Below are 72089 nucleotides of genomic sequence, written 5' to 3'. Positions count from 1 at the left end.
TCTACACCTCTTAATCTGGATGTGTAAACATCTTATGACATCATCAAGTCTATAAATTTGGGTCACACATTGACCACGGTGTCGGTTTCTCTTGCTGGCTCTCATCATGAAGGTGTCTTTGATGAAGAGGAGGATAGTGAAGATGTTTTTCAAGATGAGGATTGTAGAGAAAATGGAGGTTGGCGGACGTCAATTTCCTGATGATGTAGAGATGGAGGACGTGGAGGAGGACGAGAAAATGGAGGTTGGCGGACGTCAATTTCCTGATGATATAGAGATGGAGGATATGGAGGATAAGAAAGACAAAAAGGAAGTTCGCGGACGCAAACTTCCAGAGGATGTGGAGATGGAGGACCTTTCGGGGGTTACCGTTACCACCAGGGCCTCAAACCCCCGGAAGAGAAAGTGGGCATTTTAATTCATCTGACACTCGGGGCCCATTTACCATCAGGGCCCCGAACCCCCGGGAGAGAAAGAGGCCTGTTCTGTTCCATCTGTCGCTCGGGGCCCATTCACCATCTTTTGTCACCCCAACATGGTGGTCTTTACCACCTAAACCATCTGAAATTGTCATGAAGACTCCCCCAGCACTGAGAACCAGTGATGTGCAGAACAGAAGCGAGATCCGGTAAGTCTACGTCTTCTGCTCCGTCTTCATCTCCTTGTGGTGAAGGTTTTGTGAATTTTTGGGCTAATTCAGATTTTTTGTCTTTTCTAGGATACAACTGTGAAAAAATAGAAAAATGTTTTACGCTCTCTTATGATCCAGGACTGAGCTGTGTAAGGGTGGACTGGCGGCCATATCCACGTGTGAAGAAGGACCCTCCTCTTCTTCATGTCACAGATCATCACATGTTAAAGGGCCGGAGAAAACCGCACAGCAATTCTACTGGATTCTGGAATAAACATATATTTTCTTTACAATTTTTAGTGTTTTCATATATATATTGGGGAATTTATCCAGGGAGCCTTTTATCTACAGGGATCATAAGGGTGTAGAAAAGTCAGGTGTAATAATCTGCAGGATATATCAATAAGTATCTATCAGCAGGTAGAGAGGACAGAGCAATATTCTGCAGATCTCCAGAGAGGTCAGTGGTGTAATAATCTGCAGAATATATCACTATGTATCTGTCAGGAGGTAGAGGAGCAATGTTCTGCAGATCTCCATAGAGGTCAGTGGTGTAATAATCTGCAGAATATATCACTATGTATCTGTCAGGAGGTAGAGGAGCAATGTTCTGCAGATCTCCAGAGAGGTCAGTGGTGTAATAATCTGCAGAATATATCACTATGTATCTGTCAGGAGTTAGAGGAGCAATGTTCTGCAGATCTCTAGAGTAGTCAGAGGTGTAATAATCTGCAGAATATATCACTATGTATCTGTCAGGAGGTAGAGGAGCAATATTCTGCAGATCTCCAGAGAGGTCAGTGGTGAAATAATCTGCAGAATATATCACTATGTATCTGTCAGGAGGTAGAGGAGCAATGTTCTGCAGATCTCCATAGAGGTCAGTGGTGTAATAATCTGCAGAATATATCACTATGTATCTGTCAGGAGGTAGAGGAGCAATGTTCTGCAGATCTCCAGAGAGGTCAGTGGTGTAATAATCTGCAGAATATATCACTATGTATCTGTCAGGAGGTAGAGGAGCAATGTTCTGCAGATCTCTATTTCAGTGGTGTAATAATCTGCAGAATATATCACTATGTATCTGTCAGGCGGTAGAGAGGAGAGAGCAATATTCTGCAGATCTCCAGAGAAGTCAGTGGTGTAATAATCTGCAGAATATATCACTATGTATCTGTCAGAAGGTAGAGGAGCAATGTTCTGCGATTCTCTAGAGAGGTCAGTGGTGTAATAATCTGCAGAATATATCACTATGTATCTGTCAGGAGGTAGAGGAGCAATGTTCTGCAGATCTCCAGCGAGGTCAGTGGTGTAATAATCTGCAGAATATATCACTATGTATCTGTCAGGAGGTAGAGGAGCAATGTTCTGCAGATCTCTAGAGAGGTTAGTGGTGTAATAATCTGCAGAATATATCACTATGTATCTGTCAGGAGGTAGAGGAGCAATGTTCTGCAGATCTCCAGAGAGGTCAGTGGTGTAATAATCTGCAGAATATATTACTATGTATCTATCAGCAGGTAGAGAGGACAGAGCAATGTTCTGCAGATCTCTAGAGTGGTCAGTGGTGTAATAATCTGCAGAATATATCACTCTGTATCTGTCAGGAGGTAGAGGAGAAATGTTCTGCAGATCTCTAGAGAAATCCGTGGTGTAATAATCTGCAGAATATATCACTATGTATCTGTAAGAAGGTAGAGGAGCAATGTTCTGCAGATCTCTAGAGAAGTCAGTGGTATAATAATCTGCAGAATATATGACTATGTATCTGTCAGGAGGTAGAGGAGCAATGTTCTGCAGATCTCTAGAGAGGTCAGTGGTGTAATAATCTGCAGAATATATCACTATGTATCTGTCAGGAGGTAGAAGAGCAATGTTCTGCAAATCTCTGGAGAAGTCAGTGGTGTAATAATCTGCAGAATATATCACTATGTATCTGTCAGGAGGTAGAGGAGAAATGTTCTGCAGATCTCTAGGGAAGTCAGTGGTGTAATAATCTGCAGAATATAAAACTATTTATCTGTCAGGAGGTAGAGGAGCAATGTTCTGCAGATCTCCAGAGAGGTCAGTGGTGTAATAATCTGCAGAATATATCACTATGTATCTGTCAGGAGGTAGAGGAGCAATGTTCTGCAGATCTCCAGAGAGGTCAGTGGTGTAATAATCTGCGGAATATATCACTATGTATCTGTCAGGAGGTAGAGGAGCAATGTTCTGCAGATCTCCAGAGAGGTCAGTGGTGTAATAATCTGCGGAATATATCACTATGTATCTGTCAGGAAGTAGAGGAGCAATGTTCTGCAGATCTATAGAGAGGTCAGTGGTGTATTAATCTGCAGAATATATCACTATGTATCTGTCAGGAGGTAGAGTAGCAATGTTCTGCAGATCTCCAGAGAGGTCAGTGGTGTAATAATCTGCAGAATATATCACTATGTATCTATCAACAGGTAGAGAGGACAGAGCAATGTTCTGCAAATCTCCAGAGAGGTCAGTGGTGTAATGATCTGCAGAATATATCACTATGTATCTGTCAGGAGGTAGAGGAGCAATGTTCTGCAAATCTCCAGAGAGGTCAGTGGTGTAATGATCTGCAGAATATATCACTATTTATGTGTCAGGAGATAGAGAGGACAGAGCAATGTTCTGCAGATCTCCAGAGAGGTCAGTGGTGTAGTAATCTGCAGAATATATCACTCTGTATCTGTCAGGAGGTAGAGGAGCAATGTTCTGCAGATCTCCAGAGAGGTCAGTGGTGTAATAATCTGCAGAATATATCTTTGTGTATCTGTCAGGAGGTAGAGAGGACAGAGCCATCTTGACTAGCCTAAGTAGAGTCATGTGCTGAGTAACCATTTTACCTTTATTCCCCTTCTTTCGCCTTCCCAATAAAGACACGTGACAACCGAGGTTGGATGTGAAATGGCCACAGCAGCCGTTTATTTATTTAACATTAATTAAATGCAATTTAATCCGAAACATTCGGATAACTCTTTTAGGAATTCGACCAGAGAATTCCTACTATAATTCACATGACCCAACATGGGTCAATTAACACTAAACAGAGCAGGGGAAGTCCTTGAAGCCATTTTTCCGATTTCCTTTAAATTAGCCATCTGCAAACCACCACCAACTATTTACCTCCAGCCGTAAACCAGCTCGGAAGCACCGCTCACCCCTGCAGATGGCTCCAACCACCAGAAGACCACTTCAAAGGGATAACACCCTATGAAGTCTTCAAATGATCTACCATTTTTTGGGGGACGCATACCCCCGATGCGACCCCCCCACCATTTTGTACTGACCAACCTCAAGGACTCCCCCCGCCACAGCGAAACAGGCCTTGACCACCTTAAGCCTGTGAGTCCCTCCAAACCACCACCGCCCTCTCAATTCCTTCTGCTAAAGCCAGGCTCCACATATCAATTCCAACCTGGGTCAAATGTACTCCATCACTCCTCCAATAATTACCGACTCCTGACTCCAGATCCTTGTGTCGAACAAAAATGCCCCCGTTCCTAGCAACAAAATGCGACACCGCCCGGTTTACCTTAATACGGGCTTTATTGACCCTCTCAACCGATCTTGCCAAACGCCAAAACTTCCTCGGAACGATGTCCGACCAAACAATCACCAGGTGAGGATAAGATGCCCATAAACACAACAGATCGTGTTTAATATCCCGCACTAACTCGCGAAACGGGCGCACCCCCAGATCATTCCCCACCCGCATGTAACACCAGAACCTCCGGAACCCTATCTAACTGAGAGTATGTCTGAAACTCAGCAAGTACCCGGCTCCACAACATACCTCGGAAGCCCAGCCAGTGTAAAACCGCATCGTGCCGCAGAATGCGAAGCTGGCGGCCATCTGGGCGAACGTCCACCCGCAATGCCCCCCAGTGCACAAAAGAAAGTCCTAAAATCCACACTAAGCAAGGGTGGTGATCTGAAAAGAAAGAACAAAACCGCACATGTCAAACAATCAAAGCTACCTTACCGACTCACAACAAATGAGGGCGCACATAAGTCCGAAACCTGTTGGACTCCCACCGACCGATGCGCCGCACACCCTCGTCGTCCAACCCCCAACGCCCCGCCTCAGTAGCAGCGCCGATCCTAAACGAGTGAGACGAGTAATACCCCTGCCCCACGCCAACCGCAGCCAAGCATTTCTTAAACACCACACCAAATTGATACCTGGACAAAAACGAGCCATTCTCATGACGGAGCAATGGCGACTCCGGCACCCCAACCAGTGGCTTAAAAGCCACCATACAAGCAACTGGACACATCGCCGACCCTGGGAGGGCAAACAACACTATCCGCTTACCCCGACCCGCTTGATCAGTCTTGGACCGCCGCAAAAACAACTCGAGTCTATCCTCATATAGCCCCATGTCCGCCTGCCGCAATCCCCCAGCACTAGCCGCACTAGGAGAAACCAACTCCCCAATTCTGAGTGCTCCGAAAAACGCGAGGGAAAAAGCCAAACGGAACAAGACTACCTCATCAGGCGAATTACAAACAGCCCCCAGCGATGCTCCCAACGACCCAAGGAGGGAAAAAGAACGGGTTGCCTCTGATCTGCTACCGCCCTGCCCCGACGCAAACCTTTTAGAGCTTGCCTTACTAAAAAATGTTTGGACACATCCTGAAAACCCCGTAATTTGAATTCAAACGCCAAACCAGCAACAAAACGATTCACTTTTGCCGGGGAAAACCCCGCCTCCCAAGCATCCCCCAACCAGTACAATAATGGCACCAACCTGTCTTGCGCCGTGCTGACGTTACCCAACACTCTTACCCACTCCTCCCACTGCTGCCAACACGCCGAATAAGCGCTCCAAGTCTCGCTAGCCAATGACCTTTCAATCAACCGTTCCACGGGACCGAAACCAGACCCCAGAGATGTTCCGGGCAAGCCAAACCGACCAGCTCCGCTCCCGGTGCCATTTGACGAAAACGATCCCACTGCGAGCGAGAAAGAGCATCAGCAATACAATTGGAAACCCCAGGTACATGCACCGCAACCACCCACGTGTTTAAAGACAAGCACACCAAAACTAGGTGACGCAACAACTGAACCACCGGTGGAGAAGATGCTGATAAGTTGTTAATTGCTAACACCACCCCCATGTTATCGCAGTGGACACGAACCTTTTTATCCCTGAGCCTATCCCCCCAAATGGTCACCGCCACCACGATGGGAAACAGCTCGAGCAGGGCCAGATTTCGCGTAAGACCACCAGTCACCCAGCTGTCCGGCCAGTTCCCCGCACACCATTGTCCTCCTGCATACGCGCCAAAACCACCAGACCCTGCCGCGTCAGTAAACAGCTCCAACTCGCCCATCTCCTGTACCTGCGACATCCACAACGATCTACCATTATACTGCCCGAGGAACTCGTCCCAAACCTGCAGATCCGCCCTGTGATCCCCACCAATCCTCACAAAATGATGGGGCGCCCGGATACACGCCGTCGCTGACGCCAACCTCCTACTAAAAATTCTACCCATTGGCATAATTCGACAGGCAAAGTTCAACTTTCCAAGCAGCGACTGAAGATCCCGAAAAGTGATCTTCTTCAATTGGCAAGCCCGCCTGACCTGCCGTAGTGGCAATAATTTATCCTCAGGAAGCCTGCACTCCATTGCCACCGAATCAATTTGCATCCCCAAAAAACTGATCGTAGATACCGGGCCCTCTGTTTATCCAGGCGTCAAAGGGATTCCAAAATCCGTCGCAACCTTCTGCAAGGAATACAATAAATTACCGCAAACCGGGGAACCGCTAGGGCCTACGCACAAAAAATCATCAAGATAATGTATTAAGGAATCGACTCCAGCTACACCCTTCGTCACCCATTCCATGAAACTACTAAACGCCTCGAAGTATGCGCAAGAAAGGGAGCAACCCATTGGAAGGCACCTATCCACATAAAATTCCCCGCTCCAGAAGCAACCCAACAGCCGTTGGCTTTCTGGATGTACCGGCAGCAAGCGAAAGGCCGCCTCAATGTCAGTCTTTGCCAACAACGCACCGGGCCCTGCCTCCCGCACTAACGCCACCGCTTTGTCAAATGACGTGTAAACAACCGAACATAAGTCGTGATCTATCCCATCATTCACCGACGCTCTCCTGGGAAACGACAAATGCTGGATCAAACGGAATTTGTGAGGCTCCCGCTTTGGCACAACTCCCAAGGGTGATACCACTAAATTCTCAATCGGCGGCTCGGCAAAAGGCCCGGATTGACTAGACTGGCCCCCTTGGCCAACGCTCCCGGGAAAGGACTGCTTAACCGGCGCCGTAACCCGCAACCACAATGCAATATCCTTTTGATCCCATCGGATCGCCGTCCGGACCGCCTTCCGCTGGCGAAATTGCTCGTCGTACCGCAAACACGCCTGGCCCCCGTACGCACAATAGGCCTCCCGATGGCATCAAAATAACAAAACAACGCCGAGCAATTTTCCGGCGCCTTTTCCCCGATCACGCTTGCCAAAATAGCGAAAGCTTGCGACCAGTTGGCGAACGTCTGCGGGATAAGCCTATACCGCCGACGTTCTTCCTCCTCTTTCTTACTTTCATCCCGCTTGCCCTTATCCAATTTGAATTTCGCAAGCGGCAGAAGAGAAAATATCTCCACGTATTCATCCTTCCAAATCCGTTCACGTACCTCTTGCTTAAGGTGAGCCCCTAAAGGGCCCTCAAAACAGACGTAAACCTCGCCCCGAGCGCGATCATCAAGCCGAACCCTATCCCCATCCTTCTGCGCCTCGGTTTGGACAGACACTGCTACCACTTCTTTTGCCACCCCCGGAACCTCCCCCACCATGGACCGCGACTGTACATCACGAGGACCTTCCCATACCACAACCGGAGACCCCGCCGGCACTACAGGCGCCGCTGCCCTATCTAAGCGCCGGACTAGCTCGCGCAAACAACCCACTAAATCTGTCAAGCCATCGCGCCCGGCAACGCCACTACCGACAGCCGCTACCCCGCTCGCTGACCCATCCCCTACACCCGACATGAAAATTGCTGGATACGGTAACGTAGGAGTTACACACTCACCAGACTGCCCAGGCGCTGTATTCCCGCCAGCCGGAAAATCCTGACCACGTTGCGACTCATCCAGCTCTCCATCTTCCAAATCCTCTCTCGCCGCCGACTGGTACTCGCACCGACATCTTCGACACGGGGATCCCGGCACGCTGACAGGTGGGCCGACAACCTGCCGCCCGACCGCAGGGACCCAGACTTCCGACCGGACCTGTTGCCTCGTCGTCGTCGCTGATCTTGGCGTCCTCACCGATGCTCTCGAGGAAGCCTGCCCCCTGGCCGGAACATCACCATGCGGGGCGGCCGTATACTGCCCTCCGAACACAGCGTCTGAAGGCGGGGGTGTGACAGGGAGCCCGGCCTGCGACTCCCAGTTAACCGCCGAGCCCCGTCGCGGCTGGGGATTCCTGCCAGGACGCAGGCCCTAGGAAGAGGCACCCGTCCGAGCAGCCTGGCCTGCAGCGTCATTAGAAGGGCTCCCCCTGCGACGCAGGGCCCGCGGGGCCACGTCTGGACTAAGACGCTCTGGTTGGCGAGTCCTATGGGAGCGGCGGGGTGACTTAGCCTGGGCAACCGCCGCTCCCGCCGAAGCCCTCTGCTTTATTACAGCAGGGGCCGACATTAACAGCTCTCCCCCCACCGCCATATCCCCAGCGTCTGAGAGGGGGGCGGGGGAAGGGAGCGCATCAGCGCGGGCTGCCGACCAAGACGACGGGCCCGCCTGAGGGATCTGGGCCAGCGATGCCACAGTCTCCTCCAGCCAGCCCGGATCGTGATAAGCAGCTTCTGCCCGCAGCTGATCGAGCAGCAAGGCCGGAGACGCCATAACAGGAAAGTAGCACTATCTAACCTGACCTAAGTTTTTTGCTTGTTTCTCCTCCCGCTGCCTCCGGCTCAATGCCGAAAACAGCGGGAGGAACAGTTAACACACCCCGGCTCCTCGCATCTCCCCCTCCTCCCTCACCTAACCTGTCCTTCCTATTGGTTGAACCCTCCCTCCTACGGCAATCATGGAGGCTTCCCGTTGAGCCCTCGGTGCTGCCGTCCAGCCTCTGCTGTAGATCTCTAGAGAGATCAGTGGTATAATAATCTGCAGAATATATCACTATGTATCTGTCAGGCGGTAGAGAGGAGAAAGCAATGTTCTGCAGATCTCTATTTCAGTGGGAGGCGGATGCTTCTTTTTACCACTAGCTGATTTTTTCAACTAGTGGACAAAAGAAGCGTCCTGCCCGATCTGAAGTGAATGGGAGTAGGAATCTTTTGGCTGACGGCAGGAATAATTCTTCGGCCGATTTTGCAGCAGGACCCACCAAGCAAAATCCACCATGTGAACATGGTCTTAGTGACCCCTTTTGTGGTGCAACTTACTCGGCGGCAGTAAAATGGAAGAAACTAGACACCAAAAATAAAAAGTTAAGCCCCCTGTGTTTTACCATAGATAAGTTAGGCCCCCTGTGTTTTATCATAGGTAAGTTAGACCCCCTGTGTTTTACCATAGATAAGTTAGGCCCATGGCCGACCTTATATCCGTTCGACCAGAGCGGTCGCACAGGGCGCCAGCCGCCATACTGCAAGGGGGGCGCCAGCGGGTGTGTGTATCCCTGCGCCGTTGCAACTAGCAGCGCGGATACACACACTAACTACAGTCGCCTTTCCACCCGGGCGCTTCTTCACTTAGTGGCTACCGCTGTATCAGCCATAGCAGCTGCTAGCGGTGACACCGGGCATGAGGGCGGTGGCGCCGCTAGCAGCTGCTGCGGCTGCTATAGCGGTAGCGACGGCACTATAGCAGAGCGGAGAGGTATCTCCCTGCTCTGCTATCTACTAGCGCCACTGTAGCTCTCTGAAGGAACGGAATCCCCGTGTATTCCGTTCCTGGAGCGCTGCTTGATGTCTCTGTCCATATATGGACAGTGACATCAGGGGAAACTCCTGAAGTGGAATCCCTGGTCACAGCGTTGCAGACGCTATGACCGGGGATTCCACTCCATGAGAAGCTAATGACGTCATGGACACAGACGACAGGAGCTTCTCCTGGAGTGGAAGCGAAGGTCACAGCGTCAGCAACGCTGTGGACGAGGATTCCGCTTCAGGAGTTTCCCCTGATGTCACTGTCCATATATGAACAGAGACATCAAGCAGCGCTGCAGGAGCAGTATCCCTGGCCACATGGGGATTCCGCTCCTTCAGGGAGCTACAGTGGCGCTATCTATACTGGAAGGGGGGGGTTTCAATCTACAGGGGGGTGTGGGCTGAGTGGCACTACCTACAAAAAAGGACAACTGTGCAGGAGCACACAAAATACCCAGCTTTCCCAGCTATCAAATAAATGTGTGGAAATAAACTAAGATATAATTTTTATTTAATCTAGCTAAGAGGATTAATCCTTTACCTAGACTAAATAAAAGTTATATCTTATTTTATTTCCACACATTTATTTGTTAGCTGGGAAAGCTGGGTATTTTGTGTGCTCCTGCACAGTTGTCCTTTTTTGAATGTCTATTGCCCGCCAGCTATCAGGGTCATTTCGTAGTCCTTGCACTACGTACAGGGGGGCTGTGGGCTGTGTGGCACTACCTAGCAGGGGGCTGTGCGGCACTCTCTAGCAGGGGGGCTCTGCGGCACTTCCTACCAGGGGGCTGTGCGGCACTTCCTACCAGGGGGCTGTGCGGCACTCCCTACATGGGGCTGTGCGGCACTCCCTACAGGGGGCTGTGTGGTGCTCCCTACAAGGGGGCTGTGTGGCGCTATCTACAAGGGGCTGTGTGGCGCTACCCTCAAGGGGGCTTTGTGGCGCTACCCACAAGGGGGCTGTGTGGTGCTACCTACAAGGGGCTGTGTGATGCTACCCACAAGGGGCTGTGTGGCACTACCCACAAGGGGCTGTGTGGCACTACCCACAAGGGGCTGTGTGGCGCTACCCACAAGAGGCTGTGTGGCGCTACCTACAAGGGGCTGTGTGGCGCTACCTTCAGGGGGAATCTGTGAGTGGTGGGCTGATGGTCATTTTACTGTTAGTGGTGGGATGATGGTCATTTTACTGTGAGTGGGGAGCTGATGGTCATTTTACTGTGAGTGGGGGGCTGATGGTCTTCAAGTGGTTTCCGACTCTGACCTCCAATTGAAATTAATAGTTACATAGTTACATAGTTACATAGTTAGTACGGCTGAAAAAAGACACATGTCCATCAAGTTCAACCAAGGGACGGGAAAAGGGAAGGAAAAATTTCTACACATAGGAGTTAATACTTTTTTGTTCTAGGAAATTATCTAACCCTTTTTTAAAGCCATCTACTGTCCCTGCTGTGACCAGCTCCTGCTGTAGGCTATTCCATAGATTCACAGTTCTCACGGTAAAGAAGGCTTGTCGCCTCTGCAGGTTAAACCTTTTTTTCTCCAGACGGAGGGAGTGCCCCCTTGTTTTTTGAGGGGGTTTTACAAGGAACAGGATTTCACCATATTTTTTGTGTGTGCCATTAATATATTTATATAAGTTAATCATGTCCCCCCTTAGTCGTCTTTTTTTTTTTTTTTTAGGAGGCAGAAAATACCTGCGGCGCTCGTTTGGAGCTTTTTTTTCCTGCGTCTTTTGCATTCGCTTCAACAGCTTAAGAAAAAACACAAAAAAAAGGTCAAACAACGCTGTCAGTTCCTGAAGGAATTTTGGGGCAGATTTTTTTGCCTTAAAAAAATGTGTGTGAACAAACCCTACGAGTGTAGTGCTTGTTCTCAGCCTTTTTTCTGTCTTTCTCAGAACTATTTTTGGTAGGGGGACCCTGAGGAAATTTTAATTTTCCAGTCCTGCCTCGGGTCCGAAAAGGTTGGGAAACTCTGTACTAGGCCACAGGATCCCATCGTGGAGCAGCTCAGTTCGTCATGGGTCTAGGTGAGTAAAATTTTTGTTTTTGTTTGGGGACACGGTCTACAAGGGGGAGGTGGGGGACTGTATGGCACTGTCTACAAGGGGGAGGTGGGGGGGCTGTATGGCACGATCTACAAAAAGGAGGTGGGGGATTATGGCACTGTCTAGAGGGAGGCTATATGGCAAAATCTACAGGGGGCACTATACTGTGTGGGGGCCACTAAGCGGACATTATACTGTGTAGGGGTACTACAGGGGGCATAATACTGTGGGCAATATACTGTGTCCTTGAAGGGGTTGTAATATATTATATTGTTAAATATTATTATTATACTGTCTAGGGGCACTAAAGGGGCATTATAATTGTTTTTATGGGGCATTTTTTTTTAATGATGGGGTGGGGCGCCGAAAGATCATTTCGCAATGGGCGCCATCTATCCTAGGGCCGGCCCTGGTTAGGCCCCTGTGTTTTACCATAGATAAGTTAGGCCTCCTGTGTTTTACCATAGATAAGTTAGGCCCCTGTGTTTTACCATAGATAAGTTAGGCCCCCCTGTATTTTACCATAGATAAGTTAGGCCCCCCTGTGTTTTACCATAGATAAGTTAGGCCCCCTGTGTTTTACCATAGATAAGTTAGGCCCCTGTGTTTCACCATAGATAAGTTAGGCCCCCTGTGTTTTACCATAGATAAGTTAGGCCCCCTGTGTTTTACCATAGATAAGTTAGACCCCCTGTGTTTTACCATAGATAAGTTAGGCCCCCTGTGTTTTACCATAGATAAGTTAAGCCCCCCTGTGTTTTACCATAGATAAGTTAGGCCCCCTGTGTTTTACCATAGATAAGTTAGACCCCCTGTGTTTTACCATAGATAAGTTAGGCCCCCTGTGTTTTACCATAGATATGTTAGGCCCCTGTGTTTTACAATAGATAAGTCAGGCCCCCTGTGTTTTATCATGGATAAGTTAGGCCCCCTGTTTTTTACCATAAATAAGTTAGGCCCCTGTGTTTTACCATAGATAAGTCAGGCCCCCTGTGTTTTATCATGGATAAGTTAGGCCCCCTGTTTTTTACCATAAATAAGTTAGGCCCCCTGTGTTTTACCATAGATAAGTTAGGCCCATGTGTTTTACCATAGATACGTTAGGCCCCCTGTGTTTTACCATAGATAAGTTAGGCCCCCTTTGCACCAATAAAAATAAAACTCACCTTACCCATTCCCACGACGGCCTGATGGGTCCTGTCACAGATTTTTAGTCTCTAAATGACCGAACAATGAAACACAAAGTATAAGTATATTAGAAAGTTGTAGACATTTTTACTGTATATTGAATAAACTTTAAGCTCTTAAGGACACGGCCAATTTGAGTGTTTTCATTTTAGCCTTTTCCTTCCCGTCTTCCGAAAGCCATAGCTTTTTTTGTATTTTTTCGTCGACATAGCCATATGAGAGCTTGTGTTTTGCGGGACAAGTTGTAGTTTTTCATAGCACCATTTATTCTACAGCATAATATACTGGGAAGCTGAATCAAAAAATTTTTGTGATGTGAAATAGGCAAAAAAACAGCAATTACGCCATATTTTGGGGGGTTTTGTTTTAACGGCGTGAACAGTGAACAGTGAGGTCCCTGTTTTTCTCAAACCTTTTTCCCTACCTACTTGTACGACCCGACCTAAACGACAGCGCACAACTGGGCGGCGTTCTCTATACTAGTAAAAGTGAAACTGACAAAGAAATAAGACAGAGACAGTGCGAAATAACAAAGGGTCACCTGGGAAGTACACGTAGGGAGAGGCAGGGTAATTGCGCCGCGGACAAGTCCGGGCACAAAAGGCGGAGTCAGGCAGGCAGGGTCAAACCGGGAGAATGCGGAAAAACAAAAGTCAGAAGGCAAAGAAAAGTCAGGTGTAATGATGGGGTAGGGAGACAGACAGGTGAGCCCTAATCTACCCGCCACTCAGTCCCTGCCTACTTGCACGGCCCGTCTTAGGCAACGGCGTACACCTGGGCGACGGTCCCTACGCTCAATATGTGCACGACAGACAAACAGACAAGGGTACACAGAAGCTAAGGGAAATGGGGCAGTTGCCCACGGCAACACCGTGAGCAACAGGAGTAGTGAACGAGCTGAGTCAAACCAGGAGTGTAAGAGGTACCAAACAGGAGCGTAGTCAGAAAAGCCAGGGTCAAAATGAAGCAAGGTCAATAATGATAATAGAAGGAGCAGCAGAGCCAGGAAACAGGAAAGAATCACAGGCAAAGTCAAGCAGGAAGTGAAGGTATAAACAGACCGAGGGCGGGAGCTAGAACCGTCTGGCCAGGCTGTGATAGGTTCTCCCACTCCTGAGCCTACCAGCCTGAGTGTTAGCAGATCGAGTCACTCTATCAGACCTAGGAGCAGGTGCAGACTGATTAACCGTGAGCGTCGACACAGAAGCTGTGTCTGGCAGATCCTTTACAGCACCCCGCCTTTTATGAGGGGCCACTGGACTCTTTCTAGGTGGACCTGGCTTATTGGGGAACCGAAGATGGAACCTCCTGAGCAATACCCCAGCGTGAACATCCCGGGCGGGTACCCAAGTCCTCTCCTCAGGCCTGTATCCTCTCCATTGGACCAGGTACTGGAGGGAGCCTTGGACCATCCTGCTGTCCACAATCTTGGCCACCTCGAATTCCACCCCTTCAGGGGTGAGAACAGGGACCAGAGATTTCCTCGAGGTAGCCAAGGACGGGGAGCAGCGTTTCAGGAGGGAGGCATGAAACACGTTGTGTATTCGAAAAGACTGGGGTAACTCCAGTCGGAAGGAGACAGGGTTAAGGACCTCAATGACCTTGTACGGCCCTATATACCGGGGAGAACATTTTTTGGACGGGACTTTAATGCACAAATTTTTTGAAGACAGCCACATCAGATCCCCGACCACAAACAAGGGGTTAGCAGAACGTCTTTTATCTGCCTGAGTCTTTTGTATGCTCTGGGACACCTCTAGGTTCTTCTGAACCTGGGCCCAGATTGTGCACAGTTCCCGATGAACGACATCTACCTTGGGATTGTTGGAACCACCTGGTGAAACGGAGGAGAACCGTGGATTAAACCCAAAATTACAGAAAAAGGGGGAGACCCCTGACGAGTTACTGACCCGGTTATTAAGGGAAAATTCGGTAAGGGAAATTAAGGAGACCCAATCATATTGACAGTCAGAGATAAAACACCTTAAATATTGTTCTAGAGACTGATTAGTCCTCTCGGGTTGGCCATTAGTTTCAGGATGGAAGGCCGAGGAGAAGGACAGATCAATCTCCAACTTTTTACAGAAAGCTCTCCAAAACAATGAAACAAATTGTACCCCTCTGTCAGAAACAATATTTACAGGAACCCCATGGAGACGCAGGATGTGTTTGACAAATAAGGTAGCTAACGTCTTAGCATTGGGTAGTTTCTTAAGGGGCACAAAGTGGCACATCTTTCTGAAGCGGTCTACTACAACCCACACCACCGACTTGCCTTGAGATGGAGGCAGATCGGTGATAAAATCCATGGAGATATGGGTCCAAGGTCTCTGGGGAATGGACAAAGAACATAGTAAGCCCGCTGGTCGGGACCTGGGAGTCTTGGACCTAGCATAAATTTCACAAGCGGCGACGTAGGCCTTAACATCTTAAGGCAACCCAGGCCACCAATAGTTTCTGGCAATGAGGTGCTTGGTACCCAGGATGCCTGGATGGCCAAATAGTGCAGAGTCATAAATTTCCCTGAGTACCCTTAGCCGGAATTGCAGGGGAACAAACAGCTTGTTCTCAGGAAGATTCCCGGGAGATGAACCTTGATCAGCCGCAATTTCGGAGACTAAGTGAGAAGCAACAGAGGAAATGATTATACCTGGGGTCAAAACACAAGCAGGATCTTCCTCCGAAGGAGGGCTGGCCATGAAGCTATGCGACAGTGCATCAGCTTTAATATTTTTAGACCCAGCCCTATAGGTGACCAAAAAGTTTAATCTAGTAAAAAACAACGCCCATCGAGCTTGCCTCGGGTTTAGCTTCCGGGCAGATTCTAGGAAAACCAGATTCTTGTGGTCGGTAAGGACCGTTACCTGGTGCCTAGCCCCCTCCAGGAAGTGGCGCCACTCTTCAAATGCCAATTTAATGGCTAAGGGTTCGCGGTTGCCAATGTCATAGTTACTCTCAGTGTGCGAGAACTTCCTGGAGAAGTAGGCGCAGGGACGAAGATGGGTGAGGGACCTGGTACCCTGGGACAAGACAGTACACACTCCCATCTCGGAGGCGTCAACCTCCACGATGAATGGCTCCATTTGGTTAGGCTGATTCAGCAGTGGGGCCGAGATAAAGCACTTCTTAAGGACCTCAAAAGCCTGAACCGCCTCCGGAGGCGAGTGGAGGAGATCAGCACCTTTGCGAGTAAGATCCATAAGAGGCTTAGCGATGACCGAGAAGTTAGCAATAAATCTCCTGTAATAATTAGCAAACCCCAGGAAGCACTCTAACGCCTTCAGGGAGGCAGGTTGGACCCATTCAGCCACAGCCTGAACCTTGGCAGGGTCCATGCGGAATTCATTAGGAGTGAGGATTTGACCCAAAAATTGTATCTCCTGCACCCCAAAAACACATTTTTCGGTTTTAGCAAAGAGTTTGTTTTCCCAAAGTGCCTGGAGCACCTTCCTGACATGCTCAATGTGGGAGGACCAGTCCTTGGAAAGCACAAGTATGTCATCAAGGTACACTACAAGAAATATCCCCAGGTAGTCTCTTAAAATCTCATTTATGAAATTCTGGAAGACCGCGGGAGCATTACACAACCCAAAGGGCATGACGAGGTATTCGAAATGACCTTCGGGCGTGTTAAACGCAGTCTTCCACTCATCCCCCTCTCTGATGCGGATAAGGTTATAAGCCCCACGAAGATCAAACTTAAAGAATCATTGGGCCCCCTGAACCTGATTGAAGAGATCAGGAATCAAAGGAAGGGGATACTGGTTCCTTACAGTACCCCCCCTTTTATGAGGGGCCACTGGACCCTTTCTAGGTGGACCTGGCTTTTTGGGGAACCGAAGATGGGACCTCCTGAGCAATACCCCAGCGTGAACATCCCGGGCAGGTACCCAAGTCCTCTCCTCAGGCCCGTATCCTCTCCAATGGACCAGGTACTGGAGGGAGCCTTGGACTATCCTGCTGTCCACAATCTTGGCCACCTCGAATTCTACCCCTTCAGGGGTGAGAACAGGGACCAGAGATTTCCTCGAGGTAGCCAAGGACGGGGAGCAGCGTTTCAGGAGGGAGGCATGAAACACGTTGTATATTCGAAAAGACGGGGGTAACTCCAGTCGGAAGGAGACAGGGTTAAGGACCTCAATGACCTTGTACGGCCCTATATACCGGGGAGCAAATTTTTTGGACGTGACTTTAAGGCGCAAATTTTTTGAAGACAGCCACACCAGAACCCCGCCCACAAACAAGGGATTAGCAGAACGTCTTCTATTTGCCTGAGTCTTTTGTAAGCTCTGGGACACCTCTAGGTTCTTCTGAACCTGGGCCCATACTATGCACAGTTCCCGATGAACGACATCTACCTTGTCATATAGGAGCCCAGATCGAGTCACTCTATCAGACCTAGGAGCAGGTGCAGACTGATTAACCACGGGGGTCGACACAGAAGCTGTGTCTGGCAGATCCTTTACATCAAGAGACCAGCCGAGGTCAGGTCACAAGATGTCAAAAAGCAAGGGGAGTCTGAAAACAAGGGAAAGCACCAGGCAAGGAAACTCTAATTACAGACAAAGGCCTACTATCCCAGGCTGAACTAATTAAGGTGAGGACGGGAGCTCAGGAACATCAGCCAGGCTTTGATTGGCCTGACGCTCATGAGCTCCTATTGGCTGCAGACTGCCTCAGTCTGCCAGGCCGGGCGACGCCCGAGCAAGTAACTCTCGATGTCCTGGAGAGTACGTGACAGTACCCCCCTTTTACGAGGGGCCACTGGACCCTCAACCCCCGTACCAGGTCTATTCGGAAACTTTTTATGAAAGTTATTTATAAGGGTCCGAGCGTGGAAATCTCGGACTGGGACCCAAGTCCTTTCCACTGGACCATATCCTTTTCAATGGACCAGGTACTGGATAGACCCCTGAACCTTTATACTGTCCAGCAACCTGGCCACCTCAAACTCCTGTCCCTCGGATGTTAAAACTGGGATGGCGGTTTCCCTATGGGAAGGATGGGGGGGGACAAATCTTTTCAGAAGGGAGGAATGAAACATATCGTGGATGCGAAGAAGGTGGGGGGGTAATTTTAAGCGAAAGGAGACGGGGTTGATCCTCTCCATGACTTCATAAGGACCGATGTACCTGGGGGTGAACTTTCAGGAGGCTACCCTCAGGCAGAGGTTCTTGGAAGATAACCAAACCGGATCTCCCACCGAGAAATCAGGATTAGCCGAACGCCTTTTATTGGCTTGAAGCCGCTGGTGGTCCTGGGCTGCCCTGAGATTACTCTGGACGTGGTCCCAGATGACCCTCAATTTCCCAGTGAGAAGCTCCACTTCAGGGTTATCTGATACACATGGGGAAAATGAAGAAAACCGGGGATTAAAACCATAAATAGCAAAGAAACTCCTGGCGATGTGCTGATGTGATTATTGAGGGCAAGTTACCCAAGCACCAAAAACCTGAACCATTTATCCTGAGCGTCGGCCACGAAACATCTGAGATACTGTTCCAGAGACTGATTGGTCCTCTCAGTCTGGCCATTAGTTTCTGGATGAAAGCCCGATGAAAAGGACAAGTCTAGTCCAAACTGCTTGCAGGACGCCCTCCAAAACAATGATACAAATTGGACCCCCCTGTCAGAGACGATGTTAACAGGTACCCCGTGCAAACGTAAAATATGTTTAATAAAGAGGTTAACTCTTTAGCATTGGGCAATTTCTTCAGGGGAATGAAGTGAGCCATTTTACTAAACCGGTCTACAACTACCCAGATCACCGACCTGCCCTGGGATGAAGGCAGATCGGTGATAAAATCCATGGCTAGATGGGTCCAGGGTCCTTCGGGCACCGGCAAAGGACACAGCAAGCCTGCAGGTCGGGATCTGGGAGTTTTAGACCGGGCGCAGGTCTCACATGAGACCACGTAGACTCGGACATCCCGTAGCAGCCCTGGCCACCAGAAACCACGGATGACAAGGTCCCTGGTGACCTGACTGGACTGAGTCATGACACTCCTGGAGGAGCCTAAGCCGGAGGTCTAGGGGTACAAACAATTTGCCCTCTGGAAGGGGCAGAGTCCTGGCTGGCCGTGATCTCTGTGGTCAGGTCAGAGTCTACGGTTGCCAGTACCGCACCAGGAAGCAATACTCCTTCGGGTTTGGTCTCAGGAGGAGGGGTGGCCAGAAAACTACGGAACAAAGTATCCGCTTTAATATTCTTTGAACCAGGCCTGTAGGTAAGAACAAAATTGAACCTGGTAAAAAATAGAGCCCATCTAGTCTTTCTGGGTTTGAGTCTCTTGGCTGAATCTAGAAAGACTAAATTTTTATGGTCAGTGAGGACTGTGACCCGATGTCTTGCCCCTTCGAGAAAATTATGCCATCCCTCCAAGGCCCATTTGATGGCCAGCAGTTCCCGATTACCCACATCATAATTTTGCTCAGAGGGAAAGAACTAATGGGAAAAGAAGGCACAGGGTCGGAGGTGAGTGAGAAGTAGGACCCTGAGACAATACTGCTCCCACACCCACCTCGGAAGCATCCACCTCCACAATAAAGGGTTGAGTATAATCCGGTTGGATTAGTACTGGGGCAGAGGAACAGCACCCCTTAAGGAGCTCGAAGGCTCGGACCGCCTACAGAGACCAGTGGAGGAGATACGCACTTTTACGGGTGAGGTCAGTAAGGGGTTTGGCAATTACTGAAAATTTTTCGATAAAACGTCTGTAATAATTAGCGAACCCTAAAAACCTTTGGAGGGCTTTCAGGGAACAGGCCGAACCCAGTCAGATACCGCCTGGAGCCTGGCAGGATCCATGCGGAAATCCTCAGGGCTAAGGATGCGTCCCATGAAAGGCATCTCTTGAATACCAAAACTACATTTTTCAAATTTAGCGAACAAATTATTGGCCCTGAGAATGTGGAGGACAGTCCAGACATGTTTGACGTGCGGGTCCCAGTCTTTGGAAAACACCAAAATGTCATCTAAGTATACCACCAAGAAGAGCCCCAGATAGTCTCTAAAAATATAATTTATGAAAGTCTGGAACACAGCCGGCACATTACATAGACCGAAGGGCATCACCATGTACTTAAAGTGCCCTTTGGGGGTGTTAAAGGCAGTCTTCCACTCATCCCCCTTATAAACTCTAATCAGGTCATAAGCCCCCCCCCCCCCCCCCGCATGCCAAACTTAGAGAACCATTTGGCCCCCTGAACCTGATTAAATAGATCGGGGATGAGCTGTGTTGGTTCTTTATAGTAATATTGTTAAGCTGATGGTAGTCGATACAGGGTCGGAGCCCCTCGTCTTTCGGATGCAAAAGGCAGGCAGGGTCAAACCGGGAAAGTACGGAAAAACAAAAGTCAGAAGGCAATGACAAGTCAGGAGTCCAGGAGTCAGAGGTCACAAAAAGTCAAAAAGCAAGTCGCTCAGGGGAGTCTCAAGACAAGGGAAATCACCAGGCAAGGAAACTCTAATTACAGACAAAGGTCAACTATCCCAGGCTGAACTAAATAATTGCCTCAGTCTGGCAGGCCGGGAGACACCCTAACGAGTAACTCTCAATGTCCTGGAGACCGAGGGAGCCGTAGGCTTAGAGTACGTGACACCATCATTCCCATGACCACCCCCGTGGCCGCGCTACACCTGTGCGTCTGTTAGAACACTTTTCTACAGGGTTGGTGTTAGGATGGGGGTCAAACTGGGCAAATGCCCAGGGCCACCATCCCCACAGGGTCTCCTGTCTGAGGATAAAAATATCAGCCCACTGTTATCAGTGGGTCCGTCTCCCATCTGGGTCAGGTAGCAACCACTACAATCACAACTGGGCCTGGAAGAGAAGCGGGCCTGTTAATGGCAACATTAGTATATGGGGGCATAAAGGGGGCACTATTACTGTATGGGTGCACAAAGGGGGCGCTATTATGGTGTGGGGCACCAAGTGGGTGGCATTACTACTATCTGGCGCACTGTAGATGACGAGTTTGTTTAGAGGATGGGGTATAGGTGGGATGAATGCAAGAAAAGCAGGAAACCAACTTGTCTGTATTTTAAATTCTGCAGAGGGGATTCATGGGTAGAAGTCGTTTTAGGTTTCTGGGCAGGATGGAGAAGAAAAGGGAAAGTGAACAAATCTAATCTGAGAAGACGTCACCTGTGAGTCACTGTGCTGTATATGGTCTACAACCCTCCTGTGTAGGACCAGTATTTACCACTATATGGTCACTGGATGTCATTGTACTGTAATCACTTATATGGTCTGTAGAGTTCCTGTGTAGGACCGGTATCTAACACTATATGGTCAATGCATGTCACTGTACTGTAATCACTTATATGGTCTGTAGAGCCCCTGTGTAGGACCGGAATCTATGATTATATGGTCACTATAAGGTGGTGATATTGGTTTTTGTTCAGTGGTTTTGATTCAGTAACAGTATGGTAATATTATTCAGTCACTATGTGGTCATTGTGTAGCGGAAGTATTGAGTAACTATGCAGGTAAGAGCCTATTCACATCTGCGTTCGAGGCTCTGTGAAAGATCTGGACGAAAATACCGGAAACCATAGCGCAGCCTGCTGCGCTTTTGTTTTTGGCATAATCACAGATACCATGACGGAAACCAGACGGTAATTTTGTGGTTTTAGGCCTCCACATAAACACTGATGCAGGTGTGAACAAGCCCTAAGCGGGATTAGTTTGCGTGTACGATCCCAACCTGAAAACACAACCAGCTGCCATCTTTTAACAATTTAAAGCCCATTTACCTCTGCCGCCTTTATACCGTAGGTGGAGGTAAACAGGTTAAGGACGGGCAGCTACTATTGGTCCAGTGCTGTGTGCTTGTCCCCCTAAGCTAAAATTTGTGGCCTGCACATCAGGATATTTTTTTATACAATTTCTTGGGATGAGAGGTGATCATAAAACAGGAATTTTTTATTTTTTTTAAAGCGACCTGTCCACAGAGTTTAAGGCCTGATTTACACGAGCGTGTGCGTTTTGCGCGCGCAAAAAACGCAGCGTTTTGCGCGCGCAAAAGGCACTTGACAGCTCCGTGTGTCATCCGTGTATGATGCGCGGCTGCATGATTTTCGCGCAGCCGCCATCATAGAGATGAGGCCAGTCGACGTCCGTCACTGTCCAGGGTGCTGAAAGAGCTAACTGATCGGCAGTAACTCTTTCAGCACCCTCGACAGTGAATGCCGATCAAAATATACACCAATCTGTGAATAAAAAAAAGACGTTCATACTTACCAAGAACGTCCTGCTTCCTCCAGTCCGGTCTCCCGGCCGTTGCCTTGGTGACGCGTCCCTCTCTTGTCATCCGGCCCCACCTCCCAGGATGACGCGGCAGTCCAAGTGACCGCTGCAGCCTGTGATTGGCTGCAGCCTGTGCTTGGCCTGTGATTGGCTGCAGCTGTCACTTGGACAGAATTGTCATCCCGGGAGGTCAGACTGGAGGAAGAACCCGGGAGTTCTCGGTAAGTCAGAACTTCTGTTTTTTTTTACACGTACATGTATATTGTGATCGGAAGTCACTGTCCATGGTGCTGAACCAGTTTAACTCTTTCAGCACCGTGGAGAGTGACTGTCTCCCGACGTCGCGTACTGGAAATTTTTTTGCCGGGTTCGGTCAAAATGAGTTCGGCCGAACCCGGTGAAGTTCGGTGCGCTCATCTCTAATTTGACACTCCGTTTGGATGTTTGTAAACAGAAAAGCACGTGGTGCTTTTCTGTTTACATTCATCCTTTTGACAGCTCTTGCGCGAATCACGCAGTTCGCACGGAAGTGCTTCCGTGCGGCATGCGTGGTTTTCACGCACCCATTGACTTCAATGGGTGCGTGATGCGCGAAAAACGCACGATTATAGAACATGTCGTGAGTTTTACGCAACGCACTCACGCTGCGCAAAATTCACGCATCGTCTAAACTGCCCCATAGAGTAATATAGGTGCGTACGACACGCGTGAAAAGCACGCGCATCGCACGCGCGTATATTACGCTCGTGTAAATGAGGCCTAAGGCAGCACAGAATATTTCAGGAGAGGAGCGTGCAGATTCAGTGCTGCTGTGAACTCTGCTCTTACCATTACGTAGCTCTCAGTCTGTTACCTCTCCCCCACTCCTGTCCTCAATAACACCTTCACATGATTGTCAAGTCACCACCCCGCACAAGATCCGCACGCTCATCTCCTGAAATACTCTGTGCTGCCTTAAACTCTGTGGACAGGTCAGGATCCTGTTTCTTTTAAATGCTGCTGGGGAACCCGCTCGATCCACTATATAAGGCTGCGCCTCCATCCTCTTCTGCCCCAGTCACTTATTCCCAAGCACTGTAGCGCAGCCTTATATAGTGGATCGAGCGGGTTCCCCAGCAGCATTTAAAAGAAACAGGATCCTGACCTGTCCACAGAGTTTAAGGCAGCACAGAGTATTTCAGGAGATGAGCACGGCCGGGCACGGCCGGCCACGCGCAGCCGGTCGTTTTTCCGAGCCGTGCTCCCATTATAAAGTATAGGAGCACGGCCCGTAAAAAAAAAAAATAGAACATGGTCTATCTTTTTAACGGCACGGGCACCTTCCCGTGAGAAAACGGGAAGGTACCCGTGGCTAACAGAAGTCTATGGGCCCGCTATTTCGGGTCGTAATTACGACCCGTAATAACGGGTGTTTTTACGGTCGGGTGCATGAGGCCCCGTAATGACGGGTGGCTACATGTGTGCACCCGTCATTACGGCAGCGTTGCTAGGCGACGTCAGTAAATAGTCATTGTCCAGGGTGCTGAAAGAGTTAACTGATCGGCAGTAACTCTTTCAGCACCCTGGACAGTGAATTCCGATCAGAATATAGAGTAACCTGTAAAAAAAAAGACGTTCATACTTACCGAGAACTTTCTGCTTCCTCCAGTCCGGTCTCCCGGCCGTTGCCTTTGTGATGCGTCCCTCTCGACATCCGGCCCGACATTCCTGGATGACGTTACAGCCCATGTGACCGCTGCAGCCAATCACAGGCTGCCGCGGCCTCTGCAGCCAATCACAGGCTGCAGCGGCCTCTGCAGCCAATCACAGGCTGCAGCGGCCTCTGCAGCCAATCACAGGCTGCCGCGTCAGGAAAGAAGGTCGGACTGGAGGAGGAAGAGGGACTCGTCACCAAGACAACGACCGGGTACGTATGAAATGCTTTTTATTTTATTTTTAATCAGCAGCCTCTTTTCTCTATCAGTGATTGATAGAAATAAGTGGCTGCCGATTTGTATAATATTTTTGACCAGGTTCGGTTGTCCCGGTTCGCTCATCTCTATTCATGGCATAGACGACCTGTTAACTTTATTCGGCGGTTAACTATGATTACGGCCATACTAAATTTATATTCTTTTTTTTATGTTTCACTACTTTTTCACAATAAAAACACTAAGGCTATGTTCACACAGAGTTTTTTTGCAGGCGGAATTTCTGCCTCAAAATTTCGTTTGTAAGTTTGAGGCAGATTTTCCTCTCCCTGCACGCCGATTTTCGCGGCATTTTTCGCAGCGTTTTTGCCCGCGGCCTTTGAGCACCGCGGGCATAAAACGCCGCAAAATACGCTTTCTCTGCCTCCCATTGAAGTCAATGGGAGGTCAGAGGCGTAAACGCCCGAAAATAGGGCATGTCCCTTCTTTGTCCCGCGAGAAATAAACGGGAGGCATTTTCGGGCCGTTTTTGACGAGTTTTCCGGCGCGGTTTCCGCGTCAAAAAACTTGTAAAAAAACTCAGTGTGAACATAGCCTTACATAAAGTCGCCATATTCTGAGAGCCATAACTTTTTCCATCTGCAGAGCTGTGAGGGCTTTTTTTGGTAGCTTTATATTCCAATGTTTTGGAGGTGATGTGACCAAAAACAGAATATCTGTAATTTTTTTTTATATTTTTCTTACAGCGTTTACCGCGCAGGATAAATGATGTGATTATTTTTGTGTCTTTATGGATGTGGCAATACCAGTTGTGTATAGTTTTATATATATTTTTTAATAATGACTTTATAAAGAGAGAGTGGCAGTTTTTGTTTTTTTATTTTTCTAGAGCATTCTTTTTCGTTTTTTGTTCCACTAGGGGAATTGAGGATCCAATCACGTCTTAGCTGGTATAATACACTGCATTCTGGCAGGGCCTAATAGGCTTCAGTACATGGCAGGCCACGAGGCCATTGTTAGGCCTCCAGTTGCCATCGCAACCGTTGGCACCCCCGCGATAACCTGCTATTGTACAGAAGAAGCCCCTCCCTCTGTCAACCACTTAGATGCTGCGCTCGCTATTGACTTTGTGGACTTAGGGGTTATACGGCCTATCAGGAGGCGGTTCTAGTTGAAATCTATGACAGAGACCCCTGCCGTTCTCTGTTTTGTAGGATACTGACTTACAATCACTGTATCACGCCGCCGCTCCTGGCCGTTAATCTTAAAGGCTAAAAGAGGCCTCATCTCTCTGCTTGTTGTGCAATTCACCGGGTTTGGTGAATATAAATTTTAGTTGCACATTAAAAATATTTTTAAACATAAATAATTTGTTTTTACATCTCCGCTTTCCAAGAGCCGTAATTTTTGTATTGTTCCGTCAATAACGCAGTATAAGGGCTTTTTTTTTGCCAAACGAGTTATTTTCTTTAATGGCACCATTTTTGGGTACATATGATATATTGATTAACTTTTATTATATTTTTTGTGGGGGGTAAAAAAAAAACACTTTTGCCATGTTTTTTTTATTTTTTTTAGTTTTTTACGGTTTTCACCATGCTGTTTAAATACTGTGTTAACTTTATAGCTCTGGTCGTTACAATCGTGGTGATACCACATATGTGTATTTTTTTTCCCACTTGTACAAAAAAAAAACCCACTTTTTATGAAAAAAATGGTTTTGTTTAATTTTTACTGTATATGTAAATGCCCGTGTTGTACGTTTTATGGGTGCGATTACGTTTTAGGAACCCAGTGGAATTGACCACATTGATTTGAGAATTCTTTGAGATGATAGAGACTTCCCCAGAGGGTGTAGTGTGACCCTACTGTCTGTATTCTTGTACCATATTACGTTTTATATGGCCACCGGATCACTGAGATACGCTTCTTGTGATGTCATCTAGAATGTGGGCAGATTCTATTTCTCTACACCTCTTAATCTGGATGTGTAAACATCTTATGACATCATCAAGTCTATAAATTGGGGTCACACATTGACCACGGTGTCGGTTTCTCTTGCTGGCTCTCATCATGAAGGTGTCTTTGATGAAGAGGAGGATAGTGAAGATGTTTTTCAAGATGAGGATTGTAGAGAAAATGGAGGTTGGCGGACGTCAATTTCCCGATGATGTAGAGATGGAGGACGTGGAGGAGGACGAGAAAATGGAGGTTGGCGGACGCCAATTTCCTGATGATATAGAGATGGAGGATATGGAGGATAAGAAAGACAAAAAGGAAGTTCGCGGACGCAAACTTCCAGAGGATGTGGAGATGGAGGACCTTTCAGGGGTTACTGTTACCACCAGGGCCTCAAACCCCCGGAAGAGAAAGTGGGCATTTTAATTCCATCTGCCACTCGGGGCCCATTTACCATCAGGGCCCCGAACCCCCGGGAGAGAAAGGGGCCTGTTTTGTTCCATCTGTCGCTCGGGGCCCATTCACCATCTTTTGTCACCCCAACATGGTGGTCTTTACCACCTAAACCATCTGAAATTGTCATGAAGACTCCTCCAGCGCTGAGAACCAGTGATGTGCAGAACAGAAGCGAGATCCGGTAAGTCCGACGTCTTCTGCTCCGTCTTTATATCCTTGTGGTGAAGGTTTTGTGAATTTTTGGGCTAATTCACATTGTTTGTCTTTTCTAGGATACAACTGTGAAAAAATAGAAAAATGTTTTACGCTCTCTTATGATCCAGGACTGAGCTGTGTAAGGGTGGACTGGCGGCCATATCCACGTGTGAAGAAGGACCCTCCTCTTCTTCATGTCACAGATCATCACATGTTAAAGGGCCGGAGAAAACCGCACAGCAATTCTACTGGATTCTGGAATAAACATATATTTTCTTTACAATTTTCAGTGTTTTCATATATATATTGGGGAATTTATCCAGGGAGCCTTTTATCTACAGGGATCATAAGGGTGTGGAAAAGTCAGGTGTAATAATCTGCAGAATATATCAATAAGTATCTATCAGGAGGTAGAGAGGACAGAGCAATATTCTGCAGATCTCCAGAGAGGTCAGTGGTGTAATAATCTGCAGAATATATCACAATTTATCTGTCAGGAGGTAGAGGAGCAATGTTCTGCAGATCTCTAGAGAGGTTAGTGGTGTAATAATCTGCAGAATATTACACTATTTATCTGTCAGGAGGTAGAGGAGCAATATTCTGCAGATCTTCAGAGAGGTCAGTGGTGTAATAATCTGCAGAATATATCACTCTGTATCTGTCAGGAGATAGAGGAGCAATGTTCTGCAGATCTCTAGAGAGGTCAGTGGTGTAATAATCTGCAGAATATATCACTATGTATCTGTCAGGAGGTAGAGGAGCAATGTTCTGCAGATCTCCAGAGAGGTCAGTGGTGTAATAATCTGCAGAATATATCAGTATGTATCTGTCAGGAGGTAGAGGAGCAATGTTCTGCAGATCTCTAGAGAGGTCAGTGGTGTAATAATCTGCGGAATATATCACTATGTATCTGTCAGGAGGTAGAGGAGCAATGTTCTGCAGATCTCTAGAGAGGTCAGTGGTGTAATAATCTGCAGCATATATCACTGTGTATCTGCCAGGCGGTAGAGGAGTAATGTTCTGCAGATCTCTAGAGAGGTCAGTGGTGTAATAATCTGCAGAATATATCACTATGTATCTGTCAGGAGTTAGAGGAGCGATGTTCTGCAGATCTCTAGAGAAGTCAGTGGTGTAATAATCTGTAGAATATATCACTATGTATCTGTCAGGAGGTAGAGGAGCAATGTTCTGCAGATCTCTAGAGAGGTCAGTGGTGTAATAATCTGCAGAATATATCACTATGTATCTGTCAGAAGGTAGAGGAGCAATGTTCTGCAGATCTCTAGAGAGGCCAGTGGTGTAATAATCTGCAGAATATATCACTATGTATCTGGCAGGCGGTAGAGAGGAGAGAGCAATGTTCTGCAGATCTCCAGAGAGGTCAGAGGTGTAATAATCTGCAGAATATAAAACTATTTATCTGTCAGGTGTTATAGAGGAGCAATGTTCTGCAGATCTCCAGAGAGGTCAGTGGTGTAATAATCTGCAGAATATATCAGTATGTATCTGTCAGGAGGTAGAGGAGCAATGTTCTGCAGATCTCTAGAGAAGTCAGTGGTGTAATAATCTGCAGAATATATCACTATGTATCTGTCAGGAGGTAGAGGAGCAATGTTCTGCAGATCTCTAGAGAGGTCAGTGGTATAATAATCTGCAGAATATATCACTATGTATCTGTCAGGAGGTAGAGGAGCAATGTTCTGCAGATCTCCGGAGAGGTCAGTTGTGTAATAATCTGCAGAATATATCACTATGTATCTGTCAGGAGGTAGAGGAGCAATGTTCTGCAGATCTCTAGAGAGGTCAGTGGTGTAATAATCTGCAGCATATATCACTGTGTATCTGCCAGGAGGTAGAGGAGTAATGTTCTGCAGATCTCTAGAGAGGTCAGTGGTGTAATAATCTGCAGAATATATCACTATGTATCTGTCAGGAGTTAGAGGAGCGATGTTCTGCAGATCTCTAGAGAAGTCAGTGGTGTAATAATCTGTAGAATATATCACTATGTATCTGTCAGGAGGTAGAGGAGCAATGTTCTGCAGATCTCCAGAGAGGTCAGTGGTGTAATAATCTGCAGCATATATCACTGTGTATCTGCCAGGAGGTAGAGGAGTAATGTTCTGCAGATCTCTAGAGAGGTCAGTGGTGTAATAATCTGCAGAATATATCACTATGTATCTGTCAGAAGGTAGAGGAGCAATGTTCTGCAGATCTCTAGAGAGGTCAGTGGTGTAATAATCTGCAGAATATATCACTATGTATCTGTCAGAAGGTAGAGGAGCAATGTTCTGCAGATCTCTAGAGAGGTCAGTGGTGTAATAATCTGCAGAATATATCACTATGTATCTGTCAGGATGAAGAGGAGCAATGTTCTTCAGATCTCTAGAGAGGTCAGTGGTGTAATAATCTGCAGAATATATCACTGTGTATCTGCCAGGAGGTAGAGGAGTAATGTTCTGCAGATCTCTAGAGAGGTCAGTGGTGTAATAATCTGCAGAATATATCACTATGTATCTGTCAGAAGGTAGAGGAGCAATGTTCTGCAGATCTCTAGAGAGGTCAGTGGTGTAATAATCTGCAGAATATATCACTATGTATCTGTCAGGATGAAGAGGAGCAATGTTCTTCAGATCTCTAGAGAGGTCAGTGGTGTAATAATCTGCAGAATATATCACTATGTATCTGTCAGGGGTGGAGGAGCAATGTCCTGCAGATCTCTAGAGAGGTCAGTTGTGTAATAATCTGCAGAATATATCACTATGTATCTGTCAGGAGTTAGAGGAGCGATGTTCTGCAGATCTCTAGAGAGGTCAGTGGTGTAATAATCTGCAGAATATATCACTATGTATCTGTCAGGAGTTAGAGGAGCAATGCTCTGCAGATCTCCAGAGAGGTCAGTGGTGTAATAATCTGCAGCATATATCACTGTGTATCTGCCAGGAGGTAGAGGAGTAATGTTCTGCAGATCTCTAGAGAGGTCAGTGGTGTAATAATCTGCAGAATATATCACTATGTATCTGTCAAAAGGTAGAGGAGCAATGTTCTGCAGATCTCTAGAGAGGTCAGTGGTGTAATAATCTGCAGAATATATCACTATGTATCTGTCAGAAGGTAGAGGAGCAATGTTCTGCAGATCTCTAGAGAGGTCAGTGGTGTAATAATCTGCAGAATATATCACTATGTATCTGTCAGGATAAAGAGGAGCAATGTTCTTCAGATCTCTAGAGAGGTCAGTGGTGTAATAATCTGCAGAATATATCACTGTGTATCTGCCAGGAGGTAGAGGAGTAATGTTCTGCAGATCTCTAGAGAGGTCAGTGGTGTAATAATCTGCAGAATATATCACTATGTATCTGTCAGAAGGTAGAGGAGCAATGTTCTGCAGATCTCTAGAGAGGTCAGTGGTGTAATAATCTGCAGAATATATCACTATGTATCTGTCAGGATGAAGAGGAGCAATGTTCTTCAGATCTCTAGAGAGGTCAGTGGTGTAATAATCTGCAGAATATATCACTATGTATCTGTCAGGGGTGGAGGAGCAATGTCCTGCAGATCTCTAAAGAGGTCAGTTGTGTAATAATCTGCAGAATATATCACTATGTATCTGTCAGGAGTTAGAGGAGCGATGTTCTGCAGATCTCTAGAGAGGTCAGTGGTGTAATAATCTGCAGAATATATCACTATGTATCTGTCAGAAGGTAGAGGAGCAATGTTCTGCAGATCTCTAGAGAGGTCAGTGGTGTAATAATCTGCAGAATATATCACTATGTATCTGTCAGAAGGTAGAGGAGCAATGTTCTGCAGATCTCTAGAGAGGTCAGTGGTGTAATAATCTGCAGAATATATCACCATGTATCTGTCAGGATGAAGAGGAGCAATGTTCTTCAGATCCCTAGAGAGGTCAGTGGTGTAATAATCTGCAGAATATATCACTGTGTATCTGCCAGGAGGTAGAGGAGTAATGTTCTGCAGATCTCTAGAGAGGTCAGTGGTGTAATAATCTGCAGAATATATCACTATGTATCTGTCAGAAGGTAGAGGAGCAATGTTCTGCAGATCTCTAGAGAGGTCAGTGGTGTAATAATCTGCAGAATATATCACTATGTATCTGTCAGGATGAAGAGGAGCAATGTTCTTCAGATCTCTAGAGAGGTCAGTGGTGTAATAATCTGCAGAATATATCACTATGTATCTGTCAGGGGTGGAGGAGCAATGTCCTGCAGATCTCTAGAGAGGTCAGTTGTGTAATAATCTGCAGAATATATCACTATGTATCTGTCAGGAGTTAGAGGAGCGATGTTCTGCAGATCTCTAGAGAGGTCAGTGGTGTAATAATCTGCAGAATATATCACTATGTATCTGTCAGGAGTTAGAGGAGCAATGCTCTGCAGATCTCCAGAGAGGTCAGTGGTGTAATAATCTGCAGCATATATCACTGTGTATCTGCCAGGAGGTAGAGGAGTAATGTTCTGCAGATCTCTAGAGAGGTCAGTGGTGTAATAATCTGCAGAATATATCACTATGTATCTGTCAGAAGGTAGAGGAGCAATGTTCTGCAGATCTCTAGAGAGGTCAGTGGTGTAATAATCTGCAGAATATATCACTATGTATCTGTCAGAAGGTAGAGGAGCAATGTTCTGCAGATCTCTAGAGAGGTCAGTGGTGTAATAATCTGCAGAATATATCACTATGTATCTGTCAGGATGAAGAGGAGCAATGTTCTTCAGATCTCTAGAGAGGTCAGTGGTGTAATAATCTGCAGAATATATCACTGTGTATCTGCCAGGAGGTAGAGGAGTAATGTTCTGCAGATCTCTAGAGAGGTCAGTGGTGTAATAATCTGCAGAATATATCACTATGTATCTGTCAGAAGGTAGAGGAGCAATGTTCTGCAGATCTCTAGAGAGGTCAGTGGTGTAATAATCTGCAGAATATATCACTATGTATCTGTCAGGATGAAGAGGAGCAATGTTCTTCAGATCTCTAGAGAGGTCAGTGGTGTAATAATCTGCAGAATATATCACTATGTATCTGTCAGGGGTGGAGGAGCAATGTCCTGCAGATCTCTAGAGAGGTCAGTTGTGTAATAATCTGCAGAATATATCACTATGTATCTGTCAGGAGTTAGAGGAGCGATGTTCTGCAGATCTCTAGAGAGGTCAGTGGTGTAATAATCTGCAGAATATATCACTATGTATCTGTCAGGAGTTAGAGGAGCAATGCTCTGCAGATCTCTAGAGAAGTCAGTGGTGTAATAATCTGCAGAATATATCACTATGTATCTGTCAGGAGATAGAGGAGCAATGTGCTGCAGATCTCCAGAGAGGTCAGTTGTGTAATAATCTGCAGAATATATCACTATGTATCTGTCAGGAGTTAGAGGAGCAATGTTCTGCAGATCTCTAGAGAGGTCAGTGGTATAATAATCTGCCGAATATATCACTATGTATCTGTCAGGAGGTAGAGGAGCAATGTTCTGCAGATCTCTAGAGTGGTCAGTGGTGTAATAATCTGCAGAATATATCACTATGTATCTGTCAGGAGTTAGAGGAGCGATGTTCTGCAGATCTCTAGAGAAGTTAGTGGTGTAATAATCTGTAGAATATATCATTATGTATCTGTCAGGAGGTAGAGGAGCAATGTTCTGCAGATGTCTAGAGAGGTCAGTGGTGTAATAATCTGCAGAATATATCACTATGTATCTGTCAGGAGGTAGAGGAGCAATGTTCTGCAGATCTCCAGAGAGGTCAGTGGTGTAATAATCTGCAGAATATATCAGTATGTATCTGTCAGGAGGTAGAGGAGCAATGTTCTGCAGATCTCTAGAGAGGTCAGTGGTATAATAATCTACAGAATATATCACTATGTATCTGTCAGGAGGAAGAGGAGCAATGTTCTGCAGATCTCTAGAGAGGTCAGTGGTGTAATAATCTGCAGAATATATCATTATGTATCTGTCAGGAGGTAGAGGAGCAATGTTCTGCAGATCTCCAGAGAGGTCAGTGGTGTAATAATCTGCAGAATATATCAGTATGTATCTGTCAGGAGGTAGAGGAGCAATGTTCTGCAGATCTCTAGAGAGGTCAGTGGTATAATAATCTGCAGAATATATCACTATGTATCTGTCAGGAGTTAGAGGAGCGATGTTCTGCAGATCTCTAGAGAAGTCAGTGGTGTAATAATCTGTAGAATATATCATTATGTATCTGTCAGGAGGTAGAGGAGCAATGTTCTGCAGATGTCTAGAGAGGTCAGTGGTGTAATAATCTGCAGAATATATCACTATGTATCTGTCAGGAGGTAGAGGAGCAATGCTCTGCAGATCTCCAGAGAGGTCAGTGGTGTAATAATCTGCAGAATATATCAGTATGTATCTGTCAGGAGGTAGAGGAGCAATGTTCTGCAGATCTCTAGAGAGGTCAGTGGTATAATAATCTGCAGAATATATCACTATGTATCTGTCAGGAGGAAGAGGAGCAATGTTCTGCAGATCTCTAGAGAGGTCAGTGGTGTAATAATCTGCAGAATATATCACTATGTATCTGTCAGTCGTTAGAGGAGCGATGTTCTGCAGATCTCTAGAGAGGTCAGTGGTGTAATAATCTGCAGAATATATCACTATGTATCTGTCAGGAGTTAGAGGAGCAATGTTCTGCAGATCTCTAGAGAAGTCAGTGGTGTAATAATCTGCAGAATATATCACTATGTATCTGTCAGGAGGTAGAGGAGCAATGTGCTGCAGATCTCCAGAGAGGTCAGTTGTGTAATAATCTGCAGAATATATCACTATGTATCTGTCAGGAGTTAGAGGAGCAATGTTCTGCAGATCTCTAGAGAAGTCAGTGGTGTAATAATCTGCAGAATATATCACTATGTATCTGTCAGGCGGTAGAGGAGCAATGTTCTGCAGATCTCGGGAGAGGTCAGTGGTGTAATAATCTGCAGAATATATCACTATGTATCTGTCAGGGGTAGAGGAGCAATGTCCTGCAGATCTCTAGAGAGGTCAGTGGTGTAATAATCTGCAGAATATATCACTATGTATCTGTCAGGAGTTAGAGGAGCGATGTTCTGCAGATCTCTTGAGAGTTCAGTGGTGTAATAATCTGCAGAATATATCACTATGTATGTCAGGAGGTAGAGGAGCAATGTTCTGAAGATCTCCAGAGAGGTCAGTGGTGTAATAATCTGCAGAATATATCACTATGTATCTGTCAGGAGTTAGAGGAGCGATGTTCTGCAGATCTCTAGAGAAGTCAGTGGTGTAATAATCTGCAGAATATATCACTATGTATCTGTCAGGGGTAGAGGAGCAATGTCTTGCAGATCTCTAGAGAGGTCAGTGGTGTAATAATCTGCAGAATATATCACTATGTATCTGTCAGTCGTTAGAGGAGCAATGTTCTGCAGATCTCTAGAGAAGTCAGTGGTGTAATAATCTGCAGAATATATCACTATGTATCTGTCAGGAGGTAGAGGAGCAATGTGCTGCAGATCTCCAGAGAGGTCAGTTGTGTAATAATCTGCAGAATATATCACTATGTATCTGTCAGGAGTTAGAGGAGCAATGTTCTGCAGATCTCTAGAGAAGTCAGTGGTGTAATAATCTGCAGAATATATCACTATGTATCTGTCAGGAGGTAGAGGAGCAATGTTCTGCAGATCTCTAGAGTAGTCAGTTGGACAATAATCTGCAGAATATATCACTATGTATCTGTCAGGAGGTAGAGAGGAGAGAGCAATGTTCTGCAGATCTCTATTTCAGTGGGAGGCGGATGCCTCTTTTTACCGCTAGCTGATTTTTTCAACTAGCGGGCAAAAGAAGCGTCCTGCCCGATCTGAAGTGAATGGGAGTAGGAATCTTTTGGTTGACGGCAGGAATAATTCTGCGTCCGATTTTGCAGCGGGACCCACCAAGCAAAATCCACCGTGTGAACATGGTCTTAGTGACCCCTTTGCGGTGCAACTTACTCGGCAGCAGCGGCAGTAAAATGGAAGAAACTAGACACCCAAAATAAAAAGTTAAGCCCGCTGTGTTTTACCATAGATAAGTTAGGCCCCCTGTGTTTTACCATAGATAAGTTAGGCCCCTTGTGTTTTACCATAGATAAGTTAGGCCCCTGTGTTTTACCATAGATAAGTTAGGTCCCTGTGTTTTACCATAGATAAGTTAGGTCCCCTGTGTTTTACCATAGATAAGTTAGGCCCCCTGTGTTTTACCATAGATAAGTTAGGCCCCCTGTGTTTTACCATAGATAAGTTAGGCCCCCTGTGTTTTACCATAGATAAGTTAGGCCCCCTGTGTTTTACCATAGATAAGTTAGGTCCCCTGTGTTTTACCATAGATAAGTTAGGCCCCCTGTGTTTTACCGTAGATAAGTTAGGCCCCTGTGTTTTACCATAGATAAGTTAGGCCCCCTGTGTTTTACCATAGATAAGTTAGGCCCCCTGTGTTTTACCATAGATAAGTTAGGCCCCCTGTGTTTTACCATAGATAAGTTAGGCCCCTGTGTTTTACCATAGATAAGTTAGGCCCCCTGTGTTTTACCATAGATAAATTAGGCCCCTGTGTTTTACCATAGATAAGTTAGGCCGCCTATGTTTTACCATAGATAAGTTAGGCCCCTGTGTTTTACCATAGATAAGTTAGGCCCCCTGTGTTTTACCATAGATAAGTTAGGCCCCCTGTGTTTTACCATAGATAAGTTAGGCCCCTGTGTTTTACCATAGATAAGTTTGGCGCCCTGTGTTTTACCATAGATAAGTTAGGCCCCTGTGTTTTACCATAGATAAGTTAGGCCCCTGTGTTTTACCATAGATAAGTTAGGCCCCCTTTGCACCAATAAAAAGAAAACTCACCTTACCCTGATGGGCCCTGTAACAGATTTTTAGTCTCTAAATGACGGAATAATGAAACACAAAGTATATTAGAAAGTTGTAGAAATGCTTACTGTATACTGAATAAACTTTAACCCCTTAAGTACACGGCCAATTTGAGTTTTTTCATTTTATCCTTTTCCTTTCCTGCCTTCCAAAAGCCATAACTTTTTTTATATTTTTTCGTCGACGCAGCCTTATGAGGGCTTGTGTTTTGCGGGACAAGTTGTAGTTTTTCATGGCGCCATTTATTCTACAGCATAATATACTGGGAAGCTGAATCAAAAATTATTTGTGATGTGAAATAGGCAAAAAAACAGCAATTACGCCATTTTTTGGGGGGTTTTGTTTTAACGGCGTCCATCAGGCGGTAAAAAAAACGACATGTCTACCTTATTCTACAGGTTGATACGATTACGGCGATACCACATTGTTATGTTTTGTTTTATGTTTTACCACTTTTAGAAAAAATAAAACTATTTGCCTAAGGGCAGATACAGACGGATGTTGCGTTTTTGCGTGCGCAAACAACACAGCGTTTTGCGCGCGCAAAAAACATTTGACAGCTGCGTGTGTCATCCGTGTATGATGCGCGGCTGCGTGATTTTCGCGCAGCCGCCATCATAGAGATGAGGCTAGTCGACGCCCGTCACTGTCCAAGGTGCTGAAAGAGCTAACTGATCGGCAGTAACTCTTTCAGCACCCTCGACAGTGAATGCCGAACACAATATACAGCAACCTGTTTGTAGTGGCAGGAAAGTGGTGAAGGGAAAGTGAGCCCTAATCTACCCACCGCACTGTCCCTGTCTATTTGCAACGACCCGCCCTAGGCGACGGGGTACAACTGGGCGGCGGTCCCTACGCTGTCTAAGTGCACAGGAGAACAAACAGGGACCACGCAAGGGAAGGGGCAGTAGCCACGGAACGCCGCGAGGAAACGGAGCGGTGAATGAGTAGTCAGGACCAGGATGAAGTGGAGTATACCAAAGTGAGCACGGAGAAGGAAGCAAGCCAGGGAAAAAGCAAAGCAGGTTAAGCGGAACTGCAGCAAGGCAGAAGCACGGCAGAAGCAGGCTGGAGCAAGCAGCAGTGAGGCCAGGAATCCAGAAGAATTACAAGCACTGAGGAAGAGAGCACGGCAGGTAATAAAGGACAGGGGGCGGAGCTAACTCCGACTGACCAGGCCGCGATAGGCTCTCCCACTCCTGAGCCTGCCACCCTGGTTGGTGGGAGATGGTGTCAGTCGAACAGGTCTGGCCTTAGGTGTGGATTGATTAATCACAGGAGTATACCTAGACGTAGTACCTGGCAGATCCCTAACAGTACTCCCCCTTTTATGAGGGGCCACCGGACCCTTACTAAGAGGACCCGGTTTAGTAGGGAAGAGAAGGTGGAACCTCCTGATCAATACCCCAGCATGAACATCACGGGCAGGTACCCAAGTCCTCTCCTCCGGCCCGTATCCTCTCCAATGGACCAGGTACTGGAGGGAGCCCTGGACCATCCTACTGTCCATAATCTTGGCCACCTCGAATTCCACCCCCTCAGGGGTGAGAACGGGAACAGGAGGTTTCCTCGAGGGGGACCAGGACGGGGAGCAGCGTTTAAGGAGGGAGGCATGGAAGACGTCATGTATGCGAAAGGATTGGGGCAGCTCCAGAAAAACCATTTATGATCACACGTGGGGTATAGCCGTACTCGGGAGAAATTGCTTTACAAATGTTGGGGTGCATTTTCTCCTTTATCCTTTGTGAAATTGAAAAAATGCACAATTTTAGTGGAAGAAATGTTGATATTCATTTTCACGGCCTAATTCTAATAAATCCTGCAAAAGACTTGTGGGGTCTAAATGCCCACTATATCCCTAGATAGATTCTTTAAGTGGTGTAATTTCCACTTTTGGGGGGTCTCCACTGTTTTGGCCTCTCAGGGGCTTTGCAAATGCGACATGGCACCCAAAAACCATTTCAGCTAAATTTGAACTCCAAAAGCCAAATAGCGCTCCTTCCCTTCTGAGCCTTGCTGTGGGTCCAAACAGCAGTTTATTACCACATATGGCATATTTCCGTAATCGGGAGAAATTCTTTACAAATGTTGGGGTGCTTTTTCTCCTTTATTCCTTGTAAAAATTAAAAATGGCTACCTTTTTTCAGAAAAAAAGTAGATTTTTACCTTTACAGAATAATTCCAATGAATTCAGCAAAACAACTGTGGGGTCAAAATGCTAACTTTACTCCCCTAGAAAAATTCCTTGATGAGTGTAGTTTCCAAAATGGGGTCACTTTCCGGGGGTTTCCACTATTTTGTTCCCTCCAGTGCATTGCAAACGCGACACTGCACTGAAAACTATTCCAGCAAAATCAGAATTTCAAAATCCAAATGTTGCTCCTTCCCTTCTGAGTCCTGCTGTGGGTCCAAACAGCAGTTTATTACCACATATGGGATATTGCTATAATCGGGAGAAATTGCTTTACATATGTTGGGGTGTTTTTTCTCTTTTATTCCTTGCAAAAATTAACAATTTCTAAGTTTTTTCAGAAAAAAGTAGATTTTCATCTTCACATACTAATTCAAATAAATTTAGCAAAAAAACTGTGGGTTCAAAATGCTAACTATACCCCTAGATAATTTCCGTGAGGGGTGTAGTTTCCAAAATGAGGTCACTTTTGGGGGTCTTTATTGTTTTGGCCCCACAAGACCTCTTCAAACCTGACATGCTGCCTAAAATATATGCAAAAAAAAAAAGGAGGCCCCAAAATCCACTAGGTGCTCCTTTGCTTCTGAGGCCGGTGTTTCAGTAAATTAGCGTACATGGGCCACATGTGGGATATTTCTAAACTGCAGAATCTGGGCAATAAATAATAAGTTACATTTCTCGGGTAAAACCTTCTGTGGTATAGAAAAAAAAAGTATTGCAAATGAATTTTGTAAAAAAAAAATGAAATGTGTAACTTTCACCTCTACTTTGCTTTAATTCCTGTGAAACGCCTAAAGGGTTAAAAAACTTTCTGAATGCTGTTTTGAATACTTTGAGGGGTGCCGTTTTCAAAATGGGGTTATTTATGGGGACTATCTAATATATAAGGCCCTCAAAGCCACTTCTCAACTGAACTGGTCCTTTTTAAAAATCGCCTTTTGACATTTTCTTGAAAATATGAGAAATTGCTGCTAAAGTTCTAAGCCTTGAAACGTCCTAGAAAAATAATAGAATGTTCAAAAAACGATGCAAACATAAAGTAGACATATGGGAAATGTTAACTAGTAACTATTTTGTGTGGTATTACTATCTGTTTTAAAAGTAGATACATTTAAATTTAGAAAAATGCAAATTTTTGCAAATTTTCTCAATCTTGGTGTTTTTTAGAAATAAATATTGAATTTATCGACCAAATTTTTTCCCTAACATAAAGTACAACATGTCACGAGAAAACAATCTCAGAATCGCTTGGATAGGTAAAAGCATTCCGGAGTTATTACCACATAAAGGCTCAGTCCTGCAGGGGTTAAAAAAAATTGATATCTGTTGTGCATAATAATTAGCATTTTGAGTTTTTTACTTCTAAAAAAAAAATCTGTTATCATTAGGAGATTTGTTCAATAAAATTTGCATTATACTCCAACGGTTGATGGCGTGAAGATTATACTGACCGTCATTTGCATCGACTATTTCGTAAAATCAGCGAAAAATAACATTTGCATAATAATTTGGAACGCGGTGTAAATAAAAATCACTGTTGTTATCTACATTACAGCGCCGATCACATTATGTAGAATATAGGGCACTTATAATGGGGTGACAGAGCTGCGGTCATGTGACCTTATGTCTAAAGGTCTTTTTGCAGGACAAATACAATGCTGTTTCGTCGCGTTTTTTGCCGCAATTCGCTGCAAATAGTGCCAAAAACGACATTGTACTTTGGGTGGCTATGGGCCCCCTGGGAGTCTCGGGCCCCGGGCGGCCATCCAAAACACCCTATGATGATCCGCCATGGGGCATGGACACCCATCCCTAAAAATCTGCAAAGGTGTCCATAGGCCATTGAAATGAATGGGTCCGTAATAACGGATGAAAAATACGGACGTGTGCATGGGGCCGCGCCGTATTATTTAGGCCACACGGTCTTGGAAGTCGTTTTCCAGCGTTGGCTGTAGTCACATGCTCAGTGTACCTAAAATGCACCACCAAATTAGCTAAACCATTCGGCTGCTTCCATTACTAAAGGTCGGGCCCATGCATAAAAGTGTCAAATATGAAGGAATTATTTCATCCTACAGGAAAACTGACATAATCATTCCTCTCCAGGGAACTCCATGGAACAGCGCGCGCCGCCGAACAGCTAAACGAAAGACTACATCTCCCAAGATGCTTTTGTGCTTCCTTTACAATCACGTGGTATGTTTTAGCAAATCATCTCAAGGTACTCGAGAAGACAGCTGCGGTGGGCAGGCGCGTCACGTGACAGGTCTCGTAGTAGACCAATCAGACAACAGTTACTTTATTTCAAATCTGGTTTGTGTAGCGGCGTAGACTCCTTGAGCTGCGGAGATAACTGCACGGGCGGTGAGTGACGTGATGTGCCGGTGGAATATATCGCTAGTGATGGAGGGCAGCTCGTGGTGTGCGCCGCCCCCCGCTGGACCCTGTAGCGGCGCTGCCACAGTTTGCCCTCCATGTCGTAGATTATGTGCACTGTAACCTGGGGGGAGGGTTTATAAGCAATATGTGAGTAGGCGTTATCAGTACTTATACAACGGAGTGTATATAATGTATAATTGCCTTTCAATTCTCTACCAATGGGCTGATCTTGGGAGACAGTGACTTTGGGGAGGGGCGTTGTGGAGGGTATACACCGTGTGTGGTATATATGTGTGTATATCCTTATCTCTGCGATGGGCACATGTGCATTTTTAAGAACAGGCTTATTTTATTCGCGGAGGCGCGGGGTCATGGGCACAGCTTTGGCTGTAGCACATTTTTTCTAATCTACAACATTTATAACCGTTGCATCTGCACGTCCCCAGCAGACTGGCCTAAAATGTAAGGCTAAATTCACACTTTCGTTGTATAATCTCTTAGGCCCCATGCACACGAACGTATTTTTGTCCACCCGTAAATACGGGTCCTTGGTCACACGTATGCGACCCGTATTGCACCCGTATTTCCGGGCACGTTTTCTCTGCAAAATTGCGCTGCGCTAATCGGCAGCCCCTTCTCTCTATCAGTGCAGAATAGAGAGAAGGGACAGCCCTTACCGATATAAAAGTAAAAGAAATTCATAACCCCTCTCTTCACATCCAGCCCGACCTCCCTGGATGACGCGGCAGTCCATGTGACCGCTGCAACCAGTGATTGGCCTGTGATTGGCTGTAACGTCATCCCAGGAGGCCGGACTTGAGGAAGAAGCAGGGAGTTCTGGGTAAATATGAATGTCTTTTTTTTTTTTTTTTTTTTTACAGCTTTATCTATATTTGATCGGTAGTTTCTGTCCCGGGTGCTGAGAGTTACTGCTGATCGTTTAACGCTTTCAGCACCCTGGACAGTGACTATTTACTGTTGTCGCCTAGCAACGCTCCTGTAATTACGGGTGCACACACGTAGTCACCCGTAATTACGGGAGCCCCATAGACTCCTATGGGCTGCCCGTGCCGTAATTACGGCCTGAAATAGGACATGTTCTATAATTTTTCAACGGCCCGACACCTTCCCGTAAGCATACGGGGAGGTACACGTGGCCAATAGAAGTCCATGGGCCCATAAAAACGTGCCGTAATTTCTCTATTCAAAAAAATGGATGTGTAATGGATGGTTCTTTATCACTGGTGTCAATGTAAGGGCCTGTTCACATCACCGTTCGCTTTCTGTTCCGGGGTTCCGTCTGTGGTTTCCATCGGGTGAACCCCGCAACGGAAATTGAAAGTGAAACCACAGCTTCCGTTTCAAACTCCACAAACATCCCCAAAAAAAAATCACAACTGACACACAATTGCTACGTGTGGGGCCATTGCATTCACAGCCGTCTACAGAGATGAATTAATTTCAGTTCATTGGATATCAGTTCCTTGGTATTCTGCACATGGACACTGGACCAATGAGCTAACACCTTACCTCTCTCCCGTAGCGGACAGTCTCCCTCGACAGGCGCAATCTTCTCTCTCCCTCTCTCTCCCTCTCTCTCCCTCTCTCTCTCTCTCCCTCTCTCTCCTCCCCCCCTCTCTCTCTATCTCTCCCTCTCTCTCTCCTCCCCCCCTCTCTCTCTCTCTCCTCCCCCCCTCTCTCTCTCCCCCCCTCTCTCTCTCCCCCCCTCTCTCTCTCCTCCCCTCTCTCTCCCCCCCTCTCTCTCTCTCCCTCCCCCTCTCTCTCTCTCTCTCTCTCCCTCCCCCTCTCTCTCTGTCTCCTCCCCCCCTCTCTCTCCTCCCCCCTCTCTCTCTCTCTCTCCTCCCCCCCTCTCTCTCTCTCTCTCCTCCCCCCTCTCTCTCTCTCTCTCTCTCCTCTCTCTTTCTCCTCCCCCCCTCTCTCTCTTTCTCCCCCCCCTCTCTCTCTTTCTCTTTCTCCTATAGTCATTCAGTTATGTGTACAAATGAAAGGAATAGGTGCAGCCACGTGACCATGGGGATACTAAAATTAGCTGAAGAAATTTAGTGTTACTCAGTGGCCACTAAAATCTATGGGCCATCATGTAATACATGCTCATCCCCAGTATTTCACAGCGAGCTTCTCAGCTTTAGTCTTTGTAAACATCTGCGTTGGTGTTTCGGTTTTCAAAGCGTTCAGGATCCGTCACACCGCAAATACCAACATGCCTGACAGACCCCATTGACTTACAGTGAGTTCCGCCAAGGTGTCTTTTTTTGATAGGAGAATATAGTGCAGCATGCTGCACCGTTTTCCCTGTCAAATTTTACGGAATCTGCGACAGCGGCCCTGAATGATGCCTCCGATGCAGATGTATCATAGGGAAGATATTGGTCATTGCTGATATACCTGTTATCTTTACAATATTTTGTATCCGTTTGTACAGCAGAGTATGGCACAGGACGGAGATGAGTGGGAACTCAGTAAGGAAAATGTTCAACCTCTTCGACATGGGAGGGATATGTCGACTCTGCAGGAGGTTCTCTCCCAGCAAGTCCATGCCAACCATAATGCCATCCTGCAAAGGAAACAGTGAGTAATTCACTAAACAGACAATAACTACTACATCAGGAGAGTCCAAGGAGGAGTCATTACCGTGTATACACCTGTATATTGTATCAGCATGTTACAAACCGTTCCTCCAGTTACTTCTCCACTGGCAATAAATATGTATGTTCTGGGGAGGGTAAAATAACATGAGTTAGGCTATGTTCACACTTCAATAATTTATTTTCCGGTTCTCCGTGACAACCCGGATAGCATAGTAAACTGTAAAATCTGATGGACCCATCGTGAGTTAATTGGATCTATCCGGATCCTTTGCAAAACGGATTCATCATTTCCATCATCGTTCACATAAAATGTAAGCCATGATACTAGTGTCAAGTCCGAATTTCAGGGTAGCTTCCTTCTCCCTGTTATTCCACACCGAATAACCACCTCTGTAAATTGAAAGCTGAAGGCATGCCTGGAAAGAAGTAAACCAGCCAAAGAGATGTTGGTACACAGCTTTCCTCAGATAGGACAGGAAGCGAACTAACTTTATTCAGAACAAAGAAACACAGGAAAAGACACATGCTCCCTCACTAGGGATGTGGGAGTGCCCAAGCCCCCACCGGCTTCTCAGCTGCAAGTTCTTCTGTACACTCTTCTTGCATTCCAGGGGGCGGTGTCTTCCATAGGTGTGTCCGTCATGAACAAAGAACTTGTTATATATATATCAGTATATTACACAAAGAACTGAAATGTATATACATATGTGTGAGGATAATATTTTTGCAAACAATATACATGGTAATGATCCCTGACACTAGTGTGAACATACTCAAGTCCGCATGTGACTTACCCACGTGCTCTGAGTGACATGTAAGGCCTTGTAGTCCCACAACGGCTGTAGTGTCACCGGTTGGAGACCTCCGCCTTAGAGCTCCTGTAGAATCTCCGTACCGAAAGTCTGCAGCGTTTTACGCAAGATAAGTTGAAATGCTGCAAATTGAGAATCTGCGCCGCGGGTCAATTTCTGCAGCATTTATGCAACATGTGCGGGAGCTGTAAGTGCCTATTCACCAGAATGTTCCTCGGCCATGTGCTTAGGTGCCATGGGCTCCTCCGTTTAAAAATTTACTAACAAAACTAAAATGGTCACAAATGCAACAAAAAAAAAATTGTTTCCATCTGAAGCCGTCTTACAACGAGATCCTCCACGTCTTTGTAGTATATGATTATATAGGGGGATCAGTGGATGAAGGATCTATAGTGACATGAAATAAGCGCCTAAAAAAGCTGAGATGTGTAACCAATATTTGTATTGCCAAAACATGGAGGGATAATGTTTTGGTTCTTTATTCATTTAGTTCTTTTTTTTTTTAAGGGCCTTTGAATTGGAACTTCACTTTTACACTGGAGATGATCCTTTGGATGTTTGGGACCGGTATGTCAATTGTTGATGGACTCTTCTATAACAGTAATGATATTTAGGTTGGCTAATAGTTTGTTGGTGCATTGTAAGTGAGCACAGGATAGATGGGGTGCTTGTATGGAGAGAAGTTTTTATTTTGTTTCATTTCAATTTTACAGAAAAAAAATCACCTAAAAGAAAGTTGTTTTCATTGACCGTCATATTGCACTTATTTGTATGAGGTCGAGTTACAAGAGTCATTACTAAGCATATGGGGATTATGGAAGAAGGATAAAGGAGGGGGTTTACAGCATGACTTGGTGGAGCAGCCATGGGGGATGAAATCCTGTAAAGCATAATCATTACATTGCTGTCCTTATTTGAGAATATTGTGGCCCCTCTGTGGGGACTGCTTTTTCTGTCAAGAATGTCATAATCTTTAAACCTTTGATTTGTGAATGGGTAGGACGGAGCTCCAGAAAAGTGCCATTTTTTTTATTTTTTTTTAGAAGACTTCATAGATGAGTGACCTGGAAAAGGTTTTATGCATCTGTTTTATGCCGAGAAAGTGGAAACCATTACCCTAAACCCATGTGAGCAGGACTTCTCAAACTCCATCATATGATCCTTTTCTTAACTGCTGACTGGCTAAGAGGGATCATGTGATCACATAACCAGGAAGTTCTTGCTTTTCAGTCCCTCTTATTGGCACTTTGGGTGTTTAGTGGAGGTCATTGTGCCCACTAGTATAACTCTATCATTTTTTTTATTTTATTCATAGAGGTTTTCATTTTAAAGTGGTTGTACAGGATAAGGAAATCATGGCTGCTCAACATGGCGCTGAGCTGCAGTACCACACACAACCTGTGGGCGGCTGTAGCAGTGTTTTTTGGAAGAAAGCCGCCATGTTTTTATGATCCTGTGCAATCCCTGTGCTAGCTATCGGATTGTTAAAAACCGTTCTCATACTTGAACTTATTCTATGTTGTAGGTATATAAAATGGGCAGAACAAGCATATCCCCAGGGAGGTAAAGAGAGCAACTTGTCTCCACTGCTAGAGAGAGCGGTCAGGATATTCCACCAAGAGCAGAAGTATTATGGAGATCTGCGCTATCTCAATATTTGCCTCAAGTTTGTAAGTTCAGCAAAATAATTTCTCATTTTCTTTGTAAGGCTATGTTGACACCATGTAATCCATTTAACGGCATATGTGCAATTGGATTAAATTACAGTGAATTAACATGGATGCACATCAATTTCCATCGCTTTTTAAGCATATTAGTTTTTCTTTGTTCTATAAAAAAGACCCCCCCCCCCCCACACACACACACACCAGCAAAGCAAAACCGAAAACAGATGCTGTTTCACAAATTCCTAATGTGTGAATATAGCCTAATAGAATACAGACACCTTTTATGTAAAAAAAAATATATTATATTTTTACAGGTTAGTGGTTACCTGGAGTTAAATAAAAAAAAAAAAAAAAAGTTGCAAGCTGTAATCCTCAATCCTTCATTCACTTTCACACCCCTGATATTCACTTTTTTTTTTTTTTTCATGTCCCTCCCAGGATTACATGCTGGATGTTGAGGTCTGATTCCAGGATGCTGCAGCATTCACTATCTCATGTATCAGCACAGGTTCATTTCTGTACTGCTTTCTCTTTCTACAGCTCATGAGGGATCTCTTCTCCCTTGTGCTGACCAGCACTGATGCTGAGGAGGTTGATTTTCCCCCTACCTTCCCCAGCAGACTCTGCCGTGGGTTCTTTTATATACTGATTTACAGCCTGTGGGCTTCACTCCCTGCAGACTGCCATGTGTGCTCTTTATTTTCACCCTATACGAACAGCCTGTGTGATCTGCCCTTCCTGGATACTTTCCTCACTCTCTACACTCTGATCTGCCATGTACAACCTTCTTCTCCTCCTCCTCCCTACTGTTATATCTAACACTAAGAAAAGTGAGGGTGTAGAGCAAAGAAAGCAGGTGTCAGCACCCGTCCGCAATAACTTTTGCCTTACTGCGCTGGGTTTATAGGTTTGAATCCGACCAAGGACAACATTTGCATGGAGTTTGTATGTTCTTCCCGTGTTTGCGTGGGTTTCCTCCAGGCACTCCCGTTTCCTCCCACACTTCAAAATCATTAGGCTTATTTGGAATGTAGATTGTAAGCTCCAATGAGGACCGGGACCGATGTGAGTGATTACTATATACAACACTGTAGAATAAGTTGGCGCTATACAAATGAATAAAATACATGAATAAGCAGCAGGACAACCAGCTATGTAAAGGAGTTAAACAGACTCTACAGCAGCAAAATGGTAGGGTTTTTAACGGACTCTTTTGAGAGTTGTTTAATTTTGCATCTAGGAAGCAAATCAATTATAAAATTTCATTGCAAAGGTGTCCAAAGCCTTTAATTGAAAGCCTAGATCAGAATTCCGTGTTTATTCGGGCATATGGATGTCATTGAGATGGGACTCCCGGTCAGGCCCCTCCACTAGGAGCCAGAGCAGAGAGCCACTGCACAGAGCGGTTTTGTGCAAGTGACATTGCCCAAATAAGTACTCTAGCCCTGGGTAAGCTCCTGACGTAAAGAGAACCTGTCACCTGCCCATACAGGTGCAGCATGTAATGGGAAGGGGTGCGCAAACCCTGGGGCACTTTACATTTTTTTCCTTTCCTCCTCTGTTATTTAGATATTGGTACCATTTATATTTAAATAACCCCCTGAATGGTCAATGGGGCGTGTATTTGGCAAGGGGGCGTGTAACGTTGCCGCTACGGACCGTGCCACAGCAAGAGCTGGAGTGAGGATAGAGCGCGCGTACATGTGTGCGTGCATGCACACTTTCACACTCTCTCTTAAAGTTCTCGCCAGACAAACGACAAGACTGATCTCTTGTCTGCCGTGAGCGAGTGTGCTTAGCACGGAGCTGCGTGCGTGCGCTCGCACACTCCTCTCTCCAGCTCTTGCTATGGCACTGTCCGTAGCTGATTGGACAGTGTCACAGCGATGTTACACGCCCCCTTGCCAATTACACACCCAATTGACAGTTCAGGGGGTTATTTAAAAATCGGGTTCCAAATATAATGCCACCAATATCTAAATAACGGAGGATAGGAAAAAAAAAATTTTTTTCAGAGTGCACCGAGAAAACGAAAAATCACTGTTAACGTGACACTTCCTCTTCTATCCGCCCCTAGAACGATATGTCCTTTCTCTTGTGTCTTCTGTGGCTCTTTCAGGAACGCTCCCTTATGCGAATGTCACAGGTCATGTGACGCATCGTCCACAAGAAGTCACAGGAGGAGTAGCCTTTAGGATGCAGGCAAATAAAGTTTGTGCTCAGATGAAAAGCCAGCAGAGGAAGGGATATTTACAAAACGGCAGGGGTCGGTGAAAACTCAGACGGGGGAGGGAATAGCAGATGATGGGGAATCATGGGAAACTGAGGGACCACCTAATTCAGAGTAACAGGGAATGTAAACAATGGCCCAGTGGGAATTACCATTATTTGCAGAAACTTTCACAGAAAACTACTCGTGAGGAACCTGTGAGTATTTTTTAGTGTAATGCAGGTTTTTTTTTATTGAAGTCCGATAACCCCTTCAATGTTAACTTTTGTCGGACATCAGGCTGTAAAATTTCATTTATACTTGTAAACCTGAGATGATGGGTGTAGTAAACGTAAACCTTATGTACAAGATTTTACATCCTTCTCATAAAATATATAATATATACACGTTTTTGTACAGAGCCTGTAGACTTGTACAGCTAGTTACACAGCCAAGGTATTGGTACTCTACACGCACAACTCTATATCACCTGGGCAGAAGAGTATGAAGCCAGAGGCCAGTGGCGTAACTACCGCCGTAGCAGCAGTAGTGGCTGCTACGGGGCCCGCGGCATGAGGGGGCCCGTGTCGCCCGCCGGCACGGTCCCCCACCATGGCCGGAGGCTCCGCTAGCAGCCGCTGTGGCTGCTACAGCGGGACGCCACTGAACACTACGGCAGAGCAGGGAGGTATCTCCCCGCTCTGCCATTAACTGGTTCCCGACCGCTGGCTGTATTTTTACGGCCAGCGGTCAGGGTCCTTAAAACCCGAGCCATAGACTTTCTACGGCTCGGGTTTTAACTTGCTGCCCGCGCGATCGGGCAGCTGAATGTCGGGTCTCCGGCTGTCAGTGACTGCCGGGGACCCTGAGGAGAGGATAGAAGCAGCTTTCGCTGCTTCTGTCTTCTCTGATCACTTGTACACAGCGCTGAATGCGTGCTGTGTACAGGAATAGAGACAGCAGCAGCGCCGCTGTCTCTATTCCTCCCGGTGATCATGTGACTGGTCACATGATCGCCGGGTGCCGTTAGTGGCAGACTGCTGCTGGGTCTTACTAGACCGAGCACAGCCCTATTAGTGACAATCGTCACTATGAGAGGGCTGATTTCCCCTGTAACTGGGGCTGCTGTGCAGCTCCAGTTACAGTGGAAAAACATGGTGTAAAAGAAAGAAAAAATATATATAAAGTTCCCCAAAGGTCTTCTTTGACCATTGGGGGACAGACCATAGTAATAAAAAAATAATAAAGTAAAGTGCAAAAAAAATGTAAATAATAAATACACATAAAATACCCACCCAAAAAAAAAAACAGTTCCCCCCCGCCCATCATTGCTGTAACGCTAGCGCTGACCCAATTAACCTAATATAGACATGTAATATATTAAAATTTACGGTAGACAATGACGATCACAAATAAAAGGTCTATTTTAGGGTAAAACTATGTTATTACCAAAAAAAAAATAGCTGAAATGTAAAAAAGCTTATTTTTTGACTATTATTTTCAAACTTTATGAATAAAAATTCTAAAATAGCAAAAAAGGTGTGTATAAAAACGATAAAAATTAAACCTGCATTGTCTATGGAAAAAACATCGCAAAAATCACGTCGTTCGCAAAAACAAATAAAAAAGTTATAGCCATTTAACGAACACGTGCTAAAAAGGGCTAAACGGTGTCTGGTCCTGAAGGCGCAAAATAGAGCAAAAGACATGTATCCCCTATCCACAGGATAGGGGATACATGTGTTATCGCTGGAATTGATAGGGAGAACGGGGGACTGAAAGTCCGCTGAAGTTCTCCATCACAAACCTCGGACTTCCGGGTTCTGTGTCGGCAGCTCCGTAGAAATAAATGGAGCGCCGGTCGTGCTTGTGCGCATGCGTGACCAACGCTCCTTTCATTTTTATTGAGCTGCGCAGACGCCGGAAGTCAAAGGTTTTTCATGGAGAAGTTCAGGGGACTTTCAGTCCCCCGTTCTCCCTATCGCTGTCAGCGATCACTCTTGTATCCCCTATCCTGTGGAGATCCTGTGGAGAGGGGATACATGTATTTTGTAGGACACACTGTAGGTCGCATTTTTTTGGGAGGGGGGACGCTGTATGGCGTTCCCTACAGGGGGGGGAACGCTGTATGGCGTCCCCTACAGGGGGGGGGGGTGGCTGTATGGCGTTCCCTACAGGGGGGAGCTGTATGGCGTTCCCTACAGGGGGGCTGTATGGCGTTCTCTACAGGGGGGGCTGTATGGCGTTCTCTACAAAGGGGGCTGTATGGCGTTCCCTACAGGGGGGGCTGTATGGCGTTTTCTGCAGGGGGGCTGTATGGCGTTATCTACAGGGGGCTGTATGGCATTATCTACAGGGGGGCTGTATGGCGTTCTCTACAGGGGGATGTATGGCGCTATCTACAAAGGGGGGGGCTGTATGGCGTTATCTACAGGGGGGGCTGTAAAAAAGGCACTATCTACAAGAGGGGGGGGGTTGTGTGACACCCAGGAGAGGGGGGGCCCCAGTCAAAAGTTTGCTATGGGTCCCAGTCTTTCCTAGTTACGCCCCTGATCGTGTTCTTTACTTGCTCTTATTAAGCCTTGCCAGGGGTGCAAAGATGGCAGACCTGAGGGCCTACATTAGTCCTCCAAGCTGCAATGACGACCATTGGCACCCCACAATCGCAGGGGGGCAATGGGCCGTCAGAGATGGCCACCCCCATCTTTCTAATGGCTTAGTTACCGCAGTTACTATTGACCTCAGCATCTAAGGGGTTAAACGAGTGGGATCGTAGTAATCTACGATTTCGCTCGTCGCAGTGAACTGTCAGTTGTAACATACAACCAACACCAGCAAATTATGGAGTGAGCTCAGTCCGTGACCCCACTCCATACTTCCCTCCTGGCCTACACCGTATATATACACGTTGGTTGTCGTGGAAGGGTTATGCTGCAATAAAGCAGATCTTCCCTTACAAAAACTAATGACGTTTTGGCAACCAAAGGTGCCCCCCGCAGCATCAGAGCCCCATAGCAGCTTCTATGGCTACTAGGGCTATAGTTATGTCCATGTACAGGGGGAAGATTTGACAGTAACACTACAGGTGATGTATTATCACAGTATACATCTAGTATTTGGATAAAATAGAATGACCTACCAGTCCCCAGACATTAGTAGATACGGGTCACTAAGCAAATCATGGTGGTTCCAAGTACCAGGCTCAGGACCAACACCTAGAAGAGGAGGAGAGAGAATAAGGAGGTTAAAACGTGGCCAGGTGCGGTGGATTCACTGCTTGTACACAATGCATCTTAAAGGGTTTATGCGGGGACTAAAAATTATTAGCAGTGTTCTCACTGCATTATGTGATGTCACGGTTTGTGGGTATGTGGACCCACCAGGCCGCACCGCCATAGCAGCGAGGCAGCTGGCAAAATAACAGGGAACCCCAGAAATAGAAAAGTCCCGCACAAGGGTACCAGGATAGTCCAGACAGTGGCCGCAGCTCTGGCACGGATGGAGGTAGGTAACACAGGACGTGGCGGATGACACAGGTGCAGTAGACACGACTCCAACTAGTAGGCACAGGAACAAGAACACAGTACGGGATACAGGAACGGGTAACAGGGCACGGGTAACAACTGGAACGGGAAACAGTAAGGGACCATTTGAAAGACAGACTTGGGGTATACTAACAATGCTCAGGCAAGGATCAGATGGGTTGGGCCCTTCTTATAGTCCAGGAAATCATGTGTGTTGATGATGGTGATTTCCTACATGTGCGTGCACTGGCCCTTTAAGAGAGGGCACGAGCGTGCGCGCGCACCCTACGGGACAGAGCAGATCGTAGCAGAAGTGAGCGCTGGCGTCTCCTGGGATCCAGATTCAGATCCATGGCTGCGGGCGTCAGGTGAGTGGACCCGATGGCCCTGGACGCTACAGTATCCCCCCCTCTTACGCCCCCTCTTCTTGGGACTAGAGCGAGAGAGGAACTTCTTAACAAGAGCAGAGGCATCAAGGTTCTCCTCCGGCTCCCAGGACCTCTCCTCAGGACCAAACCCGCTCCAGTCCACCAAATAGAAAGTCCTTCCTCCTACCCTCTTGCAGTCCAGGATCTCCCTCACCTCGAACACATCAGAAGAACTGCTGGGAGCAGTTGTGGAACAGGAAGTCTTGCTGTAGCAGTTCAGGACCACTGGTTTCAGGAGGGACACATGAAAGGAGTTGGGGATTCTGAAGGTAGGAGGCAGCCGCAGTTTATAGGAGACATGGTTAATCTGTTGCCGAATCTCAAAAGGACTGAGAAACCTGGGAGCAAACTTGTATGAAGGCACCCTCAAACGAATGTTCCATGAGGACAGCGAGACTTTGGTACCTGGAAGATACTGCGGCGGCTCTCTTCTTGTATCCGCTTTTCGCTTCATGCCCGGGTCTGTTGCCAGATTTACAGGAAGTCCCCAAATGCAGAGTCAGCAGCGGGTATCTGAGAAGTAGTAGACACTGGAAGAGGGACTCTAGGATGTTGACCGTATACAATGTAAAACGGAATGGAAGTGGTGGACTCGCTTGTGTGGTTGTTGTACGAGAACTCGGCCCATGGAAGAAGTTGTACCCAGTTATCATGCTGTAAGGAAATGAAGTGACGGAGATAATTCTCCATGATCTGGTTGATCCTCTCGACTTGTCCATTGGACTGGGGGTGATAGACTGTGGAAAAGTCCAATATCACATCCAGGAGTTTACAGAGAGCCCTCCAGAACCTCGAGGTAAACTGAAACCCCCGATCGGACACAATGTGAAGGGCAAGCCATGCAAACGGTAGATGTGCTGGATGAAGAGATTCGCCATTCGGGGAACAGAAGGTAGGCCGGTCAGCGGGATAAATTGTGCCATCTTCGAGAACCGGTCCACCACCACCCAGACAGTGTTGCATCCTGCTGAGGGAGGAAGGTCAGTGACAAAGTCCATCACAATGTGCTGCAAGGTGGCATTGGGTATAGGCACAGGTTGATGGAGGCCGGCAGGCTTGGAGTTAGTAACCTTGTTAGAAGCACACACCGTGCAAGAAGAGACAAAGTCCACAACATCCTTGGGCAGCATGGGCCACCAAAAGTGACGAGCAATCAGGTCTCGGGTTTTACGAACACCAGGGTGCCCAGCCAGTTTAGAACTGTGTCCCCATCGGAGAATTCTTCTCCTGCCTGCTAATCGAACAAAAGTCCTCCCCGGAGGGATGTCTCTAACCTGCAAAGGATTGGCAGTGATAATGCAGGACGGGTCTATGATAGTTTGAAGAGACTCCACTGTGTCATCCGTTTCAAATGACCTGGACAGGGCATCGGCCCTCACATTCTTGTCAGCAGGACATAGTGGAGCACAAATTGTAAACGGGTGAAGAACAGCGGCCACCTGGCTTGAAAGGGATTTAGTTGTTGAGCGGACTGAAGGTAGGTGAGGTTCATGTGGTCGGTGTAGATTAGGATGGGGTGAGCTGCGCCCTCCAGCAGATGTCTCCACTTCTCCAGAGCCAATTTGATGGCCAGTAGCTCCTGATCCCCAACAGAGTAAATGCGCTCTGCAGAAGAAAAAAGTCTCGAGTAGTAGCCACATACTACTGCCTTTCCTTTGGGGCTCCTCTGGAACAGAAGTGCGCCTGCACCAACATAAGAGGCGTCCACCTCCAAAGAAAACTGTATATATAAGTCAGGATTATAGAGGATTGAGGCAGAAGTAAAGGCTTTTTTGAGACTAAAAAATGTGGACTCTGCCTCTGGGGTCCACACCTTGGCGTTCACACCGTTCTTGGTAAGGGTGGAAATAGGAGATGTCAGTGATGAGACGTTTGAGATAAACTGCCGGTAGAAATTGGCAAATCCCAGGAAACGCTGTATGGACCTCAGACCTTGAGGACGTGGGCCACTCCAGGACAGCTCTCACTTTCTCAGGATCCATCTTGAGACCTTGATCCAATATGATGTAGCCCAGGAAGTGCAGAGAACTCCTCTCAGAGACGCACTACTCCAGCTTGGCGTATAAATGTTTCTCCCTTAATCGTAGTAGAACTTGACGGACATGCCTCCGATGAGTCGTCGGATCTGGGGAGAAAATCAAAATATCATCGAGATAAACAACAACACAGATATAGAGGAGATCTCGGAAGATATCATTAACGAGTTCCTGAAACACTGCAGGAGCGTTACACAGTCCGAAGGGCATCACTACGTATTCGTAGTGCCCGTCACGGGTGTTAAATGCCGTCTTCCATTCGTCGTCACCCTGGCGGACCGGAGCGGAAGTGAGATGGGGACCAGCGCTCACAGATCCATGGCTGTGGGCGTCAGGAGGTGAGTGGAACCGACGGCCCGCGGCCATAGATGCTACATGTGAGTAAACTCGCTAATATACATTCCCGTCCCCCTTGGTGCTGTTTCTGAGATTTTCATAGATTTTTATAGCGCTGATGAGGAACCGGAAGTCTAGTTGTACAGTCTTCTTTGGTGACGACACGACTCTTCGTCATGTGATCGGCCCCGCTGTACTCTATGTACTCGCTGTACTACTGCTCCTGCAGTATACGGAGCACAGCGCCGCTCTCTGAGAGGTTCCTCTGAGAGGTTCCTGTTGTTTCTCCTTTGCTTTATCCAATGCTAAAAACGAATAATGTTTTTTTTTTTTTAAATGCAAGCCCCTCAGTTGGAGTCACTGGGACCCAACACTAGAATTTAATCTGATTTGACAGATTATGGCACCATTTTCTATGGGGAACTTAAGGTGGTTATTTTGGTATTCCCATACTGTTTTTTGACACAGACCACCTATCTAAACATTGCTACAGACAAATCCACCTCTTCATGGTAAAGGTATTCTCTAATGCCAGTGCTGTCTTACAGCAGGATAATGCCCCCGCCACACTGCAAAAATCGTTCAGGACTGATGTGAGGAACATGACAAAGAGTTCAAGGTGTTGACCTGGCCTCCATATTCTTAATTCAATCGATCATCTGTGAGATGTGCTGGAAAAACAAATCCAATCCATAGAGACCCCTACTCACAACTTACAGGACTTAACCCCTTAATGACGAAGCCTAGGTTGGGCCTTAAGGATCAGAGCCCATTTGTCTATTCTGACATGTGTCACTTTATGTGGTAATAACTTTGGAATGCCTTTATTTATCCAAGTGATTCTGAGACTGTTTTCTGGTGACACATTGAACTTTATGTTAGTGGTAAAATTTGGTTAATACATTCAGTGAAAAACAGAAAAAATTACAGAAAATGTGGTGTAAGGCATATGTTTATACCACACAAAATAGTTATTAATTAACAATTTGTTTTTTTAAATAAAGGATTTAATATTGAAAAAAGTTTTTTTATACAACTGTTTTTTTTTTTGTCTCACTAGGTGACTTGAAGTCAGGAATCCCTGATCGCTATTCTAATACACTGCACTACATGCGTAGTCCAGTGTAAAAGTGCTGTCAGTTACTCACTGACAGCAAACCTAAGGCAGGACAAACTAGGCTTCCGTAGATGACAAACCCGGAGGCCATTGTTAGGCCTCCTGTTGCAGTAACATGATGGAATAGAACGTCAAGGAGCAGGAAGGGGTTAAAGGATCTGCTAACGTCTTGGTGCCAGATACCACAGGACACTTTTAACCCCTTAGTGACCAGCCCATTTTAGGCCCTAATGACCAAGCTATTTTATTCGTTTTTCTATAGTCGCATTCAAAGAGCTATAACGTTTTTATTTTTTCGTCTACATAGCTGTTTGAGGACTTGTTTTTTGCGGGATTAGTTGTGCTTTTTAATAGCACCATTTTTGGGTAGATATAATTTTTATATTAACTTTTATTAACCCTTTTGGGGGGGATTATAAAAAAAAACTGAAATTCCGCCATTGTTCTATGCGTTTTTAAATTGACGCCGTTCACTGTGCGACGTAAATAACTTGTTACCTTTATTCTATGGGTCGGTACGATTACGGCGATACCACATATGTAGAGGTTTTTTTATGTTTTACGACTTTTGCACAATAAAAACACTTTTGAACTAAAATTATTTGCTTTTGCATCGTCGCTTTCCAAGAGCCGTAATTTTTTTATTTTTCCATCAATGTAGTGATTTTTTGGGCTTGTTTTCTGCAGGACAAGACGTAGTTTTGAATGGTACTGTTTTGGGGTGCATGGGACTTATTGATTCATTTTTATTATGACTTTTTTGGGGGGCAATGGAAAAAAAATGCAATTTCGCCATGGTTTTTTGCGTTTTTTTTTTTACGCTGTTCACTTTGCGGTTTAAATTACATATTTACATTATTAATGGAGTCATTACGGTCGCGGCGATACCACATATGTGTACTTTTTTTTTTTTTTTACACTTTTACTAAATAAAACCACTTTTTATGGAAAAAAATGATTTTATTTATTTTTTTACTGTACTTTTTATTAATAATCTTTATTTCACTTTGATGACTTATTTTATTAGTCCCACTAGGGGACTTTACTGTGCGATATTCCGATCGCTGCTATAATGCTCTGGTATACTTCGTATACCAGAGCATTATTGCCTGTCAGTGTAAATCTGACAGGCAATCTGTTAGGACGTGCCTCCGGCGCGTCCTAACAGGCATATGTCCAGGGCAGACCTGGGGGCTTTTATCAGGCCCCCGGCTGCCATGACACCCCATCGGAGACCCGCGATTTCATTCGCGGGCCGCCGATGGGTGACAGAGGGAGCGTACTCCCTCTGTAAACAAAGTTAAATGCCGCGGTCGCTATTGACGGCGGCATTTAACGGGTTAAACGGCCGCGATCGAAGTAAACTTCGATCGCGGGCGTTGGAGCAGGAGCTCAGCTGTCATCAGACAGCAGAGCCCCGGCTCCTGCCTGCACGGGAGACCCGTGCAGGACTTAGACTAGGCTGACGTGAAAAGGCGTCAGCCTAGCCTAAAGCCCATTAGTGACCGACGTAAAAAGGCGTATTAGTGGTCACTAAGGGGTTAAAGATCTTCTGAAATCCATTTCCCAACGGGTCAGAGCTATTATGGCAGCACGAGGAGGACTACACAAGGCAGGTGGTTTTAATGTTATGTCTGGATGGTGTATATGTTAGTAATTAATTTCTATTCATTTGTACATTGATGGAAATTAGGGTATGTTCACACGCAAACTCAAAAATATCTGAAAATACAGAGCTGTTTTCAAGGTTTTCAGCGTTTTTTACGGCCGTTTTTGGAGCTGTTTTCAATATTGTCTAGGAAAAACGGCTCCAAAAGCGGCCCAAGAAGTGACTTGCACTTCTTTTGTGAACATACCCTAAAAAAAGAGTAACTTTTCTGTGCTTTTTATTTTTACAATTTATATCAATCACCCTAAATATTGTAATCTTGGGGCCTACATTGCTCCTATGTAAACATGGGAACGCCACCATTCTCACCAGTTTTAAGGCGTAATGTAAGTCTTAGGCCAAAACGTAGTAGTAGTCGAAACGCCAATCCAACCGAGATGGAATATGAAATATCCAAGATAGAAGGGAGTCCCAGGCATAAAATAAGATAAGATAACTTTATTAATCCCCGAAGGGAAATTCCAGTATCACATAAATGGATTCTGGAAAACGGCATCAGGGATCTTTTATCATTAGCTCTCTGTGCAGATTGAGATTCTGGCGTCCAAGGTGAAGATGATGAAGAAGACTAGGTGGTACTGTAGACAAAACAAAAAATAATCAGACCAGACGATAATCACTCAGCAATATACTGGTGCCGAAGCTCCAGCCATGATTTCACAAAAATACTATAGATGTCAGTGATCATACCTGTACTGCTGGTGTTTCTTCTGTACCACAGCTGTTGGTACTTCTCTCCTCCTCTTTCTTTGAAAGGCATGGACGCGGCACAAGGGACAGCGTGGATTTGTCGGGATCCAATGTGCAATACAAGGCAGATGGAATATGTGAGAACATGGCAGAACGGTGACTTGCTCTCCAATCTCATAGTCCTCTAGGCATATAGTGCAGGACTGGATGTCTTCATTTTCAGTAAAGGTTCGAGATGGGAGTCTATCAATCTGCCTGCCTCTCCTGCCTCGCCGACGTTGTCTTCTCTGCACAGGTCTGCTGTCTGTGGTCTCTGTTGTCGACTGTTGGTTGGGAAGCAGCTGACTGGTGCTTGGTGTTGGCTCCACCAGCCTGTTAGATGTTTGCTGAGGAGATCTGATTCCTTCTCTGGACGGCTGCAGGTTTGGTAGCGGCTCACTGGTGCTGGGGTCTTGTGTTGGTTCCTCCAGCCTTTCGGATCTCTCCTGAGTAGCTGATGGAGTAGACCCAGGCTGGAATTCTCCAGGAATTCTGAGCTCGGTCTCACTATTAATACGATGGCCACTTGTCGTTTCAGACTGTTCTATTGGCTCAGGTCGTAATGGGGACCGGCTTCTGTCCGCTCCTTCTTGCTGCAACCTACGGCGCGGTGGAACTTGACCACGTCTTCGTCTCCTGTCGGGGACATTGTCATGGTCTTCATCCTGCTCCACACTCTGACGCCTTTGTGAGGGATAAATCAGACAGTATCACACATGATAGGATTAGATACAATGACTCAGCAGACAGTATCACACATGATAGGATTAGATACAATGACTCAGCAGACAGTATCACACATGATAGGATTAGATACAATGACTCAGCAGACAGTATCTCACATGATAGGATTAGATACAATGACTCAGCAGACAGTATCACACATGGTAGGATTAGAGATAGGGCCCAGCAGACAGTATCACACATGATAGGATTAGATACAGTGGCTCAGCAGACAGTATCACACATGATAGGATTAGATACAGTGGCTGAGCAGACAGTATCACACATGATAGGATTAGATACAGTGGCTCAGCAGACAGTATCACACATGATTGGATTAGATACACAGCTCAGCAGACAGTATCACACATGATAGGAGTAGATACAGTGGCTCAGAAGGAAGTATCAAACATGATAGGATTAGATACACAGCTCAGCAGACAGTATCACAGATTGTAAGAAGAGATACAGCCGCACACTGACACCTCATACAAGATCTATGGGAGCTATAGGACCGCCAAGCGCTGCACTGCCCAGATTATGGCTCTGCATGGTCTGTACTTGTGCACTGTTATTCCTTATGGGTTATAGATCATGTGACCTGAGGCACCAATCACAGGCCACAAACTTGAAGGTACCGTATGCAATTGGCGTCCCGAACAGTTAATTATTCAACTCAGAATTTTGGATCTTTTTAGATTTAAAAAAATATATATATTTTTGGACATTCACTATTAATACGTATGGAAAGTTGCAGGATTTTGGGTCTTTATCAGATCGGGGAATACATCTCTTTTTTGTGTTTCAGATTGTGATTTGCATTCTACAGTTCAGGACGGGTACAGGATGGCAGCGGGCAGCAGATCTCTGGAGGTCAGTGGCTTCATTGTCCTGTTTTTTCCTTCCCTGCGATGGACATGTAGCAGGAGACTTGGATCCAGCAGGAGAGGTCCATGTGGCCGGCTGTCCACTCAGACAAGTAGCGGCTTATTGAGTAAGAGCCCCGGACAGGTAACAATTCCACAAATCACCGGCTGCTCATTTGTAAAACTGACTACTTGTCCTACTGTCCATTCCTGAGGAGGGATAAGAGGTCACTTACTGGATTCTCTTCTCTTTAGGACATCTATCGGCAGCAGGAATCCGCTTTTGGACTTGGACCCTTCATAAGTGAGTTTTTTTTAATAATTAGACTTTACCACAAGAAAGTGATTGATAGATGATCTCAAAATACAGTAAAATTCCTTTGTATCTGATAATCCCGAAAATTTGGTAATTTAGCACAAAACTGTACTATAATGTGGAAGACTGAAGAGAGAGAACCAGTAAGGAAATTGAAGATTGAAACTAAGATTTCTATACTTTTCTATGCCCGTCCAATAATCCAGAATATTTTAAAATAAAGCACCTTTCATGTCCCATTGATGACAGATTAAAGGAATATTTTTGTTATGTTATGTTATGACTGATCCCATTATCTGGTTGTTTTCTCTCTTCAGCTTACCCCAGCACCACGGAGGAGAGAGATCTACAGCGCCTCATCTACTGCACGAAATTCTTACCATCCCCAATCTTCAAGATGGAGGTCAGTGATCATACTGGTTATTATGTTCTCTCTATAACAGATTTGTCCATATTCTTTCTATAGATGGAAAAATGTTATTGGAACGTTTCAATAGACAATTGACTGAATATTTTATCTTCTTAGCGCCTCATGCCAACGAACCGCGAAGCTCAGAGGAAATATCTGCCATGGCCGTGGGATGAAGAAGAGCCCAAACCTACATCAAGCCATCTGTGTGAGGATCTGAAGGAAGAGGAGGTCAAGAAGGAGGAAGGAGAGGCAGAAGAGCGCAAGGAGGAGCAAGTGCACGAAGACCATGAGGAGGAAGACAAGGAGGAGGAAGACAAGGAGGAGGAAGACAAGGAGGAGGAAGACAATGAAGTGGAAGACATGGAGGTTGATGAGAAATCAGACAACGAGGATGAGGAAGAAGAGAGTGTGGTTGAAGAGAAAGAGGAGGAGGAGGTAGAGAAAACGGTTAAAGAGCAAGAAGAAACCAAGGAAGAAGTCAGCATGGCGATGAGAAGAATTCAGTGTCAGACAGGAAGAAGAAAGAAAAACCGCCAGCATTCCTTCCTCCGTGATATGATGAAGAACATCAGAGGGAAGAGGAACATCATCTGGACCATCCTCCTCAGACCAATGAGAAGATGAAGACTTGTATGGAAACATCTTAACTGTTATTACATCAACAGCAACGACAGTAATATTAATAATATGACAATAATAATATTAATAATTGTTAGATTAAAAAGGTCAGTCATATTAATATTGGTAGCAAGAGTGCAGTAATATTAGAAATAGTATAATAATAAGAGAGTAATAACAAAAATAATTATATAATAATAGCAGCAGCTTTGATCCAGGGTTCTCGGACTGATCGCATTTTCCCGGGGTCAAGAAGGAATTTTCCCCCTGTGACACGAATTGGCTGAATGTGCCCAGGGATTTCGCCTTCTTCTGGATCAACAGCTTTAGGAATAGGGACTTAGATATTAGTGATAGCAATAGTAGTATCATTATATTATTATTAACAACACCAAAGTAATACTAACAATATAAGAATTAAATGTAATTTCATTATAATTTAGGTTAATTACCTATAATAATTAGTAAACTGTAATAGGAATTAGCAGCTTTGATCCAGGGTTCTCGGACTGATCGCCTTTTCCCGGGGTCAAGAAGGAATTTTCCCCCTGTGACATGAATTGGCTCAAATTGTCCAGGGTTTTTCGCCTTCTTCTGGATCAACAGCTTTAGGAATAGGGATAAAATAAATATAAATAAGAAAATAACAATAAAAATGTTAGTAATATTAGTAGTTATATAGTAGTAATAAGATAATATAAAAAATAGAATAAACTCATTAAAAAAATAATTATAGTATAGTCTTATTAAAAATGTGCAATAGAAATATCACAATAATAATAATAATAATAATAATAATAATCTAATAATAACAAATTAATATAATAATAACATATTTAGGTAAATTAACTATAAAATAAAGTAAACTATAATATTTAGCAGCGAGTTTGATCCAGGGTTCTCGAACTGATCGCCTTTTCCCGGGATCAAGAAGGAATTTTCCCCTTGTGGCATAAATTGGCCGAATGTGTCCAGGGTTTTCGCCTTCTTCTGGATCAACAGCTTTAGGAATAGGGATCTCATAGTGTTAGGGTAATAATGATAGCAGTAATATAATCCTAGTAATATTATATTAATAATTATAGGGTAATAATGGTAGGAAATAAATTACAATTTATAAACATAACTTTGAGTCTTCTCCTTTTTTTTCTCTTGGAAAGTACTGATTCTACTTGCTGGCAGGGAGTCTTAGGGCATGACCACACATGGCGGAATTCCTCCGCAACTGTCCGCATCGATGCCGCACAGAATCTGCGTTGCAGATTCTGCAGCGGATCTGCACAAAATGTGCAGTACATTGATGCGGACTAGCTGCTGCAGACTGCGGGAAAAGTGCTTCCCTTCTCCCTATCAGTGCAGGATAGAGAGAAGGGACAGCACTTTCCCTAGTGAAAGGAAACGATTTTCATACTTACCGGCCGTTGTCTTGGTGACGCGTCCCTCTTTCGGCATCCAGCCCGACCTCCCTGGATGACGCGCCAGTCCATGTGACCGCTGCAGCCTGTGCTTGGCCTGTGATTGGCTGCAGCCGTCACTTACACTGAAACGTCATCCTGGGAGGCCGGACTGGAGACAGACGAAGGGAGTTCTCGGTAAGTATGAACTTATATGTTTTTTTACAGATACATGTATATTGGGATCGGTAGTCACTGTCCCGGGTGCAGAAACAGTTACTGCCGATCGCTTAACTCTTTCAGCACCCTGGACAGTGACTATTTACAGACGTCTCCTAGCAACGCTCCCGTCATTACGGGAGCCCCATTGACTTCCTCAGTCTGGCTGTAGACCTAGAAATACCTAGGTCCAGCCAGAATGAAGAAATGTCAAGTTAAAAAAGCAAGACGCATCCGCAGCACACATGACATGTGCATGACAGCTGCGGACTTCATTGCGGAACTTAGAATCTCCATTGAAGTCAATGGAGAAATTCCGCCATGAGTCCGCCACTGCTCCGCAACAGACAGAGCATGCTGCGGACACCAAATTCCGCTCCGCAGCCTATGCTCCGCAGCGGAATTGTACGCATCGTGTAAACGAACACTGCTAAATTAAAGTGAAAGTCAATGGAGAAACGGCTCCGCTGCGGATTAACGCTGCGGAGTGTCCGCAGCGGAATTTAAGTGGAATTCCGCCATGTGTGAACCCGCCCTTAAAGGCAATGTTACCTGGGAAAATGTATACAAAATGACGGTACTCCAGAAGGAGGAAAACTGTCTGTCTAGTGCCACCTATAGGTGACTATTCTGTAACCTAATGCCCGAAAGTTTCTAGAGACTTGAAACAAGATTTGGGTTAATAGCCAAACTAGAGTCACCCTATTGTAGACAGCACAATTGAGTGAGATTCCTTTAAAGCAGCTCTGGGAAGGTACCTATAGGTGGTCCTATAGAGACAGCTTGCCCTTTTTTCCCCCGTAATGAATAAAAAAAAGTTACCTGTGGTAGGTTAGCAATAGGTTGGGGACAGATGTTAGATAGCATAGCTGCAAGATCAGACTACATAGTGTTTACTTGTAGTCTGTTACCATGGAGACACAGGCCTGACATAAAACGACATTCTTAATCAGGACTATTTGCAAAGTTGCTTAATTTTACATTTTAGATGCTTTGGGACAGTACAAAAAATAGTGGTAAAGGTGTACATAGCCTTTAAACTCAAAATATCCGCATATTTATTATAATCCTAATATTTATTAGTTCTAGTTTTAGCTTTAAACATTTAATTTTTAGGGCATCAAACTTCTATAAAGAATTATTAAATAAAATATTTTTATAGAGGATGCAGCTTTGTTTTTTTTGATACAGAGCTCCATACATATAGTTCTAGAGGTCAATAATGCAATTCTTCAGCCACCACTAGGGTCTTACCATATACAAATGTATACACCTCCAAATAAATAAGTGCAAAATATGCTCCCTCTAGTGGTGACTTTAGGCAGCTAGAATTTAATCACATTAAAGGGGTTGTCCACTACCGGTCATCAGTATATGATCTGTGGGGGTCTGACACCCGGGCCCCAGACCGATCAGCTGCTCCGGCTGCATGCAGGCATCAGATGTCATTGCACAGTATGCAATGTATGGGGCTGGAAGCAGTTGGCTCCATACATTGCATAGTGGCCGAGCTGCAGCTCTGCTCCTATTCACTTGAATCTGCCGCTATTTCGTGACCGGAGCCATCTGCTTCCGGCATGGACGTCCGATGCCCGCAGGCAGCCGTAGCAGCTGATCGGTGCGGGGTCTGGGTGTCAGACCCCCACAGATCATATACTGATGACCTATCCATTGGATAATCTGTCTGGTAGTGGACAACCCCTTTAAGGGTAATTCAACAAAACAGCCCCCTTTGTAAATGTATCCCCTGGATATCCAGCTGCTTAAACTACCCACGGTCACCTACAGTCAGTACATGAGTCAGTATAACTAGAGGTACAATTTAAAGGGGCTTTTAAAGTGGCCTGATTTGGGTCTGCAATAAATTAGCGGACCACCCAGGGTTACAGTCTATAGAAGGTTCCTTTAGTAAACTCTGCAGAAAAAAAAGAAGTAAATTTGTATGGGACATAGGAGCCTGTAGATGCAAAATGCCTGGGGCCTTAAGCCTTCTCTTTAATAATCTTTTCCAACAAAGTTGGAAGCTACAATTGTCATAAATGTCTTGTGTGCTGAAGGATTAAGATTTCGCTTCACAGGAACGAAGAGGCCGACACCTGAAAAACAACCCTATATCATTATCCTCCTCCACCAAACATTACAGCTGGCACAATGCGGTCAGGCGGGTAACGTTCTCCTGGCATTAACCAAACCCAGACTCGTCCATCAGACTCCAGATAGAGAATCGTGATCCATCACTCCACAGAACAGGTTTCCTCTTCTCCAGAGTCCAGTGGCGGCGGCTTTACACCACTCCATCTGACGCTTGGTGTTGTGCTTGGTGATGTAAGACTGGCATGCAGCTGCTCGGCCCCCGTGCCATGAAGCTCCCGGGGCAGTTTTTGTGTGGATATTAATGCCAGAGGAGGTTTGGAGCTCTGCAGTTATTGAGTCAGCAGAGCGTTGGTGACTTTCATGCACTATGTGCCTCAGCCCTCGGCTCTGTAACATTACGTGGTCCCCACTTCGTGGCTGATTTGCTGTGGTTCCTATAAGCTTCCACTTTACAATAATATCACTCACAGGTGATGGTGGAATAACTTGGACGGATGAAATTTCATGAACTGACTTGTTACATCGCTGACGTCCTATTGCGGGACCGCGCTGGGATTCAGTGATCTCTTTACAACGACCCGTTCTATCACAAATGTCTGTAAAGACGACTCCATGGCGAGTGCTGGATTTTATACACTTGTAGCAATGGGACCGATTTGAATTTAATTAATAAGAGGTGTGTCCCAATACTTTTGTCCATATAGTGTATCTTACGTCTTGCTGCCAGATACTACAGGACGCCTTCAGATGTATTTTTGGTGTCCATGCATGACATGCTTTGGCAGTATGAGAGGAATTACACAATATTCGGCAGGTGGTTTTAATGTTCTGGCTGATCGGCGTCTGACCCCACATGGAGCTGTAATATGAAGGTCTGAAAAGCCCTTTATCATATGTAAGGATTCATGTAATCAATAGAAAAAGGTTTGGTTTCACCGCATCTCATTCTAGATCAATATGGTAAAAGCAGATATCCAGTTGTGATCTGAAAAATAACCTGAGTGACTACCTAGGGGTAATACCCACCTGCTATATATAGATATGTTATTTATATGTATGGAGCTTCTAGCTCTCCTGGAATCCCCATAGTCACTTGGTTCTACCGGCTGCCATTCTTCCTGATGTTGAATTTCAATATTTTCCCATAGGCACACGGACATAAAAAAGCCTTCAATTATGGCCCGTAATTACGGCCCATAATTACGGGCCCATAGACTTCTATTGGCCACGGGTATGCGTACGGGAAGGTGCCCGGGCCATTGAAAAATATAGAACATGTCCTATTTCAGGCCGTAATAACGGCACGGGCAGGCCCATAGAAGTCTATGGGGCTTCCGTAATTACGTGTGACGTCAGGTGACGTCAGGGGATAGTCACTGTCCAGAGTGCTGAAAGAGTTAAACATTCGGCAGTAACTGTTTCAGCACCCTGGACAGTGACTTCCGATCCCAATATAGATCAACCTGTAAAAAAAATAGACGGTCATACTTACCCAGAACTCCCTGCTTCTTCCTGCAGTCCGGCCTCCCGGGATGACGATTCAGCTCATGTGACCGCTGCAGCCAATCACAAGCCAATTACAGGCTGCAGCGGTCACATGGTCTGCCGCGTCATCCAGGGAGGTCGGGCTGCATGTCGAAAGAGGGACGTGTCACCAAGACAACGGCCGGGTAAGTATGAATTTCTTTTACTTTTACTATGGAAAGGGCTGCCCCTTCTCTCTACCCTGCACTGCTAGAGAGAAGGGGCTGCCGATTAGTGCAATTTTGAAGCGAAAACGTGCCCATAAATACGGGTGGAAAACTGGTGTCCTTTTGTACCAGTGACGCTTCCGTCGATGAAAGGCGCTGACTGACTGACAGGGAAAGTCATCCTGCCCAGCCAATCAGCGCCTTTCATAAACGCTGCGTTCAACCCCCTGGAGACCTGTGCAGGAGAGAGCAGATCTCCATGGCTGCCGGACGGCGTGGGAGCGGGAATAAGGTGAGTTTGAAATGTTTTTTTTTTTTTTTTAATTGTAATAGAAGTGTGGCTGTATCTGTGGGGGGGGGACTTTGTCTACACAGGGGACTTTATCTACGGGGGGTGTCTATCTACAGGGGTACTATATCTACAGGGCTGGGCTATATACAGGGGGACAATATCTACAGGGCTGGGCTATATACAGGGGGACTATATCTACAGGGCTGGGCTATATACAGGGGGACTATATCTACAGGGCTGGGCTATATACAGGGGGACTATATCTACAGGGGGTGGGCTATATACAGGGGGACTATATCTACAGGGCTGGGCTATATACAGGGGGACTATATCTACAGGGGGGCTATATACTGGAGTGGGCTGTCTATAGAGCACCATATACAGGGGTGGGCTATATAGTATATAGCCCCCTGTAGATATAGCCCACCCCTGTATATGGTGCTCCATAGATAGCCCAGCCCAGTATATAGCCCCCCTGTAGATATAGCCCAGCCCTGTAGATATAGCCCAGCCCTGTAGATATATTCCCCCTGTATATAGCCCACCCCTGTATATAGCCCACCCCTGTATATAGCCCCCCTGTGTATAGCCCACCCCTGTAGATATAGCCCCCCTGTGTATAGCCCACCCCTGTATATAGCCCCCCTCTGTAGATATAGCTCCCCTGTGTATAGCCCACCCCTGTAGATATAGCCCCCCTGTGTATATCCCAGCCCTGTGTATAGCCCAGCCCTGTAGATATGGTCCCCCTGTAGATATGGTCTCCCTGTAGATATGGTCCCCCTGTAGATATAGCCCACCCCTGTATATAGTCCCCCTGTAGATATAGCCCACCCCTGTATATAGTATCCCACAAATAGCTCCCCCAATAGTGCTCCACAGAAAGCCCACCCCTGTATATAGCCCCCTTGTACATATAGTCAACCACTGTATATAGTGCTCCACAGATAGCCCACCCTTGTATATAGTATATACAGGGGTGGGCTATCTGTGGAGCACTATATACAGGGGTGGACTATCTAGTGGAGCACTATATACAGGGGTGGACTATATGTACAAGGGGGGGGCTATATACAGGGGTGGGCTATCTGTGAAACACTATATACAGGGGGGGACTATATGCGGAGCACTATATACAGGGGTGGGCTATATCTACAGGGGGGCTACATACATGGTTGGGCTATCTGTAGAGCTCTATATACAGGGGTGGGCTATATCTACAGGGGGCTATATACAGGGGTGGGCTATCTGTAGAGCACTATAGGGGGAGTTATTTGTGGGACACTATATACAGGGGTGGTCTATATGGGGGCACTATCTACAGGGGGCTCTATGGCAGGCACTATCTACAGGGGGCTCTATGGCAGGCACTATCTACAGGGGGCTCTATGGCAGGCACTATCTACAGGGGGCACAGTGTGTGTGTGGGACACGGTGTATGGTGCTATTATAATTAGAGGTGCAGTGTTTGGCGCTATTATATTTAGGGGTGTAGTGTGTGGTATAATGATAACTTTATATTTATTTATAGGTGCAGAAATGTTGGAAAAGTGAGAAGCTGAAGACATGTGAGCGGCAAACTGCAGAAATGGGCTGTGACCGGGAGAAGTCATCATAGAGGTCTGGACCGGATGGAGAAAAAGAACTAGAATCTGAGACGTCACCGGTGAGTCACCTAATGTAAATGTTCACTCTGCCTCTAATCAGCACTGTAGTCACTGTATGATCTGCAGCGAGATGATGGTGGTGTGATTATGATAGGATTTATTTTTTGTGAAACAGCATCTCCCAGCATATCCTCACCATTGTTCTGGCCATGCTGGGAGCTGTAGTTTTACGCCGTACACACCTGTACGGCAGGGGTTGCACTGAATTGAGCTGTATTTGTGCTGGTGTTGTATATATGTACTGAGCTTGGTTCTGGTGTTGTGTATAGAACCATATTGCTTGTGAAATGTACAAATAATTTTATGCTCGCGTTACATAAAAAGAAATGACTCGTTGATTGGTAGAGAAAACAAACACGGCGAGGGGGAAGGAGATATCGGGAAAGAGGTTGAGGGGGGGGGCGCCAAACTGAATCTTTGCCCCGGGTGCTTGAGAACCTAGCTACGCCTCTGCTGTATGGCACTATTCACCTGGGCAGTGTGTGTAATATGTATGTTGGGGCTATGTGATGTTATCTGACCGCTGTATCTACTGTCTGATTGCGGTATACACTTATCTGAAGGGAGCCGCTTGGGTAAGGATCTGTAACAAGCACTCTGGTGGGCGATCAGTGGCAGGCACTCTGGGGGGCGGTCTATGCCGGTGTCTGAGGAACTACATGGAGCTTTTGAGCCTGTTGTCCTGGGTGGAGATCTCCTAAAATTTGAATCACCATTCCAGGGAAATTTTAAGCCCTACCTCGATCCACCCAGGAACACCCACAGACCCTCCCATAAACGCCTATTTTGGGTCACAATTGCATAAACCCTTGAGAGCTGTTTTGTGGGATAACAGGGGTGGTATGAACATCTTCTGGGTGTGGGCCGATTTGCCTTTTAAATCTTTGCCACGGGTCCCACAAAGTTGTTAAAATGACCCTGCATGTGGCAATAGAGCCTAGTGTAACAGTAAAGTAGTACAATAACCAATTCATAATGTATCTGTAACATTTATCTATTGAATGTTGTAACGGGGCCTGTGGATAGAGAGACTGTCATAGGGCCTACAGAGGATGGTGGGAACCCACTGTGTCATCAAGGGTCACATGGGGCTAAACCAGATAGCGGAATCTAAGGGAACCCCAGGTATTCACTACATCCCAGAGAAGTCACCCTTAGCGATGGCCGTCGTTATGGTAAAGGAACAGCAGACGAATGCCAGGTTAGGTATAGCATAGACCGGCAGACGAGCACGGTTGGTAAAGCCAAAGGTCAGGGCAGGCGGCAGAGGTACGCCACGGGTCACTAGGAAGGTCAGGACAGGCAGCAGGCAAGGAGAGTCAAGGTAAAAGCTGAGGTCAGACACAGGAAAAACAAATAATTGATCAGATATCACTAGCAAGCTAGGAGGATCCAAATTGCTCAAGCAATGGTGGACAGGGGGAGGTTCCTTTTATACCCTGGGAGAATTAAGTAGTAGGTGCACGCTGGCCCTAAAGACCGGCGGAGTCAGCAAGCGCACGCAGTAGGTAGTGTATGAAACACAGAAGGAGAGAGCAGCATGGGATGCCGCAATTAGAAAAGAGTGAGGCAGGAACGTGGTCTCCACCAAGAGCTAGAGGATGCCATGGAGAGGTCAGTATATGACGACGGGGAACAGTGGGAGCGGCGGCCATTACAACTGTAATCCCCATCTACTATACATATAGATGTTAGCGTTTTACTCTTTACAAACATAAAAATCCAGCATACACTTGTATAACTTGGAGATCTTTCTCCTTATCACAGAACTATAACCTAAACCTATAACTCCTGTCCAGAAGCGGTATATGGTATTACAGCCCATTCCCATTAAAGTAAATGGAACTGAAGTGTAATACTAGATACAGACCATGAACAAAAGTGGCGCTGTTTCTGGGCTGTGTCTGGTATTACAGCTTATTCCCATCCAAAAGAACGTATTACCGGATAAAACCATTAGACAAGAGGGGCGCCGTATCTGGAAAAAATCCAGACCCTTTTTCTAATCTTGGACAGCCCCTTTAAGGGAACACTTCAGACAACACTGATAGACTGTGTTAGACTAAATCCACACCCGTCGCATATCCAGAAAATCCTGGTGCGAATTTGCTACCCAAAACAGTGTGCATTAGCCGCTGCAGATTTTCCCGCGAATTTCACTTAGAAGCTAAAATAAAGTAAAACACTTTAGACTTTGTAGCTGCTCGGACCCCGTGCCATGAAGCTCCTGGGGCGCAGTGCTTGTGCAGATATTAATGCCAGAGGAGGTTTCGTACTCTGCAGTTATTGAGTCAGCAGAGCGTTGGCGACTTTTATACACTATACGCCTCAACACTCGGCGCCCGGCTCTGTAACTTTACGTGGTCTGCACTTCGTGGTTGTGTTGCTGTGGTTCCTAGAAGCTTCCACTTTACAATAATATCACTCTCAGCTGATGGTGGAATATCTAGGAGGGAAGAAATATCACGTACTGACTTGTTACATCGATGACGTCCTATTACAGGACCGCGCTGGGATTCAGTGATGTCTTTACAATGACCCATTCTATCACAGATGTCTGTAATGGCGACTGCACGGCGGGTTCTGGATTTATACACCTGAGGGACTGAAGGAAACACCGGAATTCAATGATTAAGAGCTGGGTCCCAATTTTTGTCCATATAGTGAACCTCCGATTACATATTTGATGTAGACTCAAAATATACATGTTAGAGATGAATTCCAAAAATACGATTTATTGGTAATTCGCCTTCCATTACTCACCACTGATATCATCTATATTATCCGTCATTACTTCTATGCCGAGAATCAGATTTATGATTTCATTACTTGGGATGGGAAGTAATGCTCAAAAAAAAAAGCTGTGTGAACATGTCCTAAAGGTTCCCAAACACATAACATAAAAAAGTCTGACGACTATCTAATGTGTATGGGGGTATCGACCGACAGCCATTGTATGTGTTTGGGCAGCCAGAGGTATTTTTATTTCTTTTTTGATATTCTCAACACCTATAAAATCTAGATTACTGGATTTTTCATGGTTTTGGTTTTGGATTATCAAATTGTCATGGGTCCTCCAGGGACATTTCAAGGATATTTTTCCCATGACAGACCATATTGATTATACAGGATATAAAATAAAACTGCTCAGCGGGGTCTGACCACCCGGACCTCCAACAATCTTGTTGATGGGAGTTAATGAGCGATAAGGAAACAGGTTTTGTTTGGGTTCCCAATGCCTGGAGCAACACTGGAGCGGCAATTTTTTTGGTGATAAATCGAATCAATAAGCCATAAAAGTATGTAATGGGAAAAGAGATAGATAGATAGATAGATAGATAGATAGATAGATAGATAGATAGATAGATAGATATGAGATAGACAGATAGATAGATAGATAGATAGATAGATAGATAGATAGATAGATAGATAGATAGATAGATAGATAGATAGATAGATAGATAGATAGATAGATAGATAGATAGATAGATAGATAGATAGATAGATAGATAGATAGATAGACTTGTTGTTCTTGCACTCCTCCCACTCTGCCCTGGGTGATTTTAATCAGTTCAATGCTGGATCCTACCATCCCCAGGTATATATGTAGGCTTAGTCCCAGTTCTGGGTGTATGTGCAGCGTAGGTTCCCACCTTACAGAGGTCGCCTTGTCGTGGCAGGTGGGCTAACACTTTTTGATCAAAATGTGCACTAAGAACCTCCCTATTTGTAGGTAGATTTAGCTTTAGTGCATATCTATTTATATTTAGGGGTTTAGGTGGCATTAGTGTTGCAGGGTGCTGTCGCCATTTTTTTATATCTGCTGTATATCTGCAGTCATAGGTGTTCTTGCACCTGCGTATTTTGTATCATTTAGTTGGATGTGCTGTTCAATTTTTGTTGTGTTTATGGTATCCATATATGTGGGGTTAGTGACTGCCTCCACTTGTTGTTCTTGCACTCCTCCCATTCTGCCCTGGGTGATTTTAATCAGTTCAATGCTGGATCCTACCATCCCCAGGTATATATGTAGGCTTAGTCCCAGTTCTGGGTGTATGTGCAGCGTAGGTTCCCACCTTACAGAGGTCGCCTTGTCGTGGCAGGTGGGCTAACACTTTTTGATCAAAATGTGCACTAAGAACCTCCCTATTTGTAGGTAGATTTAGCTTTAGTGCATATCTATTTATATTTAGTGGTTTAGGTGGCATTAGTGTTGCAGGGTGCTGTCGCCATTTTTTTATATCTGCTAGATAGATAGATAGATAGATAGATAGATAGATAGATAGATAGATAGATAGATAGATAGATAGATAGATAGATAGATAGATAGATAGATAGATAGATAGATAGATAGATAGATAGATAGATAGATAGATAGATAGATATGAGATATAAGATAGATAGATAGATAGATAGTTAGATACAGGGGCGTAACTAGGAAAGACTGGGCCCCATAGCAAACTTTTGACTGGGGCCCCCCCTCCCCTGGGAGTCACACAACCCCCCGCCTTGTAGATAGTGCCTTTTTTACAGCCCCCCCTGTAGATAACGCCATACAGACCCCCTGTAGATAACGCCATACAGCCCCCCCTGTAGATAACGCCATACAGCCCCCTTTGTAGATATCTACAGTGGGGACTGT

The 72089-nt window shown here is 45.7% G+C and overlaps 1 protein-coding gene across 5 annotated transcripts; it reads left to right on the top strand.

Moving 5' to 3' along the window:
* The first annotated feature begins 39751 nt into the window (after positions 1-39751).
* On the top strand, positions 39752-45215 carry LOC142664673 (mitotic checkpoint serine/threonine-protein kinase BUB1 beta-like). Of its 5 annotated transcripts, none has more exons than XM_075843894.1 (4): positions 39752-39836; positions 42463-42608; positions 43948-44007; positions 44966-45215. In XM_075843894.1, the coding sequence occupies exons 1-4, from the start codon at positions 39807-39809 to the stop codon at positions 45126-45128; spliced, it is 399 nt and encodes a 132-aa protein (XP_075700009.1). In that variant the 5' UTR covers positions 39752-39806; the 3' UTR covers positions 45129-45215. The 5 variants fall into 5 exon arrangements, with proteins under 5 accessions (XP_075700009.1, XP_075700012.1, XP_075700011.1 ...); XM_075843897.1 differs by lacking the exon at positions 39752-39836 and adding an exon at positions 39857-40004 and having other exon boundaries at positions 42466-42608; XM_075843896.1 differs by lacking the exon at positions 39752-39836 and adding an exon at positions 39857-40004.
* The last annotated feature ends 26874 nt before the right edge of the window (positions 45216-72089 follow it).

The sequence above is a fragment of the Rhinoderma darwinii genome, chromosome 12 (assembly GCF_050947455.1).
Source record: "Rhinoderma darwinii isolate aRhiDar2 chromosome 12, aRhiDar2.hap1, whole genome shotgun sequence".
In the NCBI taxonomy this organism is placed as follows: Eukaryota; Metazoa; Chordata; class Amphibia; order Anura; family Rhinodermatidae; genus Rhinoderma; species Rhinoderma darwinii.
Note: the sequence above shows the minus strand (reverse complement) of the source record. Positions and strands in the feature narration are given on the sequence as shown.

What these genes read in the sequence shown, in the direction of transcription:
- LOC142664673 (XM_075843894.1), top strand. Translation starts at nt 39,807, where the DNA reads ATGCTTTTGTGCTTCCTTTACAATCACGTG. An exon ending in GCCATCCTGCAAAGGAAACA is followed by an intron (nt 42,609 to 43,947) that starts GTGAGTAATTCA and finishes TTTTTTTTTAAG; the next exon opens with GGCCTTTGAATTGGAACTTC. An exon ending in CCTTTGGATGTTTGGGACCG is followed by an intron (nt 44,008 to 44,965) that starts GTATGTCAATTG and finishes TCTATGTTGTAG; the next exon opens with GTATATAAAATGGGCAGAAC.